The sequence below is a fragment of the Glycine soja genome, chromosome 16 (assembly GCF_004193775.1).
Source record: "Glycine soja cultivar W05 chromosome 16, ASM419377v2, whole genome shotgun sequence".
NCBI classification, from domain to species: domain Eukaryota; kingdom Viridiplantae; phylum Streptophyta; class Magnoliopsida; order Fabales; family Fabaceae; genus Glycine; species Glycine soja.
This window is the reverse complement of record NC_041017.1, coordinates 9407954-9472829: the sequence shown is the minus strand read 5'-3', so window position 1 is coordinate 9472829 and position 64876 is coordinate 9407954. Positions and strand designations below refer to the sequence as shown.

General features: G+C 36.2%; 4 protein-coding genes across 4 annotated transcripts; 2 read left to right on the top strand and 2 right to left on the bottom strand.

Annotated features, from left to right (window-relative positions):
- The first annotated feature begins 15115 nt into the window (after window positions 1-15115).
- LOC114389754 lies at window positions 15116-16179 on the top strand. Its single transcript, XM_028350496.1, has 2 exons — window positions 15116-15193; window positions 15406-16179. Exons 1-2 carry the CDS (start codon window positions 15116-15118, stop codon window positions 16177-16179), a joined length of 852 nt encoding a protein of 283 aa, XP_028206297.1.
- Window positions 16180-37786: 21607 nt separating this feature from the next.
- On the top strand, window positions 37787-41813 carry LOC114389647. Its single transcript, XM_028350365.1, has 5 exons — window positions 37787-38212; window positions 39190-39350; window positions 39750-39786; window positions 40390-40492; window positions 41405-41813. Exons 1-5 carry the CDS (start codon window positions 37844-37846, stop codon window positions 41443-41445), a joined length of 711 nt encoding a protein of 236 aa, XP_028206166.1. The 5' UTR covers window positions 37787-37843; the 3' UTR covers window positions 41446-41813.
- Window positions 41814-43198: 1385 nt separating this feature from the next.
- Window positions 43199-44363, bottom strand: LOC114389753. Its single transcript, XM_028350495.1, has 3 exons — window positions 44316-44363; window positions 43508-43702; window positions 43199-43420 (listed from the first exon to the last, which is right to left on the bottom strand). Exons 1-3 carry the CDS (start codon window positions 44361-44363, stop codon window positions 43199-43201), a joined length of 465 nt encoding a protein of 154 aa, XP_028206296.1.
- Window positions 44364-48370: 4007 nt separating this feature from the next.
- Window positions 48371-53435, bottom strand: LOC114389050 (protein PEP-RELATED DEVELOPMENT ARRESTED 1, chloroplastic-like). The gene is made up of 10 exons (XM_028349642.1): window positions 53148-53435; window positions 52157-52312; window positions 51573-51641; window positions 51298-51468; window positions 50601-50744; window positions 50266-50424; window positions 50075-50140; window positions 49767-49826; window positions 48844-48913; window positions 48371-48695 (listed from the first exon to the last, which is right to left on the bottom strand). Exons 1-9 carry the CDS (start codon window positions 53433-53435, stop codon window positions 48866-48868), a joined length of 1161 nt encoding a protein of 386 aa, XP_028205443.1. The 3' UTR covers window positions 48371-48695; window positions 48844-48865.
- Between the last annotated feature and the right edge of the window lie 11441 nt (window positions 53436-64876).

Below are 64876 nucleotides of genomic sequence, written 5' to 3'. Positions count from 1 at the left end.
CTTTGGGAAGTCAAATTTACAAGGCAACAAGCATCCATCGATGGACCAATAACTAGAATCAGGAGTAAAAGATTTCAAGAAGAGCTTGGCGAGAGACTAAATTCTCTCATGCAGAAAGGTAAAGAAGAAGCAAAACTCATAAATTTTAGCCAACTTTTAAAATAGAATTTATCTTCATTTTAATTGTATTTTGAGCCTATTTTCATACTTGTAATAGGCTATCACGCTCTTTTATTATTATTATTTTAAAGTCTTTTAGTCATTAGATTAGTTATTGGACCTTTGGTCTAAATCAGGATTATTAGTAGGAATATAAATAGACTCCTTAAACACTTTGTTAACAGAATTTAAAGATTATTGAAATTTTAGAGTTTTTTTTTAGTGTGAGAGCTTTCCTTTTGTTCTTAGGCTAAGAAACGATGGTGTTGGTTCTATTGGCTAGTCGCGCTCATGGTCACGCTCATTTTGATAACCTTGGTTCCACCGGTAGGTCGCGGTTAGGGTCAATTTCCTTTATGTTTATACTTGTTTTTAAGACGATCCTAAGTGTTCTCTTATCAGTTGGTATCACAGTTCTCGAAAGTATTATTTAACTTTTGTGTTTTTCGTTTATCTTGTGTGTTTCTTCTTTTGTTTTTTCCCTTTGTTTAACTCTATATTATTATTTCATCTTCCTTGTTTGTTGTTTTATGTGTTTGAGTCTATCTTTCTTCTCCAAATGCTATCTACTATTAATATCTTCCTATCCTCATTTTTATATATGTATATTATAAAAAAAAAGCATGAAAAAAAATTCAATATTCAAATTTGGGTCAAAATTCTATTACAATCCATATTTGGATAATTAAAGTTGTTAGGATCTGAATTTATTTTTCAAAGTTAGAGTCAAAATTCTTTTATAATCCAAATTTGGATAATTGAAGTTGTTAGAATTTGAATTTTATTTTCAAATTTGGAACCAAAATTTTGTTATAGTCTACCTTTGGATCTGCCAAATCACATATTTGCATTCGAATTTGAATTTCGTGTAAAAAAAGTGCAAAAAAAAAATGTGAAAAAGTGTGACTATTGGTCTTATTTTATTTTCTTCTTGTTTTATCAATTTTCCTTTAGTTTTATTCTCCTAATGAAAAAACAAACAAATACTTTTCTTAAATCTCTTATTCCTTGTCCTTTGTTTGTTCACCAAGTTCTCATTGATCCCTTATTGTGCCTTGTCGTGTCATGTAATCAACCCCAAAGGTTCTACAAAAGCTCATGAGGAGAAGTTGAGTGGTAAAAGGCAAGAGTAGTGAGACTATTAAAGGGAAAAAGCCAAAAGGAGTTAAACACGAGTGAAAAAAATTATTGAGTATAAACACATGAGAGAGTTGTGTAAGGATATTTATTTTGTGTAAGGATATTTATCTGTTCATTTACAATCACTTCTAACATAATTCTTGCAACAATTTTAATCATGAGTGGAGAAGAAGGAGTGGATCTCATGTTGTTTGTTAAAGTTGTTAATGAACAATTTCAAGCTTTAAACTTGAGATTGGATAGTCTGCAATCTCCATTTCGATCTAGAAGTCGTAGACAATCAACTTTAGAAGAAGAGGAGGAGGAGGAGTATCCAGATGCAAGAAGACCTGGTAGAAGACGAACAGACAAATCAAGAAGAGATAATCATTTGCGGAGCACTAAAATGGAAATCCCTACATTTCAAGGTAAAAATGATCCTGGACTGTATTTGGAGTGGGAGAAAAAGGTTGAACATGTGTTTAATTGCCATAATTATTTTAAGGAGAAAAAGGTTAAACTAGTTGTTGTTAAATTCACCGATTATGCTAGTATTTTGATGTAGCTCCATGTTGAGCTTGTAGGCCTTGGATATTCTTCATCAATGGAGTCATTTGCTTCTTGAAGATCAATGGCAATGAAATGGAGAAGGAAGAAAGATGATTGGAGATGCCACTTCAAGGAGAAGATGAGTCAAGAACAAGCCCACCATCATAGGAAGCCATAGATAAGAGCTTGAAGGTAGGAAAAGATGCATGGAGGGAGAAGGAGAGAATGAGCATGAAATTTTGTGCCTCAATTGAGGTTTGAACTTTGAAGTGTAATTCTCAAATGATCAAAGTTGAAAAAATGCACACACATGGCCTTTATCTATAGCCTAAATGTCACACAAAATTGGAGGTAAATTTGAATTCCACTTGAATTTGAAATTTAATTTGTGAAGCCAAAATTTTACTAATTATGATTAGTGAATTTTAGTTATGGTTTAGCCCACTAATCCAAGATCAAGTCCAAGATTCTCCACTAAGTGTGCTTAAGTGTCATGAGGCATGTAAAGCATGAAGGACATGCACAAAGTGTGACTATATGATGTGGCAATGGGGTGTAGCAAGCAAATGCTCACCTCCCCCTCTAAAATTTAATTGGATTGGACTTCTCCCAATTCAATTAAATTTATCTCCCAACACACACATCAAATAGTGCACTTAATGCATGTGAAATTACAAAACTACCCCTAATACAAAAACTAGTCTAGGTGCTCTAAAATACAATGACTGAAAAATCCTACAATGACTGAGAACCCTAGGACTTTCTCTTGAATCTTTGGCCCAATATTCTTGGAGTCTTCTATCCAATTCCCTTAGTGGGTAGGATTACATCATATTTGTTGGGATCAACTTGTGACTAGTAGGCGCATGAATGGCAAAAGGCCTATTAGTAGATGGGAGGAGATGAAGACTGTCATGAGAAGGAGATTTGTACCTAGTCATTGTCATAGAAAATTGCAAACTCTAACTCAAGGTTCCATGAGTGTGGAGAACTACTACAAGGAGATGGAAATAGCCATGATTAGAGCTAATGTTGAAGAAGACCATGAGGAAACTATGGTCAGATTCATTGGAGGTCTAAAGAAGGAGATAACCAATGTGGTAGAATTACAATATTATATGGAGATGGAGGACTTGTTGCACAAATCTATTCAAGTGGAGAGACAATTGAAAAAAATTTCTTCCACTTCTTCATGGAAGTCAAATTGGCAAAACAAAAAATCTGTGACAAAGTCAAAAGATAAAGCTAAGTCCAAAAATTCATTGGTTGCACCTAAAGGTAAAATGGAAATTAATTCATCTTCTAGATCTCGTGATATCAAATGTTTCAGGTGTCAAGGAGTTGTACATATTGCTTTCCAATATCCAAATAAAAGAGCCATGATATTGCTGGATAATGGAGACATAGAAAGTGAGAGCTTAAGTGATGATGAAATGTCACCATTGGAGGATTGCAGTGATGTTAATGTTGCTGAACCTGTAAATGGAGATGCGCTTGTTACTACGCGTGCTCTTAACATGAAACCTAAGGTAGAAGGTGATGAGGAGCAGCGTGAGCATATTTTTCATACAAGATGCCACATAAAAGATAAGGTATGCAATTTGATCATTGATAGTGGAAGTTGTACTAATGTTGCTAGCACCTTGTTTGTTGAGAAATTGGGTTTGCCCACATTAAAGCACCCTAATCCATATAAAATTCAGTGGCTAGATGATTGTGAAGACATAAGGGTGACCAAGCAAGTGTTGGTTTCTTTTTTCATTGGTGAATACAAGGACGAAGTTCCTTGTGATGTGGTACCCATGCATGTTGGGCATATACTTCTAGGGCGTCCACGACAATTTGATAGAAAGGTTTAACATGATGGTTACAAAAATAGATATGCTCTTGTTTTGAACAATTGCACCATTGTGTTAACACCTCTCCGGCCCGCTATAGCCTATGCCGATCAAATCAGAATGGTAAGAGAGTGTAAGTTGAGAGAAGAAAAATTGAGCATTCAAGAAAAAGAGAAAAGAAAAGAAAAATGAGAGTGAACAAAAGAAAGAAAAGAATTAAAAAGAAGACAAAGAAAAGAAAGATAAGAAAGTGAGTACATTTGCAAACAAAAGAGAGGTTGAGAATGCTTTGATGGGAATAGCTACTTATACTCATGTACAAGGATGTTTATTTTACTAACAATCTTAACTCTTCATTGCCTTGTGAGTTTGTTTCCTTGTTACAGGAATTTTTTAGGTATTGAGCATCAAATTGACTACCTCCTTTAAGAGGTATTGAGCCTCAAATTGACTTCATTCTTGGTGCTTCACTTCCAAATAGGCCAACCTATAGGGTCAAGTACAAAAGAAGCAAAGGATATTCAAAGGCAAGTTGATGAGTTCTTGCAAAAGGGATTTGTAAGGGAAAGTCTTAGCCCGTGTTCTATTTCAGTAATCTTGGTTCCAAAGAAAGATGAGACATGGCGCATGTGTACAGACTGTCGAGCCATAAATAAAATCACTGTAAAGTATAGATATCCTATCCCTAGATTGGATGATATGTTTGATGAATTGCATGGTTCGTGTGTGTTTTCTAAAATATATTTGAAGAGTGGATACTATCAAATCCGCATGAAAGAAGGTGATGAATGGGAAATAGATTTTAAAACAATATATGATTTATATGAGTGGTTGGTGATTCCATTTGGTTTAACTAATGCACCCAGTACCTTCATGAGGTTAACGAACCATGTTTTGTGTGCTATCATTCAATAGAATTTGAAAAACTGGGAGAAATGCTTGCCACATGTTGAGTTTGCTTATGATGGACAAGTTCATTCTACTACTTCTTATTCTCCTTTTGAATTTGTGTATGGCTTTAATCCTTAGACTGCTTTGGATATCTTACATTTGCCTTCTAAGGAGTATGTTAATTTTGATGGCAAGAAAAAGGCAGATTCTATCAAAAAGTTGCATGCAAAAGTTGGAGCCAACACTGAGAAGGAGAATGAACAATATGCAAAGCAAGCAAATAAGGGTCGCGTCAAAGTTATTTTTAAATCAGGATATTGGGTCTGGATTCATATGAGGAAGGAAAGGTTCCTTGCTCAAAGAAAATCAAAGTTGTAACCAAGAGGAGATGGGCCTTTTTAAGTTCTAAAAAAGATAAATGACAATGCTTACAAGCTGGACTTGCCAAAAGAATATGATAACATAAGTGTTACCTTTAATGTGGTTGATCTGTCTTTCTTTGATGTAGGTAATGAATTAGATTTGAGGACGAATTTTTCGATGAGGGAAGGAATGATGGAGGTGCAAGAAGTTTGCATAATAATCCATTACAAGGGATTGAAGGTCCTATGACAAGGTCCAAGACTAAGAGGATGAAGCAAGCATTGAAAGGCCCGATTCTAAAGATCAAAGAGAAAGAAGACCAATGTAAATTAAGGGCTTTATCTAATTGGGTCACTCTCCTACAAATTGATGAAGATGCTTTGAGGCCAACTTAAAGAATCACTTTGGGAAGCTTAATTTACAAGGCAAGAAGCATCCATGGGCCGAGTTGATCAATTTTGATGGACTATTAATGTTGGACAAATTAGATAATAATTAAGCCCAACGTGGATGGACCAATCACTATAGTAAAGAGTGAGAGATTTCAAGAAGAGTTTGGCGAGAGAAACTAAATTCTCTCATGGATGAAAGAGGAGAAGAATCAAAACTCATAAATTTTAGCCAACTTTTATAATATGATTTATTTTCATTTTAATTGTATTTTATGCCTATTTTCATACTTGTAATGGACTGTCACGACCTTTTATTATTATTTTAAAGTCATTTAATCATTAAGTTAGTTATTGGGCTTTGGGCCTAAATTAGGGTTATTAGTATGAGGATAAATAAACTCCTTAAACACATTGTTGGCAGAATTTGAAAACTAATGAAATTTGAGAGTTTCTTTATTGTAAGAGTTTTTCCTTTGTTCTCGGGTTAATAACTGGTAGTGTTGGTTCTATCAGTAGATCGCGGTTAGGGTCATGCTCCTTTTGATAACTTTGGCTCTACCAGCAGGTCGTGGTTAGGGTCAAGTTCCTTTTTGTCTAGACCTGTTTTCAAGACGATCCTAAGTGTTCTCTTATCATGTGGGATGGATGATTTGTTCCTCCTGTCAGACCTTAATTTTGTCCGTGGACCATTTTTTGTTGATCTTTTGATTCTTGTTAGTCGATTTACGACATTGGATGCCAGTTATAGTGCAAAGCGATGAACCACTCAGTGTTTTGATCCAAAAAACAAAAGATACCAAGAAAAAAGGGCAAAAGGGTCTTTTCCTTGCATTTTCTAGGTCCCAACATGACTAGGCTAGCATCTAGCTCGCTTGGGCCATAAAAAAACTTTAGGGTTAAGGAACCAGCTCTCCTGGGCGAGCTCATGACTTCAGGAGTAAGCCTTAGCTCGCCTGGCCGAGCTGTAAGTCCCCAAAGTGACCTTTTTCCTATAAATAGGCGTGATAGGGGGACTGAGTAGGGGTTCCAACATTGAGTAGTGAAGGAAATTCAAAGAAATAAGAGAGAAGAATTGAATGTGATCAATCCCTACATTGTTCCTTGTTCGGTGTTCTTCGTGTGACCGTCGGTTAGTTTTGTTTTTAAGATTTAAATGTGATCTATGCACCCTTAAGGGTCCCCCTGGTTGTTTTCTGCATATTCATTTACTCCATCTATCCTCGGTAAATCTCATTTTTTTTTGTAAAGTTTAATCTTAACCGATCATTAGCACCGTAAAGTTTTCTTTTAAAGACATTGAAAGTTAATAAAACCAAAAATAAAACCAACACATAACTAAATTTCTCTCCATCAAAGTCACTTGAGATCATTCAAGGTCCAATGCCTCAATGACCCCTTTTGTTCTTATTAATTAAAAATGAACCTTTCAAAAGCATAAAAAACAATTTGACCCATAAACATTCTCACTTTTAAAGAACTACGTAGGTCTAAATTCCTTATTTCACTCGAGGATACGTAGGAGCAAGGGCATCCCCTTATCGATCCCAAAAATAAAAAGATATAAAAAAAAGGAAAAGTAAAGGTTGTTGTCCCTTGTGACGGGCATGTAGGGTGCTAATACCTTCCCTACACGTAAACAACTCCTAAACCCTTATTTTCAAAATTCGCAGACTTCCTTTTGGTTTTTCTAACGTTTTCCTTGAATAAACATTGGTGGCGACTCTCAAGCGTTCTCCTTTTTTGGAAGACGCCTTTTGCTTTTCGCCTCACCCTCCCGTCGAAGGGTAGGTTGCGATAGATGGTGACTCCACTGGGAATTGTTAGAGAGTTAAGCCGTTCGATCAGTGTGCAACATTTTGTCGTGACTTCTTCTTTATTTATGTTCCCTTTTCTCTTCTATCTTTGTTTTGTCCATATTCGTATGTAACCTTTGCCATGTTGTTGGGTTTGGTATATGTCTATCTATCTGTTACATTCATAGTTAGAAATATTTGTTTATTCTATGCACACATGGCACCTACACCTTTGCACACACAGGGAGGTATTAGGCCCTATACATGGGTCTGTGTGAGACATAGAGAATGGAGGTTGATATGTGGTCATGCTGGGTCTCTGACTCACTTGATAACAGTGAAACCTCATCTAGATTTTTCCTATTTTGATGATGCATTGTCCCTAGTAGTCCCTACCGCCACAATGTTGTTACCAAAGAGGATGATATCTCTAGAAGCCTTTGAAAGTTACATAAACCTCCCTTGGGAGTTATCACCGGATAGCAAACTTTTGATCCCCTCCATTAGGTTCCTGAATTAGGGACACGAAACAAACTCATTATTTTTTGTTTCCTTGATCTAGTCATGCATACCTTTATATAACGTCATAATAGTATACATCATTCCAATGTTTGCCATTTTATTATGCTCGCATGCAGCATTTTGCATAAATCATTACATGGTCATACTCTTTCATTTAGCATGTTTCTTTGCGCCACCAACCACACACCTTCTGTTGTTGTTAGTCACTATGTTCACTCATGCATACCCCCACCATGTAGTTACTCATGCCTTGCATTCTTTTTCGTCGTCAAAGTCACAATGAAGGGTGAAAGTCTGCACCACTTTCTTAGTTGCATGCATTGGGTACCATGGTAATAACTGAAAACAAACCATGATGCCCAATGCATTATGGATAAGAAAAGATGGTCTTTCAGGCATCTTGTGTCAGTTGATAGATACCTTAGTCATGCATAGCATAACCATGCCCTGATGCATTAATCATATCTCCTCTATGATAGGGTGTTGAAGTATTGGTCATCATAATTTTCATTCTCGCAAACATGGGGTCGGACCAAACACCATCTTTTAAAAAAAGGTTTTATCATCTAGAGCTAGTAAGCTTGCGAAAAATGGGGCAGTGGATGGATCAAGTTCAACGTCAAGCCTTCATCAAGGTATATGAGAAGATCTAGGATCTGGTGATGATAGAAGAGGCCGTTGAAGTCATCACATCTCTCGCTCAATACTATGACCAATCACTCAGATGTTTCACTTTTGGGGACTTTCAGTTAGCGCCAACCATAGAGGAGTTTGAAGGGGTCTTAGGATGCCCACTGGGGGTAAGGAAGCCATACCTTTTTTCTGGATTCTATCATTCTATGGCAAGAATATAAAAAGTGGTCAACATCTCGGAACAAGAGCTAGACCGAGTGAAGCAGAATAGGAATGAGGTGGCAAGGATACCAAGGAAGCACTTGGAGGAGAAGAAGGGAGCTCTGGCTAGCCAAGGAGAGTGAGCAACATTCATCGACGTATTAGCTCTGCTAGTGTTTGGGATGGTACTATTCCTGAATATAGACGGGTTGGTGGATCTAGTGGCAATCGACGCCTTTCTTGCTTATCACCACAACAAGGAAAGCTCATTCATCGCTATTTTGGTGGATACATATGATACATTTGACTTAAGATGCGAGAAGAGCAGTGGATGAATTGTCTGTTGTATGCCTGCTCTTTATGTATGGTTGGTATCCCACATTTTTTTTTATCATGAAGGTAGATCTGTCTATCCCTTACAAGGTCATCGCATGTGCTTTGAAAAGGGTAAAGAAAACTGGGAAGAACTCTTGGCAGGCATGACGGGAGCGTCCATTAGTTAGTTCCCACGGTGGAAAGAAGGAGGGGCAAAAGTGTTATGCTCATGTGAAGGATTCCCAAATGTCCCCTTGATAGGGACGAGGGGTTGTATTAATTATAATCTTGTGTTGGTCATAAGACAGTTAGGCTACCCTATGAGAGGTCTGCCGTTGGAGGAAATCATCGCGCGAGGTTTTAGTGAAGCTAATGTGAAGATACTTCATAGAATCTGTAAAGCATGGAATAGAGTGGAAATAAAAGATAAAGAGCTTAGGGGAAGTAGCAATGGCGTCATAAGCGACTATCACAAATGGTTGAAGTCTAGAACGCAAGGGATAACTTGGCTCCCAAAGCTAAAAGGTCTGAGTGGGAAAGAGGCTGAAATTCTTGAGGAGAGTGAAGAAGTGCAAGTTTTGAAAGCAGAGCTCGAAAAGACAAGAGTTGTGAAGGAGAAGCTGAAGGTGGCAGTCACTAGGATTAGGAAAGAATGTGATGAGCTAAAAGATATCAACATGACCACGGTTGAAGCGTTAGAGCAGAAAACAAAAAAAAAGCCCGAAAGGAAGAATGGAGCAGGAACAAGTTCCAAGGGGCTTTGTGGGGGCAACAGTAACGAGCTCAAACTTAGAAAGGCCGAGAGGGAAAAATCAAGGATGTAAAGCATGGTGTTAGAGGATAAGTTAAAGAGTTGCCAGAGGTCAAAGAGAAGTTTGATAGAGCAGTTGAGCAAAATAAAAGAGAATATGTTGATAATCATTTATCAATATAAAGAGAAGGTGAACCTGGCTGTTAGTCATGGGTAGATGCTAGAAGATGAACAGGCAAAGGTATCGGCTCTGCAGATTGAAAGGGAAGCGAGAGAAGGGGTGATAGAGTTATTGCATAAGGAAGCCATGAAATGGATGAATAGATTTGCTCTCACTCTGAATGAGAGTCAAGAACTTCCAAGGTTGTTAGCCAGAGCCAAGGCAGTGGCTGACACATACTCTGTTCCCGATGAAGTTCATAGTCTTCTCGATTACTGCTAGCACATGGTTGAGCTAATGACCCACATAATTAGGAATCAAAGTCCTATGTGTTTAATGCTTTGGCTTTGACAAGATAAAAAATGTTGTTTTTAATGAAAATGAGATTTGATTCGACCCTATGTTCTAGTGAATGTCCTGTGTGAATTCAATACTTCAGCAACTTATCATTGTCATGCATTCACGTTTATTTAGTTGTTGCATTACTCATTGCATTCTATTTTTAACAGTCATAAAAAAGTAATCATAGTAATAAAAAAGAACGAACACGCTTTACGACACCCTTACCGAACACGTGCCAAGGCTAGAATCATGAGCGAGATAGAGGAAGTTCAAGAATAGATGAAGGCCGACATGGAGGCCATGAAAGACCAAATGACCACTATGATGGAGTCCATGATGAGCATGAGGAAAATGATGGAGGTCAAAGCGGCTACAATCGCCACTGGAAGTGTTGCCACTGCAGTAGACCTGACTCACCCATTTGGTATGAATCAAGTAAGTCGTCCAGTCCCGGATATGGTAGGTCAGGGAGTCGAAGCATTGGGAAGTATAGGTGACCCCTATTTTGTGCAAGTCCAAAGCAAGCATCCTTTCCCATCGTATGGCCTACCTTCCAACTATGCACCACCCAATGTTGTATATGTGCCCAATGAGAACTTTGACCATTCCGCTCCTATACCCCTTGAGAGCCAACATCCCCAGTCTGGGCATGCACATGTCACTCAACCCATGGGGGAGACACATGAAGTACCCCGAGACCACACTCTGGCTGACTTCGAGCCTTACCTCGGATATGCCACTAAGGGGCAAGCATTTGGTGGCATACCCTATCCAAACACCCCCGGGAGGCCTTAAGTATCATCCACAACTGCAACTACAACCCTTACATTTTTCAGTGAAAAGACTACCTCCTGCCATGGTGGAAAGGGAAAAATTTGATCACATAGAAGAAAGGCTGAGGGCCTTTGAAGGAGGTGGAGACTACCCTTCTGTTGACATGGCAAAACTTTGCCTAGTACCAGGCGTCATCATTCCTCCAAAGTTCAAGGTGCCAGACTTTGACAAATACAAGGGGACTACTTGCCCCAAGAAGGGGCGAAAGGATCGAAGTAGGCCTAAGAAAGGGCAAATTCGATTATGTTGCTTCAACAAGTGTTGGCAATAGGAAGACTGGAACAGGTAGAGCAAAGAAAAAAGAGGGAGACACCCATGTCGTAACCACAATACCCACATGGCCAGGTTCCCAACAAACCCCTCACCACCCCATATACCTATATCCCCCACACCAATACAATTACTTGACCAATTTCAGATCTCTTCCCTGCCCGATGCCCATCCGATCAAGAATGCCCAGTCAACCACAAAAACCTCCCCAACATCACCCACAAAATCCGTTCCTTGCACAGCCAAGACCAAGTTTAAATCCCAACCCCAATACAAACACCAACCTAAGGAGGAACTTCCCAGAAAGAAAACCCTCGGAGTTCACCCCAATACCAATGTCGTATGCTGACCTGCTACCATCCTTGCTCAACAATCAAATGGTTGTGGTGAGCCTGGGAAATGTCTAACAACCTCTATTTCCTCGATGGTATAATCCTAACGTCACATGCGCCTATCATAGTGGTGTCCCGGGGCACTCTATCGAGCAATATGTGGCATTTAAGCACAAGGTACAAAGTTTGATTGATGTTGTATGGCTTACATTTCAAGAGGATAGTCCAAATGTAAGGAATAACCCATTTTCCAATCATGAAAGCTCGGCAGTGAATGCGGTGGAAGAATGGAAGTCTCAAGAGCTAAAGCAGATAGGGGATGTGTCGACTTTTAGGCGATTCATATTGGAGGCATTGCGCGAGGCCGATGTAATTGAACTTGACGATAACAAAGGAGATCTGTGCTTGATGCATCCAGAGGTGTCACACGATGTGGAAACATGCCTTATAGTTGAGGATTTGCTGCAGGAACTGATAAGCAGGGGCCAAATTGAAATTTGCAGTGCAAAGAAGGAGGAATGAGAGGTATGCATGCAATCGGGTGACAGAAACCCAAGTAAGCCTAAACCTTTGGTGATCCATTTCACCAGGGGCATTACCACTCAGATACCCCAAGGTTTCCAGCCCCCTATAGCAAAGACGCAAGTACCATTCCCTTACCTTACAGGAATGATATGACAGTACCATGGAAATATGGCGTACATGGGCCCAACGAAAGGTAGGATGCATCTGGCATATGTGTCGGGAATGGCATGCTGGCTGCTAAGATCATAAATACTTCCAGTACAAGTGGCATGACTCGTAGTAGACGCATTTTTGCTCCTCCTGAACTACCGACAAGGTCAAAAGACAAGGGAAAGGCAAAGGCGGATATAGGTGAGAGGGAGAAGACGACCCCGACCGCGAATAATGAGACCCCTATTGGAAAAATTGTGGAGGAAGGGGACAACTTTAGCAAAAGAGAGATATCAGCTGAGGAGGTAACTAAATTTATGAGAATCATTCAACAGAGTGAGTTCAAAGTAATTGAGCAATTAAACAAAACTCTAGCCAGGATCTCTTTATTAGGGTTGCTCATGAACTTCGAGCCTCATCGGGCACTGTTGGTCAAAATTTTGAATGGGGCCCATATAGCGCAAGACATATCAGTGGAGGGGCTTTGGGGGAATAGTCAACAACATCACTACAAACAATTACCTGACTTTTGCCAACGAGGAGATGCCAGTTGAGGGCAGGGGACACAACAAGGCTTTGCACGTGTCCGTCAAATGCATGGACCACAATGGCCAAAGTACTCATTGGCAATGGGTCTTCCCTCAATGTCATGTCCAAAACTACATTGGATAAGCTACCATTTGACGCGTCACAAATGAGGCCAAGCTCTATGGTGTTAAGGGCTTTTGATGGTAGTCGGCGTGACGTGAGAGGAGAAATTGATCTCCTGATTCAAATTGGGCCACACATGTGCCAGATAACTTTCCAAGTGATGGACATAAACTCTGCCTATAGTTGCTTGTTAGGTCGGCCTTGGATCCATTTTGTTAGGGTGGTCCTGCCAACGTTGCACCAGAAATTGAAGTTTGTGGTGGAAGGTCAGCTGATTATCGTATCGGGGGAAGACGATATACTAGTGAGTTGTGCATCTTCTACACCCTATGTGGAAGCTGCGGAAGAGTCATTGGAAACATCTTTTCAAGCACTAGAAATTGTGAACAATGCTTATGTGGAGGCTCCTCCAGTGCAACCATGTTTATCCGGTGCCTTCTTGATGGTGGCCCGAGTTATGTTAAGGGATGGGTATGAGCCCATAATGGGTTTAGGTTGGAATGGTGATGGCACGACAAGCTTGGTGAAGTTCGTTGAAAATCATGGAAGGTTCAGTCTGGGTTACTAGCCTACACATGCCGATAAGAGAAGGGTCGCTTTAGAAAGGAAATAAAGAAGCCTAGCCCATTTACAAGGGTAGAGACCACAAATGGAGAGGGTCCCTATCTGTCACATTAGCAAGAGCTTTGTCAGTGCGGGGTGGATGCATGAGGATCAAGTTGTTGTACTGGGCAAAGAAACCAATCAAGGCCAGTCAAACTGGGTGCAATCGTGCTCTCCGGGCTTTAAATTGAAGAATTGGCGGATCATGGAGCGACCCGAGATTTTCGTGTCAAATCCAATGTAATCCAGTAGTTTGAACCCTATTGCTGGGCCTAGGCTTTAGGGTCTGCTTCTTTTGTTAGGCATACCTCTTTCTTTAATGTTCCAACAATTATAAATATACAAGCCTTTTATTGATATGTTCCCTCTCGCACTTTCGTCCATTTCATTTTTTCTGTGTATTTATTTTCATTGTGATTAAATGATTTGACGCAGATCCAACAATGAGTCCTGTGAAAGTAGTGATACTGAGGACCCGGACGTTGACTTTGAGCGGCTAGTAAACTAAGCCGAGGAGGAAGAAAATGAGGATCAGGGACTTCCCCCCAGATTTGAGGAGAATGGTGGAGCAAGAAGAAAGAGAGGTGAAGCTGCACTGAGAGGAGACAGAGGTTGTGAATTTAGGCATTGGTGTAAAGAAAAAGGAATTCAAGGTTGGCACTTGTATCTCCTCGAACATCCGAGATGGGTTAGTGACTCTGTTGCGAGACTACCAAGACATCTTCGCTTGGTCTTACTAGGATATGTTTGGTTTGAGCTAAGATATTATGCAACACATGCTATCTTTGAATCCCAAGTGCTCCCTGGTAAAGCAAAAATTGAGGACAATGAAACCCGAGATGTCCCTAAAGATAAAGGAGGAGATGAAGAAGCAGTTCAACGTTGGTTTCTTGGCCGTTGCTCGGTACCCAGAATGGGTCGCCAATACCGTGCCAGTCCCGGAAAAGAATGGGAAGGTGCAAATGTTCGTGGACTATTAGGATCTAAACTGAGCCAATCCAAAGGATAACTTTCCTTTGTCGCACATCGATGTTCTTGTAGATAATACAACCAGTTTTTCCCTATTCTCTTTCATGGATGGGTTTTTGGGTTACAATAAGATAAAGATGGCATCGGAGGATATGGAAAAGATAACCTTCATCACTCTATGGGGAACCTTATGCTACAAGGTGATGTCATTTGGGATGAAGAATGTTGGGGCAACATACCAGCAGGCCATGGTGGCATTATTCCACGACATGATGCATAAAGAGATCAAGGTCTACGTGGATGACATGATCGCCAAATCAAGGACAGAGGAGGAACACCTAGTCAATTTGTGGAAGTTGTTCGGGCGACTGCGTAAATATAGGTTAAGGCTGAATCTTGCAAAGTGTACGTTTAGGGTAAAATTTGAAAAATTGTTCGGCTTTGTTGTTAGCCAGAAAGAAATAGAGGTGCATCCATACAAGGTAAAAGCAATCCTCAAGATGTCTGAAATTCATATTAGAGGTCCAGGGTTTCTTAGGAAGGTTGAACTACATAGCGAGATTCATATCATAGTTAACTACCACTTGCAAGCTTCTTTTCAGGTTATTGTGTAAAAATCAGTTTGTCCAATGGGATGATGATTGTCAAGTGGCATTTGAAAAGATTAAATGATGTTTGATGAATCCTCCTATGCTCATGCCATTGGTGCCCGGAAGACCTCTTATCCTATACATGACAGTATTAGATGAGTCAATGGGGTGTGTGCTCGGACAACACGATGAATCTGGAAAAAGGGAATGGGCCATCTACTACTTGAGCAAGAAGTTCACGGCATGTAGATGAACTAATTGTTCCTAGAGAGGACATGTTGTGCCTTGGCGTGGGCAGCTCACCGTTTGAGGTAGTATATGCTGAGTTACACTACTTGGTTGGTGTCCATAATGTATCCCGTCGAGTACATCTTCGAAAAGCCCGCTCTCACTGGGAGGATAGCTCGGTGGTAGGTTCTGTTGTCAAAATTTGATATCGTCTACGTCACTCAGAAGGCAATAAAAGGGAGTGCCTTGGCAGATTATCTAGCTCAACAACCCATAAATGATTATCAGCCTATGCATATAGAATTCCCTGATAAGGATATTATGGCCTTGTTTGAGGAGGAGGTTGAAGATGAGGACATGGATAAGTGGGTTGTGTGGTTTGATGGTGCATCTAATGTGCTAGGTCATGGGATTGAGGCAGTGTTGGCTTCGCCAGACAAGCAATATATACCTTTCATAGCTAGGTTGTGTTTTGACTGCACAAACAATATAGCGGAGTACGAGGCATGCGCCCTAGGGATCCGAGCGGTGATCAACTTTAGGGTCAAGTTGCTCAAAGTATACGGGGACTCGATATTGGTGATTCATCAGTTGAAAGGTGAATGGGAGACCAGAGACCACAAGTTGGTACCTTACCAAGCTTACATCAGGAAATTGAAGGAACTCTTTGATGACATATCATTTCATCACATTCCTAGAGAGGAAAACCAGATGGTCGAAGCCCTTGTTACTCTATCGTCCATGTTCAAAGTGAGCCCTCACGGAGATTTACCATACATCGAATTCAAATGTCGTGTTGAGCCTGCACACTGTTGTTTGATAGAAGAAGAGGAGGATGGTAAACCTTGGTACTTCGATATCAAACGATACATTAAGAATAAGGAATACCCACCTGAGGCCTCTGACAACGACAAGAGGACATTACGGAGGTTGGCAGCCAATTTTCTCCTTAGTGGGAATGTCTTGTACAAAAGCAACCATGACATGGTGTTGCTTTGATGTGTGGATGCAAAAGAGGCCGAACAAATGCTAGTGAAGGTGCATGAGGGATCATTTGGTACATATGTCAATGGACATGCCATGGCATGAAAGATTTTGAGCGAGGTATTACTGGCTCACTATGGAGAATGATTATTGCGTTCATGTGAGAAAATTTCGTAAATGCTAGACCTCCACTGATAATGTTAATGCTCCACCTATACCATTGAACATGTTAGCAGCACCATGGCCATTCTCAATGTGGGGCATAGACGTGATCGTGGCCATTGAACCCAAGGCTTCAAACGGGCATCGCTTCATTTTAGTCGTCATTGATTACTTCACCAAATGGGTGGAAGCAGCTTCATATGCTAGCGTGACTAGGAATGTGGTGATTAGATTCATTAAGAAGGAGATAATTTGTAGATATGGGTTACCCAAAAAGATCATCACCGATAATGCCACCAATTTAAACAACAAGATGATGAAGGAAATGTGTGAGGACTTTAAAATCTAACACCATAATTCCACGCCTTATAGACCCAGGATGAATGGGGCAATTGAGGCTGCCAATAAGAACATTAGGAAGATTGTTCAAAAGATGACCGTGTCATACAAGGTTTGGCACGAGATGCTTCCCTTTGCATTGCATGGGTATCAGACTTATGTACGCACATCTACTGGGGCAACCCCGTTCTCTTTGGTGTATAGGATGAAAGTTGTGCTCCCGTTTGAGGTGGAGATTCCTTCTTTAAGAACCCTGGCAGAGTTGAGATTGGAAGAAGCAAAGTGGGCCCAGTCACGCTTGACCAATTAAATCTTATCGAGGGTGAAAGATTGGCTGCCATGAACCATGGGCAACTATATCAGAGCAGAGTGAAAATGCTTTTGACAAAAGAGTGCATCCACGTAAGTTCAGCGAGGGGGACCTTGTTCTGAAGAAAGTATCGCAGGTTCAAAAGGATCACCGAGGTAAATGGGCCCCAAACTATGAAGGACTGTTTATGGTAAAGAAGGCTTTCTCAAGAGGAATGTTGTTGCTCATGAACATGGATGATGAAGAGCTACCTTCGCCTGTGAATTCTGATATCGTCAAGCGATATTACGCTTAATACTTAGGGCAATTCAAAGGCTCAATATTTGGACCTCCTCAAGGACTCATTAGGATCTCCACGTCTTAAGTTTTTTGTAAAATAATAATCGCATCATTAATAAATATGGGTTAATGATTTGCATCTCTCCCTAGTGTTGTGTCCTTTGCACTCTTTTATTGTCATCGGGCATGAACGTACACTCTCATTTTTTGCTCACTCACACGACCGGCATTCCAAATCCATTCAGCATATTTAGCAGGGGTTCCTGTCGCAACCTACCCTACGACGGGGCTATGGGCGAAAAGCCAAAGAAGCATCTTCCAAAAAGGAAAATCCATGGGAGTCGCCACCAATGTTTATTCGAGGAAAACGTTAGAAAAAACCAAAAAGAGGTCTACGAATTTTGAAAATGAGATCGTCGATGATCGATGTAGAAGATGAATGTGCAAAAAACAACAAGGGGGACCTCTAATGGTACATAGATCACATTCAATCCTCAAAATAAAAACTAATCGGCGGTTGCACGAAGAACGCTGAACAAGAAATGAAGTAAGGAATGATCATGGTCATGATTCGGTAGCGCTTCAGTCTCATCTCCTTTTCTTTCTTCTTCTTTTTTCTTTCTTCTCTCCATTCCTGACCTTTTGGACCTTCCAACCCCTTGACCAGCCTCCCTTGATTCCTATTTATAGGAAAAATAAGTATTTGGACCATGGCAATTTGCCAAGTGTTGAGACTTAGCCATGAAGCAACTGGCTCTCCCAAGCGAGCTGGTTACTTAACATGGAAGTCTTTTGGTGGCCCAGGCGACTCGCCTGGGCAAGCTAGGGGCTAGGAAACTCAAAGGAAAAACCATTTTGCCCCTCTTTTTGGTATCTTTCACATTCTTGATCAAAACATTGAATGATCCTTCATTTTGTGTGGTAACTGGTGTCGAATCATGTAGTTTGGCTAGCGAGAATCAAAAACATCAATGAATGACAGTCCCCAGACGAAATTAGGGTATGACAGTTTCCCCTCTTTACTTATCTTTTATTGGAAATAAAAGGGAACTAAAGATAAGGACACTAATTTTGTTCAAGCGACCTAGCTATTTGACTGGGCAACTGGCAAAAACCAAGGAAGACAAAACCATTAAACAAAAGGACATTGAAGTCCTGTAAAGCAGAAGACTTTTGAAGTATTTTTTTTCAAAGCATAGAAACAAAGGTCGTCGAGTCATATGAAGCACAAAGACAAGGACATTGAGTCCTATAAAAGACCAAAGACTTTGAAGTCTTATAAAGTGTAAAAGATGGAAGACGTGGAAGTCTTTAAAACTTAAATAAAGACATTGTAGTCTTTTAAAAGCGTAAATGACTGAAGACATTGAAGTCTTTGAAATGTAAATGAGCACATTGTAGTCTTTTGAAAGCGTAAATGACTGAAGACAATGAAGTCTTTGAAATGTAAATGAAGACATTGTAGTATTTTGAAAGCATTCATGGCTGAAGATAATGAAGTCTTTGAAATGTAAATGAAGACATTGTAGTCTTTTGAAAGCATAAATGACTGAAGACATTGAAGTCTTTGAAATGTAAATGTAAATGAAGACATTATAGTCTTTTGAAAGCATAAATGGCAAAAGACATTGAAGTCTTCAAAATGTAAATGAAGACATTGTAGTCTTTTGAAAGCGTAAATGACTGAAGACATTGAAGTCTTTGAAATGTAAATAAAGACATTGTAGTCTTTTGAAAGCGTAAATGAATGAGGGCCTTGAGTCCTATGAAAGCATAAAGACAAAGGACTTTGAGTCCTATGAAAGATAAAAGCGAGGACTTTGAGTCCTATGAAAGATAAAGGTGAGGACTTTGAGTCCCGTGAAAGATAAAAGTGAGGACTTTGAGTCCTATGAAAGATAAAAGTGAGGACTTTGAGTCCTATGAAAGATAAAGGTGAGGATATTAAGTCCTATGAAAAATAAAAGTGAGGACATTGAGTCCTATGAATGATAAAAACAAGGACTTTGAGTCATGTGAAAGATAAAAGCAAGGACATTGAGTCCTATGAAAGATAAAAGTGAGGACTTTGAGTCCCATGAAAGATAAAAGCGAGGACATTGAGTCCTATGAAATATAAAGGAGAGGACTTTGAGTCCTGTGAAAGTCAAAAGCGAGGACTTTGAGTCCTATGAAACAAGCCAATAGGTACTAGTACCAAAGGGCTCAACCTCATGAGAAAGCAAGAGGTTGACTCTTTGAGAGGGTCTCTCATCCTAAACTCAAAAGATAGGACATTAGATTTTGGAAATTGGTATATAAAGAGAAATCTATGCACTTATGAACATGATTTTTGGGATGCAGATGCATGTAACCTTCACCTTGAAATGCAGTAAATGTAGGCTCCGTATCTAGTAATGGAAAAGGTTTTGAATCATGAAAATTGTGTAATGCCCATGACATTCTTTCCTATTTTTTGTGATCTTGGTTTGATTTTTTTTGCTTTTTTTCTTTTTGTGGAAAGCACAGATTGACTGTCTCTTTCTGAAAGACGTAATAACTCATGAGACATCATCCTATCTTTTTGCAAATCTCTTCGGGGACTCCCTCAGAGTGTATGTTTTGTTTAATTTAGTCACTTGACAATTTTGGAGTGACTGAAATGGAGTCGTTTGACATTTAACAAATCAACCAAAATATTTATCCTAGGTCTCATCCCTTTCTCTTTTTGAAAACATCAATTATTCTGCACATCAAGAAAACACAAGGCTTTGGGATCGATCGTGCACCCATTGAAGGATGTCAATGGATTGTCACACTTTGGTATATGACCAAGTGAAACTTTCCTGATTTAATATCATAGAGTGATGCCAAGGGTCAGTCGATCCCGCTAAAACTTGATGACATGGGTTGATCTCGAAAGAATTTATACAACAAAGGCCATTCTTGGATTCAAAAGGAATCCTAAGGAGTCTGCATGAGCGACTAACATCAAATGTACCCTACTATCACAATTGTCTTTGGACATTTTCCATGAGCTCCTGGTTGAATGAGTTTTCTTCTCAAATGTGCAAGTGCAAAACCTCAAGGATTCTCTTTATATATATATATATTCAACAATCATAAACATGTGCGGGTTCCATTCCAGAATCCAAATTTAAAAGCAAAATTAGTCATTCCTTGATCCACATAGGCTTTATTGGGCTTGTATCGTGGTCAGGGGTAATAGGGCTATGAAAGAAAGGATTAGAAAGGCTCAAAGAGTGTTTGAGGGTTATATTAAGTAAGAATCTTGAGAGTCTTGCTTTTACTTTTGTTCCTTTCAACTCTTGGGTCGAGCTCTACTCCTTTTGTCTTATACATTAATCCTTATTGCACTTTTGTGCCTTCCTTGTAAAATCGGGAAATCTTTTGTCTCTCTTTTTCTCCACACGCCTTCGGTGGATTTTATTTTCATTTTTCCTTTCATTGTTGCCCAACTTCATGCATGTGTTTTTTTGCATTGCTCTTCCCATCGATTTAGCGGTGGTTCCTACTTAGGGTTCCTATTTTGTTTTTGTTGTTTTTTTGTGTTGTTTTTAGAAAACAAATATGCTTTGGCCCGGAGGGGGTAGCAAGGGATAAATTAGTGTTTGGGATGTTGAAACACGACCATGTGTCATTTCAAATCTTGACTAGATACTTTCAATAGTCTAGATTTTGGGACCAAACCTCTGATAAACACGCTCCTCATTGTTTTTTATTTTTTATTTTTTTATGAACCCTAATTTTTGCCTAGGCCGGCCTTTCGAGTTTTCAACCTACCTAGTGAGAACTTCTGATATGCCCCTAGGTTTGCTTGAGGCTCATGCATAGTGCCTCTCAATTCCCCAGTGTAGGACTTTAAGGTATATATTGTTGTCTTTTGTCATAACCTTGTAGCAAGGAAAAATGAAAGAAACTGTGCAGGCTTTTGAAAATGAATTTTCAAGGACGAGAAATATTTAAAGGATTTTCAATTAACAGATTAAGTCAAATGACTCCTATTCTTGATAACTCACTTTTCTCTCAAAAAGACAACTTTTAAGAACGATAAAATAAGGTCACATGAATGTTTGTACTTCTTATTTTTTATTTGAAACACAGTTAATCAAATATTTTTTTTTGAACTTTTTATTTTACTTATTGTTTACGGCACCCTCACCAAACATGGAGATCGAGCAATTTCTGATTGAACAGACTTGGAGATCAACTCAGGAGCGTAGGTCACTTGAGCAAACAAACCAACAACTTACATTCACATTCCAGTGAAAGTTAAATAAGCAAAGATGTAATTGTAAGAGAATGAGAGACCAGGACATCAAATTTATCCATACTATTAACATTGTGACTCTTGTTTACAGTAATGGCATAAACCTGAAAATCCTAACAAGTTATTGAAGACATCTAACAATAACCTTCAAATTTCCCCAAGCATCATACATAGTATTACTTGACGACATTAGAATTCATGAGTGATTCTCCTACTTGAATCTCAGCCAGCCTGCATCAATCAGGCTTTGCACCTTATGTTTTAGAGTCATACAATGCTCAATGGAATGCCCCAGAACTCCTCCATGATAAGCACGTGTTGCATTTGAGTTGTATCCTTGGGAAAATGGAGGTTGAGGAATCTTTGTTGGGATTATGGCTACCATTGCATTATTGAGTAGATATGGGAGTAAGTTAGCATACGACACCGGAATTAAGGTGAATTTTGCAGGCTTCTTTTCTAGAAAATTCCTTCCCCTGTTGGTGTTTTGGTTCGTGTTAAGGGTGGTGTTTGGTATCGGATGTGCATCAGGCGGGTTTTGTGGCTGATTTAGGGGTTGCCTTTGTGGATGATTGGTTTTTCTTGACTGATAGGGTGGTGCGTAATGAGAAGGGTTGATATTGGCTGAGTATTGATATTGTTGAACTGGTGGGAAATTTGGCCATGCAGGAATGACAGTCATAACATGGGTTCCTGTCTCCTTCTGTTAGATGGACCACCCTGGTCTTTATTGAACTGATTTCCAGGGTGATTTCTCCACTGTCCCTATTGTGAATTATATTGCTGGCCATATTGAAATCTAGAATGCCCACCTGCATTGAAATTTGGTCTTGGTTGGTTCCCTATATAGTTCTCTTCATGTGTTGTTTCTTCTTTGGGAATACAGCAACCAGAATCATGTGCTCCACCACATATGACACAACCTACAACCTGCAAAACAAAAGAGGGTGAAGGTTGTACAGAATGTAATTGGGTTGGCAACTTACTCAAAGTTTCACTTAATGCTTCCAGTTGCTTGGACAACAGCTTGTTTTGTGTCAACAATGCATCTTGTGATGAAAGCTCTAGCAGGCTTCTTTTGGTAGGAATGTGTGCTCTATCATGCAAAATTGCATGGTCACTAGCAGCCATATTCTCAATCAATTCCATAGCTTCTTCTGGGGTCTTCAATTTGATTTTCCCCCTTGCAGAAGCATCTAAAAGCTACTTGGACTGTGGCCTCAACCCATCAATAAAAATGTTGAGCTAAATTGGTTATGAAAATCCATGAGTAGGCGTCTTTCTCCGTAAGCCCCGAAATCTTTCCAAAGCCTCACTCAAAGATTTTTCTGGAAATTGATGAAAGGATGAAATGGCAGCTTTTCCTTCAGCTGTCTTAGACTCTGGGAAGTATTTCTTCAAAAATTTCTCAACTACTTCATCCCAGGTCTTAAGATTGTTACCATTAAATGAATGAGGCCACCTTTTAGCAACTATAGACAAAGAAAATGAAAACAAGCTCAATCTAACAGCATTCTCAGGCACACCAGCCAATCTAACAGTGTTGCAAATCTCATTGTAAGTGGCCAAATGTGCGTACAGGTCTTCATTGGGTAAACCTTGAAATAAATTATTCTGAATCAACTAAATTAATGAGTGCGGGTAGGTTATATTTTGAGCTTGCACCTCTGGCCATGCAATGCTTGTAAAGAATTGCGGCATAGAAGTACTTGATTAATCTTCCAGGGTCACTCGTCTTGGCTCCTCAGCCATGATATTTGCTTCAGCTAAAACTTTGTAAGATTTCCCTTGTGTTGGAAAACTGGAAGACGCCTCAGAAGATAGAGGTTCTTCTAGAGTTGTTGCTGCCTCAATGTCTTGCAAAAAAATTTTGTTTCTTTTTGCGTTCCTTTTCCTACAAGTTGTAGAAGCAAAGCTTCCAAAGATTATTTTAATGATGTCAAAGATTATTAAAGATCCATTCAAAAAAGATTAAAGAATCAAGAAGATTCAAGTGAAAATTCAAGAGAAGACTCAAGATATGCAAGAACCTCAAGAAAAGCATCAAGATAAGTATAAAAAGAATTTTTCAAAGAATAGCACAATTTTCCCAAAAGAATTTTTCAAAGAAAAATGTTTTACCAGAGTTTTTACTCTCTGGTAATCGATTACCCTAAGACAGTAGTCGATTACCAGAAGCCCAAAACAGTTTTATAACTGTTTTACAAAGTAGTAATCGATTACCATGGGCATGTAATCGATTACCAATGTTTTTGAACGTTGAATTTTAAATCTCAAGAGTCACAACTTGTGACAAAATATTTTCAAAATAGTGTAATCGATTACACAATATTTGTAATCGATTACCAGTGGTTCTGAATGTTGGATTTCAAACTTCAACATGAAGAGTCACAACCTTTGATAAAATAAACTGTGTAATCGATTACACCATAATGGTAATTGATTACCAGTGATTGATTTTGAAAAATTACCAAGAGTCACAACTTTTAAAGTGATTGGTTTTGAAGAAATTGCCAAGAGTCACAACTTTTTAAAGTGTCTGGTTTTGAAGAAATTGCCAAAAGTCATAGCTTTTAACATGGCTTCTTCAAGAGCCACCAAATGACTATAAATATATGACCATGGCACGAATTTTGAAACACTGATTAACACTAATTCTCAAACATCTTTCTAAGAGTTTTTGTTCAACCCTTGCTTTGTCAAGAAAAGTTCATTGGGCAAAAACTTGTGCTATTCTATTTTCTTCCTCTCCTTCATTCTTACAGAAAGCTTTTCAAGAGACCTACTCTTGGTGACTGTTATCAAGAGAAGGTTTTCTTGGTTACAAACACTGAACACAAGGGACCAATGTTCCTTGGGTTCATTGCAAGAAGCAGGATTTTCTTCTTGGTTGATCACTGGACACAAAAGACCAACGTCTTTTGAGTTCATTGCAAGAAGTGGGTATAACTTCTTGGTTGTTATCACTGAACACAAGGGACCAACGTTCCTTGGGGTTCATTACAAGAAGTGGGAATAACTTCTTGGTTGTAATCACTGAACACAAAGGAGGGAAGTCCTTTGTGGTTCATTGCTTGTAAAGGATTTTACAAGGATAGTGGAAATCTCAAGCGGGTTGCTTGGAGACTGGATGTAGGCACGGGTTGTGGTCGAACCAGTATAAATCTGGTTTTGCATTCTCTCTTTCCTTAATCTCTTTTACTTTCTATTATGTTTATATTTCTTTAAGTTTACTTCTCCTTATTTGTTATTTGAGTAACTTACAATTAAAGGAATAATTGAATCTAGGGAATATCTAAGAAAGGGAAATTTTCAATTAGGAATAGTCAACGAAATCTTAATTCAACCCCTTCTTCTTAAAATTTCTGAGGCCACTTGTCCAACACAAGTTGCGTTAATTTCCAAGTCTATAGGAATCAAAGCACCTGCAAAAGACCTTATTTGCATGCAAAACAAGCAAAACAGGAGTGAACCAATTCCAAAGAACAATGAATTGTGCAGTAAATAAATATTCACAAAATAAACAATGAATCAAAGAATAATGAATTAATGCCTTTAAACTGAACTAAGATTTTCTAAATAAAAGAAGTTCTCCGGCAATGGCGCCAAAATACTTGTTGATCCACTTCCATAGTTTCTTTTTCCAAATTAGTAATTACTTGTATTATAGAGAAGTGGTTTATCGGCAAGTGCACCGGATCGTCAAGTATTTAATTAAAACGGAATGATCCGAGTATCGAACTCAGGGGACTTGTTTATTTGGTAAAGTTTTGTTCAATAATCAGGCATTTTGTAAATAGGAATTAATGGTTGTGAATTAAAGTAAAAGTGTGTTCTATCCTAATGAAAACAATAAATGTGAGCAAGTAAGTGTGAAAAATAGATTATCTAAAGGCGTTGGGTCTTCCTACTGAACACCGATGTCTCTCTAATTAAAGATGTTCCTGTGTTCTATGCTGAGGGGCTCAAGTACTAAACACCGATGTCTCGTGAGTTTAGCATAATTCTAATTAAACTTCGTTCGCAGATGTCTCTTGTTGAACTTAGAAAAATCAAAACAGCATTATAATCACAACATAATAGAAAACTAAATTACCGCACTCCGTGTCCAGACATACGGTAACCTAATCCTGTCGTATCCAGTTCTAAGGAAGCAATACATCTTTCAATGCTAAATTTCCTAACAGCACACACCAATGGGTGATCAGACCAAAAGCAAGTAACAATCAAGCACCAATAGAAGCAATGAACACATAAAACACACTTAATTAGATATGAAAAAGAGTTTACATCAACTGTTCAATAGAAATCCCCAACTGAGGGTTTTAGCCTTCCATGGCAAGGAAGCTCCTTTTACAAAAAAGAAAAGGAATCAAGAGAAATTGCTTGCTTACACAGGAGGGGGGATGTCTCCTCCACCTCTTGGCACCTCACAATCACTCAAAAACTCCCTAATCTCCCTAAAAACTGGAAACTTGGCTCCTTACTTTGCCTCTTCATTCTCTGAAGTTCACACCCAAAAGCTCTTTGTGGTGATTATTCTCTCTAAAAGTTCACACCTTTAATTCTAATATTTCAGGCTTAAATAGGGCTCACAAAATTCACCGTCGCGCTTAGCGCGAGTAAGTGGATTTGAGGTTAGCGCCAATCTCATGCTGAGCCTAGAAAGTGATAGACGACTCGCTTAGCGAGCTAACCTCGCGCTAAGCGCGTGCTTGCAAATCAGATGCTCTTCCAGATGCCTTCTACACACTAAGCGTGTTGAAGCTGCGCTTAGCGGTGGATGTGCGCTAAGCTCAATGAGTCCGCTTAGCGCAACAACTAATTTGGCACTTCATGAAAATAACTCCTTTTTACATGAAATTGCAGAGAATTTAACATTAATTCCATTTAAAGAGGCTTCTAATGAATAGAGATCAAAGCAAAGCAAAATTTATGTACAATCCTAGAAAAGAACTATAAATTGGGTAAAAATATACATATTTTGTAAAAACTTTCTGTACAAAAGTTAGTTTTATAAGACGACTAACAATCTCCCGCTGCCTATATGCCAGTTGGTCTATGTTATCCTCATCCAGATTAGTGTTCATGTAGCATAGCTTATCTCGGATGCCATCTACCAGTTTGTAGGTATTGCACCACTGAGACATCCAATGGACCCAGAGAAGTCCAGCAGGGCATTATGATTTCCAGCATTGATCACATGCCTCTGCCAGTTCTACGGGGTACTGGTCATGCCCAAAAAGCTCATCCGACCCCCAATTAACAAGTCCTTCATTGAGAAGTATTGCATGCCAAGGCAGGCATAATAGTCGGGGCAAGACCTGCAGTAGTAGCCAGTAGTAGACGCACCACCACCGCCTCCACATTAGCCACTGTCCCTAAAGTCCATCTCAGCTCACATGCAGAGGATGGAGCTCCAGATGCATACATATAGGCAACATTTTGATGATCAACAGGCAGCAAACCATAGGGGCCAGATGCATTTGAACGATAGCTTCTATCAGTATACACTGCACCAGCAATGCTAGGACCCCAACCCTTACCCGTGGCCTACTCATGAGTAGTTTAGAACCACTATCGCATGGTCGGGGGACAGGCCTAATTTTCAAGGGGGTAGGTGCCACAGAGGCCTAAGGAGATGAAGATGGAGCTAAGGAGGATGAGATATGGAAATGTGATGGATTTTTTCCTTTGAGGAGACTGAGCCTCCCGACTAGGACCTTCTGAATTTGTGAACTTGTCTTTATCTTATTTATAGCTTTTAGTACGCGTGGTTTCATTTCTATTTTCGTGTGCTCTTTGATTTTTGATAGTGTAGTCTCGGATTACTACTTTGTCTAGGTTTCAACCTTTTTCTAAAACTAACATGCTTTTTTTAAAAGAAACAATCACTAGTATTCTTTGAAAATTTTGCGGATCAAGACACAACAAGATGCAATCCTACCCCCCAAGGGTATTGGATAGAAGACTCCAAGAGACTTGGGCTAGAGCTACTAAAGAAGGCCCTAGGGTTCTCATAAACCTTAGGGTAGATTTTTGAGCCCATAGGTCAAGGTTGGATCCATTCTTCTTTGTAAATGTTAGAATTGGTTTTTCCTTCTTTTGGGCCTTGTATTTTGGCCATTCTAGTAGTATAGGGTTTTAGCCTTGTATTTCAGGGCATTTTGAGTAGTCTTTGTAATAAGGACTTTTTTTTTATATTTTCATGTATTTTGGCATGGGGGTGAGCTTAGCTATTATAAGGGGTGTGTGTAGCTAAGCTCTAGCTTCTTTAGGAATCTTCTCAAGGAAGCTTCTCAAGGAGGTGAGCTTAGTTATTAGAGGGGTGTGTGTAGCTAAGCTCTAGCATCTCAAGGAAGTTTTCTCAAAGAAGCTTCTCAAGGAAGTTTTCTCAAGAAAGCTTCTCAAGGAAGCTACCTAGTCTATAAATAGAAGCATGTGTAACACTTGTTGTAACTTTGATGAATGAGAGTCTTGTGAGACACAACTCAAATCTCAACTTCTCTCCCTTTTTCTTCCTTCAATTTCGTGCTCCCCCCTCTCTTTTTCTCTCCCTCTTTCTTTTCCTCCATTGAAGCATCCTCTCCAAGCTTCTTATCCAAGGCTCATCTTGGATGTGAAGCTCCTTCTTCCATGGCTTATTCCTTAATGGATGGCGCCTCCTCTCACCTCTTTTCCTTTCTCCTACGCTGCATCTCCATGGTGGAAAATCACCATTAAAGGACCCCATTGAAGCTCAAAGATTCAGCCTCCATAGAAGCCCCACAAGCAAGCTTCCATCAAGTGGTAATCAGAGCACTAAGAGCTTCAAGTAGGTGCTCCTTAAACCTCCATTAATTTTTTGCTTTACCTTCTCTTCCATTGTTTTTTCTTCATTTTTCTCCATGTATCTCCTCACATGTCTTGTGATAAATGTTGTTAACATGATTCTTTAGAGTTTCCACCGATTAAACTTGCTATAGAAGCTAGATTTGATTTTCTATGGTTCAAATTTCTTGTTCTTGTTCTTGAACCATGAATTGTGTTGAGTTTAGGTTCCTTTGAGTTTTGTCTTGTTATTTTTTGTGGCTAAAACCTAAACCATAAAATTCTTACAAAAAAATTAAAGTAGAATAAAACCTCAAAAATCTAGAGTGACTTGTTCACCTATTGTAGTTTTGTCATAGAAGTCATGTCTAGTCATGAAACTTGTCACATAAGATTTCTTATGTTGTGCTGAATTTTATTTTCTTGTTTCTTTGTCTAACTCATTTGTTCATGAGTGTATGAAATTATTTTAGCCTATTATTTGATTTGAGTCAAATCTTTCATGTTAATTAGTCCTTAACATGTTCATGCAAAATTCTTAGAGATTCTTTGATTATGAACCTTTTCTTGAATTTTTAGGTTTCCTTATGATTGTGTCTATTGTGAATTTGAGTTTCGGTGATTGAATTGTTGGCTGAAATGTTGATCCTAAGTGAATATTGAACTCCTAAAACTGTGGTAAACAATACTAGTGAGTTCAGCATACATAGGAAGGTTGAAAGTAAGCCCAAGGCAATCAATATACCATGCTTAAAAAAAAATCGCTGGTGCTGGCAGCTTGGACATACAAACTTGTAAAAATTACTGAGAATTGGTTACTTCGAATTTTGAGCTGAAATTTTTATTGAATTTTCTAGACATCTGGAAAAAAGTTAGAAAAAAAGAAACAGGTGATTTGGATAAAAGGAAAAAAATACGAAAAATCACACAAGTTGGCAGGAAAATCAGTATACAGATAAAAAAAAGGTGAAAGGGAATGTGCTTGTTGTTTTGGCTCAAAATTTATTCTATAATTGGAAATTTCAATTGAAAATTAGTGTGAAGACAAGTGCCAAAGCTACAGGTTTGTTGAGTCTTTTTTTTAGTTTTTTTACTCTACTCTAGAGTCATTCTAAGTTTCTCTTTGAGTCCTAGCTTGCTTCTAGGTCCTTTTCATTGCTTTAATTGTTGAATAATCCTTGAAAAATTGTCTTGTTAAAACTCCATTGGTTTAGCTTTCATTTCATTTTTTTTTTTGGTCTTTGGTTATTGCTTGTCTCTTTGTTTCCTTGTTTGTGAGTTGCCATATAGGGAATTGGAAAGGAGGATTAGTGTCATCCCTTGAAGAATTTGAGTCAAGAAGCAAGGGGCCAACCACTTTAAGAGCTATTGGACTAAGAAGTACTCCAAATTGAGTGAATAACCAAAGAGAGAACAACCACCAAAATTGAGGACATTTTTTAATTTTTTAATTTGCAATTTACTTACCTTCATTGCTTTCAAGTTTTGTAACAAAAAGGTCTTTCATTGGAAATATGTTGGGAGCCTCCAATAGGTTACCAAACTTCCCTTTGTGTGTAATAATTTTAGGCAATTTTTCCTTAGGATAGTGAGTGTTTTGTTGGGAACCTTGAATGTGGTCATCCAAACACTCTTAGGATTCACCTAGTTTACTTTTCTTGCTTACTTTCATAGCTTATTTCCTTTACCTTCCATTGTCAAACCGCCCAGATAGCTTGCATTTTACCAATTAGTTTTTTCCCTTATCTTTCACACCTCTTTTAGTGTTTATTTTGGCTAGTTTCAACCATAGTTTCTTTTACCTTTTGTTTTCAAACCTCCAACAAGAAATAACCACAACTTAGGAACCAGCGTGAGTCATCATTCATCTAGTGTTAATGGCAAGGGTACTAGTCATAAAGACCCTTTATCTAGAATCTTAGATGAGTTGAGTTCCCTCAAGTTATGGAAAGAAAAACAAGAGATAAAAGAAAAAGGAAAAAAAAGAGTTGAAGAAATAAGTCAAGGTGAAAGAAAGAAAATAAGAGAGGAAGAAAGAAGAAAAATAATGAAAGAAATGAAAAGAAAAAAACATGCCTCCTATAGTAGTCATAACTCTTGCAAGAGCCTAAGTGAAGAACTTCGTGACTATTACGAAGGAAGGCATAGGTCACATCTTAGACCTCACTCCCATAGAAGAGAAAAGGAAAGAAAGCCTCAAGAGGCTAACATTAACCTCTCATACTTCCATGGGAAGGACAATGTAGAGGCTAACTTAGATTGGGAAATAAGGGTAGAGCAACAACTTAAAAATAAGTCTACTTCAAAATCTTATGGCTCTCACTCTTATCCAAAGAAAGACCAAGGTCAAGGCCTCTTAGGGGTGACACCTTCTAAGCCCAAAGATGATAAGGGGAAGACAATAGAAAAGCAAGCCCCTAAGGCTAGTATGCAAGAGAAAACTAGCTCTATAAAGTGCTTTAAATGTCTTGGAAGAGGACACATTACTTCTCAATGCCCCACCACAAAAACCATGATTATGAGGGGCCAAGACATTTATAGTAGCCAAGATGAGGCTACTACTTCACCTTCCTCTAGTGAAAGTGAAGAAGCAAAAGGGGAAGAATCTAGTGAATAAATCTACCCCCAAGAAGATGGACCACCATTAGTGGTTAAAGAGAAGTGTAAGGAGGTAAGTGTCTCCTCCTAGAGGTTAGCTAAGAAGGAAACTCATTTTACAATAAAGACAAACATTAAAGAAACTTTCCCTCTTAGACAACCTCCACATTTTCTCTTTTGTAAAAAGACACTTGTTAGCACTGCCACACCTCTTGGACTTGAGGTTATTCCTCAAGTAAAGGAGTTGTTGGATGAGGGTTTGGTTCGTAAGAGCTTAAATCCTTGTGCTTTGTTGGTGCCCAAAATAGGTATTATTAGGCACCTAATCCCTACAATAAGTGATATGATGAATGTGTTGAGTGTTGCAACCCTCTTTTGTAAAATCATTCATGCACCCAACGTCTTCATGATTGATGTACATAGGGACTCATTAGGTAGGTTTGTTCTTATTTTTGGTTTTAATACAAACTTAGGTGCTCATATGGGACACCTTAGGTTTGTCGTATTTTTTTGTAGGAATAATCAACATAAAAATACAGAAAAAGGTACGCCTTATTGCATTACTTTCCTTAATTTTTTAAATAGTGATCAAGGGGTTCCCACGGACCCTAAGAGAATAAAGGTCATTCCTGATTGGCCCCCTCCACCAAGTATAAGGGAAATTTGGGGCATCCATGACTTAACAAACTTTTACAAAAGGTTTGTCCCATATTTTTCTATACTTGTAGCACCACTCATTGAGTTGGTGAGGAACCATGTTCCCTCATGGGAAGATGTCCATGAAAGGGGTTTTCAGACCTTACCCTACTCTAACATACCCAACACCACTAATACATATGTTTTTTTACAGGTGTCGAGGGAAGGAGCCTAGAGTATGAAGAACCTTGGGATTTGAGGTCAAATCCTTTCCAAGGTGGAGGGGATGATGCAATCCTACCCCCCAAGGGTATTGGATAGAAGACTCCAAGAGGCTTGGGCTAGAGCTACTAAAGAAGGCCCTAGGGTTCTCATGAACCTTAGGGTAGATTTTTTAGCCCATGGGTCAAGGTTGGATCCATTCTTCTTTGTAAATGTTAGAATTGGTTTTTCCTTCTTTTGGGCCTTGTATTTTGGCCATTCTAGTAGTATAGGGTTTTAGCCTTGTATTTCAGGGCATTTTTTAGTAGTCTTTGTAATAGGGACTTTTTTTATATTGTCATGTATTTTGGCATGGGGGTGAGCTTAGCTATTATAGGGGGTGTGTGTAGCTAAGCTCTAGCTTCTTTAGGAATCTTCTCAAGGAAGCTTCTCAAGGAGGTGAGCTTAGTTATTAGAGGGGTGTGTGTAGCTAAGCTTTAACTTCTCAAGGAAGTTTTCTCAAAGAAGTTTCTCAAGGAAGTTTTCTCAAGAAATCTTCTCAAGGAAGCTACCTAGTCTATAAATAGAAGCATGTGTAACACTTGTTGTAACTTTGATGAATGAGGGTCTTGTGAGACACAACTCAAAGTTCAACTTCTCTCCCTTTTTCTTCCTTCAATTTCGTGCTCCCCCCTCTCTCTTTCTCTCCCTCTTTCTTTTCCTCCATTGAAGCATCCTCTCCAAGCTTCTTATCCAAGGCTCATCTTGGTGGTGAAGCTCCTTCTTCCATGGCTTATTCCTTAATGGATGGCGCCTCCTCTCACCTCTTTTCCTTTGTCTTCCGCTGCATCTCCATGATGGAAAATCACCATTAAAGGACCCCATTGAAGCTCAAAGATCCAACCTCCATAGAAGCCCCACAAGCAAGTTTCCATCACAACAAAAGGGGTTTTTGAATAAAAAAATGTGTGTATCTTGAGGATAAAAATAATGAAGTACTTTCCTGAATACCAAAGCTGACTCAGATGTTTTGCATGGACTTGATAAAAGAGCAATTGTTGAAACACTGATTTGATCTGAATGTGGAAACAGACCCTAAGCTTTAGTGATTGCGTAACCACAAAATTTTATATTGAGTGTCCGCATAGATATGTTCTACTATTGGTTTTGCTTGAATTTCTAATTGTCATAACATACGATTCATGGAAGTGATCTAGGCATTCTTTCTTTCTAAGCCATTGGCCAAATAGTTTTCCCAATGTACATTATTTTTTGCCATTTGAAAGCCTTTTAAGCCAGACATTTGATTTTTACAAGAACCTTGACCTAGGATGAAAGTTTCCTACCTTACCCTAGGATAGGAGAGCAGGGGTGTTTTTCAAGGGAGATTTCTATCATCTTTTGGCTAGTCATGGATTTTTAAAGGGAGTTAAATATTCATCAAACAAAAAAAGAAGAAGAAGAAAACAAGATAGGAAAAGAAAATCAATCAAAGATGGAAAAGAGCAAAATGCAAAATAGAAAGGAAGAACAAGTTCTTTGGAATAAACAAATATCTGAACCATGTGTGGAGTTGTTGTAAAAAGTGAAATGGAAGAAAAATAACGACAACTTGGTCAAAAGCATGAAAGGATAGGAAGTAATCACCCATTTAAAGCTACTAGCCAAATCTTTATGTTTGCTCTTCTATGCACAACAAACACACAAACAAAAAGAAAACCAAAATTTCCTATGAGTCCAACCTTAAAAAGACCTATTGATCCATGATGATTATGCACATTATCCTTGATTTGATGGGAAATGACTTGCAAAATCAATTTATAACATATCTGTGATTAGGAATTGAGATGAAACACTTGCCTATGTGAAGCTTTATACACCTTTGAGTGGTTTTCCTCTTCTCATTTGAATTCAATGTTTCTTCTAATGCTCCTTTAGAAACGAAATGCAAAATGTCTTAATCTCATTATTAGTTGTGAGAAATTTTATCTTTGTGCTTTCATTCCTCATTCGTCGCATTATTTTTGAAAAAATGTCTATTGTTCTGATTGGTTTGGGGGTTTGTTTCTTTACCAAGCGTGTTCATATTTTAGTGAAAGTTTTCAAAGACTTTAATGTCTTCAAACTTTTGCATTTACAAGACTTCAATGTCTTCTGTCTTTTACATTTACAAGACTTCAATGTCTTCAATCTTTACATTCCAAAGACTTAATGTATTTTGTCCTTTACATTTCAAAGACTTCAATGTCTTTTGTCTTTTACATTTACAAGACTTCAATGTCTTATGTCCTTTACATTTCAAAGACTTCAATATCTTCTGTCTTTTACATTTACAAGACTTCAGTGTCTTCAGTTTTTACATTGCAAAGACTTCAATGTCTTCTATTTTTTATATTTACAAAACTTCAATGTCTTTAGTCTTTACATTTCAAAGATTTCAATGTCTTCAGTCTTTTGCATTTACAAGATTTCAATGTCTTCAGTCTTTTACATTTACAAGACTTCAATGTCTTCAGTCTTTTACATTTCAAAGACTCCAATATTCTGTCTTTTATATTTCAAAGACTTCAATGTTTTTAGTCTTTACATTCCAAAGACTTAAATGTCTTCTATCTTTTACATTTCAAAGACTTCAATGTCTTCTGTCTTTTACATTTTACAAGACTTCAATGTCTTCAGTCTTTTACATTTACAAGACTTCAATGTCTTCAATCTTTACATTTCAAAGACTTCAATGTGTTATGTCATTTACATTTCAAAGACTTCAATGTCTTCTGTCTTTTACATTCCCAAAGACTTCAGTGTTTTATTGTACAAGACTACGATGGCTTTTGCTTAATACTTTCATTACTTCAATGCCAATATCCGTTTGTTTTTTTTAGGTCTCATTTCCTTCGTTTCCTTGGGCAACTAGATGCGAATAGCAAGATCACTCAAATGAAATTAGTATCCTTATCTTTACTTACCTTTTCATTTTCAATAAAAGATAAGTAAAGAGGGGCATCTATCAGATCCTAATTTCGTCCGGGGACCATTGTTCGTTGATCTTCTTATTCTTGCTAGTCGTTTTACGACATTGGACACCAGTTACAGTGCAAAGCGATGAACCACTCAGTGTTTTGATCTAGAAAACAAAAGATACCAAGAAAGGAGGGCAAAAGGGTCTTTTCCTTGCATTTTCTAGGCCCCAGCTCGCCCAAGCCAGCATTTGGCTCGCCTGGGCCATAAAAAAACTTCAGGGTTAAGGAACTAGCTCACCTGGGTGAGCTCCAGCTCGCCTAGGCGAGCTCATGACTTCAGGAGTAAGCCTTAGCTCGCTTGGGCGAGCTGCAAGTCCCCAAAGTGACCCTTTTCCAATAAATAGGCATGCTAGGGGGCTGAGAAGGGGTTCCAACATCAAGTAGTGAAGGAAATTGAGAGAAATAAGAGAGAAAAAGAATAAGAAAGAAGAGGAAACGAAGCCAAGGTGCTGCCTAATCATGATTGTGATCAATCCCTACATCGTTCCTTGTTCGGTGTTCTTCGAGCGACAATCGGTTACTTTTGTTTTTAAGATTTAAATGTGATCTATGCACCCTTAGAGGTCCCCCTTGTTGTTTGTGCATATCCGTTTCCTCCATCTATCATCGGTAAATCTCATTTTTTTTGTAAAGTTTAATCTCAATTGATCATTAACGTCGTAAAGTTGTCTTTTAAAGACATTGAAAGTTAATAAAACCAAAAATAAAACCAATGCATAACTGCATTTCTCTCCATCGAAGTCACTTGAGATCGTTCAAGGTACAACACCTTAACGACCCTTATTGTTCTTATTAATTAAAAATGAATCTTTCAAAAGCATAAAAAAAAAATTTGACCCACAAACATTCTCACTTTTAAAGAACCACGTAAGTTTGAATTTCTCATCGCACTTGAGGATACATAGGAGTAAGGGCATCCCGTTGTCGACCTCAAAAATAAAAAGATATAAAAAAGGGAAAAGTAAATAATTTTTTGAAGTCACGTTAAACACTTGATTAAAGGCTGTCGTCCCTTGTGATGAACATGTGGGATGCTAATACCCTTCCTATGCGTAAACAACTCTCGAACTCTTATTTTCAAAATTCGCAGACTTTCTTTTGGTTTTTCTAACATTTTCCTCGAATAAACATTGGTGGCGACTTCCACGCATTCTCCTTTTTGAAAGACGCGCCTTTTGCTTTTTGCCTCGTCCTCCCGTCGAAAGGTAGGTTGCGACACCTCCCATGTGAGAGTTTTGTGAAAAATGAAATCAACATTGTATGAACCACCGTGAGAGAGTTGTCACCACCCCTCAGAGAGTGAGAGTCCTCAAAATCGCAAAGGAGCGAAAGTGTGTGGGGCAAGAAGTGTGGCTCCAAAGGAGTGATAAAAGAGAATTTCAAATTATTCCTTTTCTATTGATTAAAATTTTCCGGTGAGATGATAAATATTCAAGTTTCCTTTAAATTGCTATCTAAACAATAAATTAAAAATGACATATATTCAATGTTCCATTTAAAATAAACTACCCTTGTGCATCCAAACATAGAGTTAAGGTTCGTGTGTTAGTGAGAAACTTCTAGGAACGGTCGAGACCTGATGAAGGGCGAAACAGACGGAGTGAGGAAGAGGATAGAACGATGGTAGACGTCTTTGACCTCGCCATTGCTGTAGTGGTGTTCTGTCGCCATCTCGAGCGCCACCGCACAGGTCTCACGTGCCCGATCTCCTCAATCATGAGTTCAGCTCTTCTTTGTTTACGTCAACGCACGGCCTCAATCGCCCATACATGTCATTTGGGTTCATCCCAAGAACAAGTGCTCCTCGTGGATTAACGAAGACGACGACATCGAAGCCAGTTGGGACCAAACCTCGAGTGACAACTACGCATTCCCTACCCCTAGAGCCCCTCAAGAACCTCACGCTCTCCATGGACGCAGTGTTTGGTTTTCTACGAACGAAGAAATCAACAGTGGAATAGACTCGAACAAATGGTGCGCACACAGTTTTGGATCTATTATGAATATATTTTATTTGGAGATGGCCCTTTTTTATCAATCACAGGCAGAGAAGACAATAAAAAGAAGACTTAATAGTTGATTTGTATTTGTTCTAATTTCGGTGTTGCTTCATTAGGTGTGTATCTGATTATGTGTTCTTCGACTTTGGATGATGTGTCCTTCGTTAGACTTATTAAAAGTTTTGATGGCTCTAGATTTGATGTAGTTGGTTTAAATTTTTACCATTAATTGTTTTGTTATGTTCCAATTTTATTCATAATCATCTTCAAAATATTGGAATGTTTAGTAACAAAAGAACGCTATGTAGAATGAATGAGACGATCAGAAAGAATAAAGTAAGGATTAACACCAATGGGAGTTCTTTGGTGGTGTCATTAGTGATAATTTTGATCAGTGACAAATTGAGTTCTCTGGAAATCTTCATGCAGAACTTTTTGCAATTTACCATGGTTTGAACATTGCTTGGAACAATGATATTCAATTTCTGATTTGCGAGTCTGACTCCATGATCGCTTGTCCTCATCCTTTGTTGTAGATATGTTTAGGGGATGCTATGGGGTCTGGCAACCCTGCGTCCTTAGTTTTCTTTTGCTGTGTTGTTTTCTATTTCCCTCATCATAAAAGAAAAGTTAGGGAAATGTGGGCGTTGGTTAAATTTTAGGATTGATTTGGGATTGTTCTTCAGATTTAGGGTTGGAGGCTTTATCTTTTAATAATAAAAAATTAAGGTGGCACTTTTAACCGTCATTGTGTTTTAAATTATATTTATTTTATTATATTTTTAACTTTAATTTAATAATAAAAATAGAATGATGACTAAAAATCCCACTAGTCGAAATTGATAATTACCCTAAAAATAGAACCTAACTACGTCAATTTTATTGGATGGAAAGAATCCAAATTGAAGCAATTTTCAAAATAAAAGAATAAAATTGAAAAACTAAAGATCTAATTCAACATTTTAATTTTAAATAAATTAAGACATCAAATTAGGTATTAAGTCAAATATTAAAAATAATAAGCAAGCAGCAGAACCCAGTTGCATACTTCTGCATGGAACTGAACCTGAACCTGAATGAAGTAACACTTGAAGAAGAAAGTCCACTGATACACATTTACTTCTTTTTTTTTTTCTTGATGCTCTTTCTCGTGAAACGGCTTCATGTTCAGCCCCTGACAACGCCGTTTCTTCTCGGGCAGCTCCGGTGCGCCCGGACGCGGCCGAAGTCGCCGCCGGTGGCGCTGAAGAGGGCGGAGGAGCGGTCGGAGTGGTGGGCGGTGGACGGCGAACTGCACGAGATCGGCGATCACGTGCCTCCACGTGAGCGCTTCGTGATTCCCCGAGAGAACATTCCCAACAAGCGCCGCAAGCAACTCAGAGATCAGTTCATGCGCCGAACGCGCCTCGTTCTTAAGGAATCCGTCAGTGCTTTCATTTTTTTTCCTTTTTTTATTTTCTGTTAGTTATTTATTATTTTATTTTGTTTGAAATAATAGTACTTTTGAAAAGAACTGTGCTGCATAGGGCATAGGCAGAGTGTTTTTGTTATGGATTGATTCTCCAAATAGAAGAAATACAACAATTTTTTGTTTAATGTTTAAAATTTCTGTTGATTTTTAGTCGTTACATTCAAGGTTATAAATTATAGTCACGGCGGAAGTCGCAATTTGGCCACAATTGTGGACAAATGCGGCAAATGTGGCCACAATTGTGGTCGAGGAGACTCCAAAAACCTTGACACTTATGAGAATGATGTGATTTTAGGGTGTAATATTTTAATTTCAATTGTCAAAAACTATTTTTAGTTTTCGAAGTGCAGCTAAATGCTAGATGAAAACCGAAAGAAGATAAGAAAATAACTAGCTGTTTTTGTTTTTTTTGTTTTTAAATGATTTTCAAAACTTGATAGATTTTGGATGACAAATTGATTGTCGAGTAATGCGGAATTATCTTAGACAATAATTCTTAAAATCAGAAAGTGAGAAAGGAATCAAACGGGCCTTTAGAGTCTCGTTAAGGATTAAAAACTTGTGTCATGAATAACTAATATCACATAATGTTTCAAATGTAGTGACTAAAAATTAATAAAAAAATTTCTAAGCATTAAAAAAAAGTCGTGCTATTTTCAGAGACCATCAACATATTTAAACCTAAGACAAATCATTCTGTGCCATTGTATTATGTGTTCTTCATTTCAGATTTTCAAAATACATAACTACATGGTTATTATGTTGTTCAATGTGAATGATAAATGTCATGGATATTATAATGCTGATACATTCTTGACTTGATAGTTGCAGAAGTGATGTTGCTATTTTGTGATTTTATGTATCAAAAATGTGAAATTCAAAATCATAATTTTTGTCTAAATTCTAAAATGCTTGTGTTGTACTAAAAGGAGCATGATCCTTGGTGCAAAAAGTATATGGAGCTGTATAATGAACTTAGAGAAAACTGGGAGAGGCTTTATTGGGATGAGGGTTACTCTAAAAAGCTTGCTCAGGATCATGCAAACTATGAGTCTGCTGAAGATGATGATGGAGATTTCTCCCCTTACAGGTTTTCCTTCATTTTTTTTTTCCTTTCCTGCTAAGGCTTGTAGCTTTTGTCTTGAAAAAATGTTATTACTTAATTTTGCATTCATCTGCATGAGTTTGATGACTGAAGTGGTTGTCTTACTGAAGAATTATTCAAACAAATATCTTTTGACGATTTTGTTTAAGTCTTTTTTTCGTTAGCTATATATTACTATGGTGTTGAATTTTCTGTTCAAAAAATTTGTGCTGCTTGTTATTTGTTAGTTGGGTAACAAACCACCTTTACATTGAAACTTCAATTTAACAATATTACAGTGTTCCTTGGTCAATCAGATTAATGGTTCAAAGTTCGTATGTCATTAAATGATGGGGTTCAAAGGGGTGGTGTCTAATCTTGGTGTTTTCTACTATGGCATTTCAGGAGTAGAAGGCCTCAGTCTCAGATGGAGCATAGTAAGGTACCATTGACTGATTTAAATATAGTATAGAATGACTAGTATATCAGTTTTCTTTTGGTCTTGTTTTTATATGTCATGAAATTTATATATTTGGTTCTAAGGATATTGTTTCATTAGTGGGCTATGCAGAATAAAGTGCCATCAGAAATAAATTGCTTCTTGCCATTTTGTATTGCATAATTTTTTTTTCTTTTGCACACATCAAAGTTTTGTCAATAATTATGCTTTAAATGTTGGAAATTGGAATTTCAACTTAAGAAGCCCCACATGGGAGTTGATGGGTCTTATTTCATTGCATCTAGAATGGGAAGGGATGATATATTCAGGATAAAATTTTCCTATTTTGGCAAGTATATCCAGTTTGTAAGGAATGATACTCAGGCCTACTTGTGTCAACTGAGACTAAATCCCTCCCCCAAGATTTTATAGCACAGTCGTTTATCTTTTGCATCATTTGATTTTCATATTGTTACTGGTTGACCCCAACTCTTGGTCCCATTTAGATCTATTTGAATGAGATAGTTGTAATCATTAAGATTGGAATATTGGTTACCATAATTTTCTATGTGATACTATCGCTCTGATGATTGGATTGTAATGCAGGACCAAAATTTTGGGAGAAACAGGCAATCTGATAACTGGGAGAAAGTTAGCCTTCTTCGGGATAAATTTGAGTATGACAGAGAGAGAAGAATGAGAGAGAAAGGTTAGTTACTCATACACCATCATGAATCCTAGTAATCCCAGTCTACAACTTTTCTGGATGAACAACTGTGAAATTCTTGAAAACAGCCCATACATTTTATAATAGCACTGGTACTTTTTGGTCTCATTAAGGTGCAGAGCCATTTTTTCCTGATTATTTAATGTGGAGCTTGCAGAGAGACTAGCAAGCCTGTGATCTGAGTATACTCTGCATGTGTGTAATCAAGTTAGTGGGTTGAGTTTAATGAGATGTTTCGCTAATGAACCACAAATCAAGTTAGAGCCAATTCTAAGTTGAATCTAGCAGAAGACAGAAGTAACTCAAACAGCTTGGCTCCTTTTCACCAGCCAGTAAATTGAGCTTTTAGGCCTTTGGCTAATGGTTCTTATGTATTTTTTTTCTCTTTAGCCTATCATTCTTAGAGAAGCTGGTCAATTTGAGAGAAATCAGTGAATTTGCTTAAATCTGTCTTTTGTGGTATTCTAATTTCAAAATTTCAATAACATTTTTAGGCCAAAAATAGTTTGCTATGAATTTCATTTTCTGGAAACAATCATATCATTTTCTTCAAATTTTGTACTGGAAGAGCAATTTAAGTCAATAGCACAATATCTAATAGAGATTTTTGTTATGTTTGTGCATAGCAGTAATGCCAGTATGTTTGCAACCTATATCGACCCTTTAAATGTTGCAGATCCTTAGTCTTCAAAATTTTAAATCCAGCAATTGGTATCAAGCAAAATATTCTTCCGAACCACTTATTTTAAATATTTCGAGAAATGACCACGTGATGCATGAAAATCTCAAGCAAACTCTCTTCTGTGGTAGTTAGCAATTTTGTTCAATTTTATTAGTATTTTTCTCTTTAATAGATAAAAGGTTCAGTTATCTTCTATTACTATTTACTTGCAGCATTTGCACCCATGCGTGGAGGATCTGTGCCTGACTCATGATTCAGACCATTGGAACCAACCGCTAAATACTGGTCAATATTTCAGCCAAACAGGACGGCATTGAGAGGAGAATAAACTAAATTTTCCTGCCATTGAGGAAAGAGATAGGATAGTTTTCATTCCCACTAGCCCAATGCTATATATGCTTTGCCAATATGACTAGTTGCAGTTAATTCTGGCATATTGTTAAGGAAGGGTTTACAGCTAGGAAAATTGATGTTTTAGGTTGGGTTCTGAACTGAAATATGGTAATGTATTAATACACTGACCTTTCCCTGTCGCTCTCTGTCCCCAAAGTTTTGACTGTGACTTATGAGAAGGGTATAGAAAATTTGAAGTAACATGAACTGATGGGATGTTGTATCTAATGAACGCATTTAATCTGTAGATATTTTCTTCTTTTGCATACCTCTTTGTTGGCTTAATTGATGAAATGTGCATAGTCACAGTCCTCTTGTGGTAGTGGTGGTGCGGCGGTGATTATTTACTTTTTATGGTTTAGGCTATCACAACACCTTAAACTACTAAAAATTAGTTATGCATAATTTTTTTCTACTAATTTCATTCTTGCTGTTTCTAAGTGATAATATAAGAGTTTTGTTATTCATGCAATATGTGAACAATTTATACGGCACTACCTTTTCTCTTGATCATTCTTCGTCACATCATTATATCATTAATTGCATTTTATATTTTTGTCCTTTTCTCTTTCTCTTTTGTTGTACATATTGTACAAGTAACATTTTTCAAAATAAAATCGAGGGTTGGAGTTCTCACTCTATTGATGAGTGAGGCTTTTGCTTACTGCACCTCCCAGTTTTTCAAAATGACCATATGCAAAATTCAATCATCTCTCGTCAATATCCTGTTTGTACCGTTGTAAACACAGATAGGTGTTGAGGAATAGTTTGAGTATAGCCAAATTGGCGCAAGATTCTCTCAAACAAATGTAGATGCATGTCTAACCCCAGCCTAATATATTCAAAAAATAGTGATAACATCTCAAAAGGACGAACATTGTAGTGTTCCTTATATGACATCCAATGCACTCTATCTATGGTCAACTCGTCCAATGTTGACCGGTAATCACCTAACGATAATAATCTTCTACCAATTGTCCAACAACTGGCTTGTGGTAATCCCTCTGTGTATTTTCCATTCACCTCCCTCTACCCAATAGTAGGGAAATGCTCGTAGATTCATGCTTGTTTCAACAATAATAAGAAGTAACGACACAAATTATCAAGTATTAAATTTCCTATATTTAAGGTTGCCAAAGTAGTGATAATTACCTGCAATAGAGTTGTATAACTACCAAGTTGTTTTGTATTTGCAAAACCCACATCACCCAATTGTTCATACAAATATGCAAGTGCAATTGCACCCCATGCATATCCCCGGCACTGATTAAGGTGACGAAAACAATGTAAGAATGACACATGGGCTTATATCCAACTCTTGTCTGCAAAAATGGAACATGCCACTAAGTGCAACAAGTAAGCTCTAGCAACCTCTGTCCCACTACCCGTCCATACACCTATCTACATAAAAGCCTCGCAACCAAGATAGGCGAGCATGACCTCCTCTACATTGTTTAGTCTCCAAAAATGTGTCCTCCTTGTCCACTACCAAAAGCTCCATCAACAATGCAATAGCCACCCACGTCTTTAGACGTGTGCGGGTAACTATAAAAACCATCAACAATAGGAATATGCAGCAATGATGACACATCATCAAGTGTGATTTTCATCTCTCATATGGGCAAATGAAAGGTGTTGGTCTCACGATGCCACCTCTCAGCAAAATCAGATAAAAGTCTTTTGTCACCAATTTCATAACTACATTCTGTCAATGGAAGTAACCCTGAATCATGCATCACTCTCATGATCTCCTTATTTGGGGGAGGGGGGGTAGGGGGGTTAGGCAAACCACTCAACTTCCTTCCATATGCTACCAGCTTTAACTCTCCACGATTCTACAAAAATTTATATTTCAGTATGCCATTATGAAATACGAATCAATTAACAAAAAATTAAATATTAGATTGTTATTATTAGTATACCAAGTCATCCCACTGTTCACAACCCACATGATCAACATATTCTGTAAGACCTGATTTGTCCTTAGGTCCACCACCAAACACAACATCTTCAAGTGCAACATTTTTGGGACCTTCGTAAATCTCTTGCTCCTCATTTACAACTACACGTCTTTTCACGCCTACGTACACATGCAGTAGGTCTGCTGCAATCACCACCTGTTGTACGTGGCATATTTGTATAAACAATAAGATGAATGTACAATAATCAAAGTTAGAGTCAACATATTTTAAAGATAGTCTAAATATTGTGAAGATAGTCTGAGACATTCTAGCATTTGTAATCAGAGTGAAAGTCAACATAATTAACCTATCCTAACAATTACAATATCCTACATATCAATTAGCCTATCATAAGACATATAATTTTCTAAATATCAAGAAAAATTATAAATATAGGTTGCTAAATATTTTATAAAAATAACAATTTCCTCAATATCCATTTGCATTTCAATTTGCTATATAAAATTATGGAATAAATGATCCAGAGTAATGCAGGTCAATCCAGATCATTTGTTTCGTAATTGGACAAGGCAATCCATAAATGTAATTCGAATTGCATGATCTGTAACATTTGGTACATTATGGATCATGCAACCCATAATACATTTCTGGATCGCCTTGTCCAATTACAAATAGTTTGATCCAGATACAACCAAACACAATCTGGATCAAGCTATCCGAAAATGTTATGGAAGCTATCCAGAAATGTATTTTTGGATTGCATGATCCGTAACATTTGGTATATTATGGATCATGTAATCTGGAATACATTCTCGGATTGCCTTGTCCAATTACAGATAGCTTGATCCAGATACATGTTAGTCGTCTTTAACGACTAACTTTTGTATAGAAAAGTTTTAAAAATGTATATATTTCTCCCAATTTATGGTTCTTTTTGGTAGGATTGTAAATATTTCTTATTTAGTTTTTATTTGTGCTCAATAGAAGCCTTCCATATGAATTTAATGTAAAGTTTACTTCAATTTCAGGTAAAAAGGAGAAATTTTGAAGAAGTGCTGAAGTTGGTGTCTCGCTAAGCGAGTTCAATGTGCTTAGCGAGTATCATCCGCTAAGTGAGGCATCAACGCGCTTAGCGAGTAAGAGGAATTTGAAAGGCAATCTTCCATGCAAGCATGCGCTCAGCGCGTTATCAGCTCGCTCAGCGATTCATTTGTCACCTTCCAGGCTTAGCGCGAGATTGGCGCTGAGCCAAAGTTCACTTACTCGCACTAAGCATGACATCAAGATCAAAAAGCCCTTTTTAATGTCTGGAATAACATAATTGAAAGAGAGCTTGAAGAGTGCGAACACAGAAGCGCAGAATAGAGTAAAGGAGCCAAGTTTTGAGCTTTTAGGGAGATTTGTGAGTTTTTGAGCAATTGTGAGGTTCCTAGAGGCGGAGGAGACATCCCCACTCCTTTGTAAGCAAACAATTTCTCTTAATTCCTCTTCTTAGTTGTAAAAGGAACTTCATTACTATGGAAGGCTAAACCCTCAGTTGGGGATTCTTGCTGAGTAATTGATGTAAATTTTTTCCCTATCTAATTAAGGTTGTTTTACGCGTTCATTGTTTCTATCAATGCTTTATTATTGCATGCTTATGGTTTGATCACCCATTTGTGTGTACTGTTAGGAGCTCTAGCATTGAAAAATGTATTGTCTCCTTAGAACTTGATAGAGAAGGATTAGGTTACCGTATGTCTGGACACGGAGTGAGGTAATTTAGTTTTTATTATGTTGTGATCATAAAGTTGTTCAATTAAGCTAAGTTCAACAAGAGACATCTGAGAACGAAGTTTAATTAGAATTAGGCTAAACTCACGAGACATCGGTGTTTAGTATTTGAGCCTTCAACATAGAACACAAGAACATCTTTGATTAGAGAAACATCTTTAATTGCATCAATTTACTCAGTAAGAGGACCCAACGCCTTTAGATATCTATTTTCACACTTACTTGCTTATGTTTATTGCCTTGTAATTAGAATAGAGCATACTTTTACTTTAATTCACAACCACTATTTCTGTTTGCAAATGCCTGCTTCTTGAACAGAACTTTACCAGATGAAACAAGTTTCCTGAGTTTAATACTTGGTTCACACCGTTTTAATTATTTACTTGACGACCCGATGCACTTGCCTGTTAGATTTCACATCCACAAAAACAAGTAGTACCAGGATGCGAACAATACAACCAAACACAACATAGATCAAGCTATTTGGAAATGTTACAGAAAATATAAAAACAAGGGGAAAAGTAAAGGTTGCGAGTCCAATTACAAATAACTTGATCTGAAAACAACAAAACACAATCCGGATCAAGCTATCTAGAGATATTATAGAAAATAGAAAGAAAAGGGAAAAGGACAACGTGATAAAACTTACCTCTTGAAAAATGGTCGAAGTGGGTGATCTCAGACTCCTTCTACTCGCAAACAAACAAAACAAGAGATGCAGGAAGCCAATAGAGGTGTGGGTGTGTAGAACAGCGAGGAGGGGGGAAGAGGAGGTGTTGCGTGTCACAAAAGAAAAGAAAGAAGAAGCCCACGTTAAGTTAAAATGGTGAGGGGCATATTTGTCTGTTTGCCTATTTTTTGAAATAATGGGAGGTGCGGGAAACAATGACCTAGGAGGGATCATGGATTGGATCAATTGGGTCCACTTAAGTTTAGAAAATCAAAATTGGGTTGGGTTGATAATTTGAAAGTTCATGAACCCAAAGCAATCAAATAAGATGTTTTAGAAAATCAAAATTGGGTTGGGTTGATAATTTGAAAGTTCATGAACCCAAAGCAATCAAATAAGATGTTTCCGATTTGAATACGTTAAATAGTATTTGATGCTTAATGACCCTTAATCTTTAATTTAATTTAATTTATTTCTAGGTTTAACTTGAGATGAAATATCTTATTTGTTTCATTTTTATATGTTTTTTTTTTCATTTTATACTTTTAAATATCTAATGTCTTGATAGTTGACACAACTTGATCACATATTGAATAAATTTATTCCAATTCAACTTTTTATATCCGTTTAAGTTCAAAATTCCTTCAGACTGAATCCAATATGACACATTCACCTTTACCTATAGATGTAGTTAAATATATTTACAAAGATAATAGATTGAAAAATGTTATTTGTACAATATATTTTTGTTTATCTTTCTCCTACACATAAATTATTACATGTCATAATGATGAAGAGAGATAGACAAAAAAAATGTTATATAAATTGTTGTATGAATTATTGTGTCATGTTTCTAATAGATTTAGGTTAGTTTAGTACATTTTTATGAATCAGTATTGCATGCCACTTAATGTTGACATTCATCAGTATCATCACACACTAGCATTTAAATTCTTCCAATTGCACAAATTTTTTCTCCTTTAGTGCCTCTTTCTAATATTTTTTTTTACTGAAACTGTTTCTAATAAATTTTTATCCTTAGTAATTATTGTCTTTGCTATGCCTAAGGAGTAAGGAAAAAAAAAAAAGCTTTATCACATTTGGTGAGAATAAAATTATATATCGGGGTTTCCAACCTATTAATGAAATAATATATTTATTGAGTTAGATTTATTCTTTTCGATAAATTATAAATTTTCAGTTTTAGTAAAATTTTAATTTTAATTAATTTAAATGTTTAACTAATTATTTTCAATGGCTAAATTTTTAATAAATAAATATATGTATACATATACATGTAGATTAAATATATATTAATATATTCAAAGAAATATATTTATTAGGCATATAATACAATTATATAATTTAATAAATCAATTATATCCACGAACAATTATTTCAATAATTGATTAAATTTATAGCATAATTTTTATCAAATAAGTATTTTAAGTATATTTTATGATGATAATTGATATATTAAAAAAAATTATATGCATTATACCAAAATAAACTCATGATTTGCTTATAAATTTCAGAATTAAACTTCTAAAAATTAATTATATAAAATCTTTAGTGATAAAAATAATTCAAATAATCCTATTTAATTGTTATTGAAATATAATGGAAAATTATTAATGTTAAATCACTGTAATTACAATAACAAAAATTTAATAAAAGTATAGGCAGATAACTAATATTAACAAACAATTGTGAGACCACGTACCTAAAAAATCAATATATAATTCCAACGCACCAATTTAATTTGATTTGTCAAAATGGGGATGAGGTGACCAAAACAGGGAAACTATTGTATAGGGTTGTGTCATCCAAACATGATGGAAATTTAGGTTATTATCATTATAAGTGCAAAATATTCATTAGCTTCACGGATAATAATATTCGTCAAGAAATGATCCTTTCAGTAAAGTCTCTCTTTCAAATTATATTTTTTCATCTACAAAGCTCTAACCTTAAACCTTATTTAAAAGATCCAAGCTTAATTTCACTAGTACTAACAACATATTGGTCATACCTAGTCTTTGGCACAAAGCAAAGAAATGTCATTACCAATGAATAAACGTTGTCTATTTTTCTCAAGTTTCAAAGGAAAGACTTGTATTTGTAATCTGCTTGTGGACTAGATAGAGGAAATTTGATCGCCTTAATGGATCCGACGCAAGCTAACGGAAGGATAGGTATTGAGCATGAAATATGTATATCCATACATATTTCATGTAATTAACGATTATATTTAGTAAACATGATACACCGTTATATTTTTCTTAACATTTCCATGTACAATTAATATGTGCAAAGTCTATCAAATACAAAGGACAGATTCAATTTTATGTTTCTTTTTCTTTATTATTATTTTTAATTGAAATTCAAAACTTACACTAATGTAGGAACCACCCATCGTGTAGATCAACTGATGTCATTTAAGTATAACCAATAATCTTAAGTTCAAGTCTTGAATATACAACTATATTAAATTCTCCAATAAAGCTTTGCCACTAGTTTTCCTTTTTAAAATAAAAAATTACACTAAGTGTATCTTTAGCCGATAACTTACACTAAACCCTTTCAAAGGGGAGAGAACACCTAATATGCAAATTAACTTTGAAAATCAGCAGAACCATGACAAATACCTCAAATGATGGTTAAGTGCTGGCAGAAACCAAACAGCCCAAAGCATAGTCCAGAAATTCTGATGTCTGCCACTCTTGATCTTATATATATAATTCACTGCCACAAATTTATATTATTCACTTAGCAAACGTTCTAAAGTTTTATACTATCTGTTATGTTATCCCTATAAACACACTATCAAGTCTTTTCGCAGCACATAAGGCTAAAACAGTGGATACAAAATGGCCATTGTGCTTAACCTCACCATAAGAAAAAAGGAGAGAGAACTAGCCATATGCTATCTCCTGAAGCACTTGAAGTGTCTTCCGATGAACCTGAAAGCAAGAGTAAAGAACAAGAGAAACAATCATGAAGGTGTTCATATGGCTCATTACTTTAAAAGATAATTTAATCAGTAAAACTGCATTTTCCCTTAGGTATATGAGGTACTCATGCAAAACAGTTTAAAAATAAGGAAGAAACACCAGACACAATATTGAAACATATATACCCTCCACTACTATGACTTGAAAAACCGACAGAAAACTAGAGGTTGATAAAGCCTAACTAGTTTCTTTCTGTTACCGAATTTCAGAGGATTATTATTCTGCATTCTGTAGTTAAAAAAGTCCCCCATCTTCATAAATAACATTTTCTGCAAGGTGTTGTTTACCATAGACTTCAATTGTAATTGCAATTAACAGTCATATGGAAAACGAGTTACTTTTAAAATAGTTAAGTCAAATACAGAAACAAACAACTGGCAATAGCCCTAAGTGCTCTAAGAAGCTGATCTCAATCCAGCACCAAATTATCCTCCTTAGGTTAAACAAGTTTAACTAAAGGTTGGCTAATTAAATTCCAAAAGAAAATACAAAGATTAAATGAAAATTCTGAAGAAAAAGGGATGACACTTATCTTTCCAGAGAGCTATAGTACGAGAAATTATTATACGGTTTGGAAATACCACATCCATGATCCCGGTCAATCTCCACCTGACGTAGTTGAGTTTTTCAATGATAAAGAGTTAACAAAACTTAATTACGTGTCACATGGAAATTGGCCGGGACCATGAACATGTGGTGATCCTAAATCATACAATAATTTCTCCTTATAGTACAGGCACCACAGGACATTGATCTTGGAAATAGAAACATTTATGAATCTATAGAGAGAAAGAGAATATACCCACTCCAAATGTTGTGCAGTGATGCCAGAATCTGTTCCAGCATATAAACCAGACAAGACCTGGTAAGACAAGAATTGAAAAACATTAATTTGAAATGCATAGACAAAAAAAGAACATTGCAATCTAATGTGACAATCAGAGTGTTCAACAAAAACTGAATATGGGAGAAAATATCACAGTAAAAAAGTGCAGGTTTCCCAATGGTGAAATTTTCAAGTGGACTAAATATTTTATAGCTTAAAGGGATTTTTGGTCCACTTGGCTTCAAAGCAAACCATTCAACACAAAAAGCAAAATGTAGCACTACCTTGGAGACAGTCTCAAGAAACATGCCAGGGCGCACTGGAAGTGTCTTCTCTCCCGTTACTAGTGGCTGCATATCATCACAGACAAGTTAAATAAGCTTTCAATTCGATTAAGTCAGTGACTATAATTCGCATGCATGCATGCATAACACATTCCAAAGTTAAATAGCACACAAGCATGCAATCAACCCACCCTTCCAAGAAATTCAGCTGGCTCCCCATTTGTAGTGTCATCCTCATTGTCATTGCCAGATTTGTCTGCACCTTCATCTTTTCCTTGCATTACATTTCTTATCATATCAAGCACGTTTTTCCCAGGTTTTAGAGCTACCAATTTGGCTAAGAAGTCCACCTGCACTGCCAACGGTTATAAAGATGCCAAGACAGTATTTCTGACAATGAAAGACAATATCTATGTAGTTTTGATTTCCAAGCCCTTTTAGCAACAAAGGGTAAAATCAGATGAAAATGAAATACTGTTAGGTAACCATGTTAAGATCACAAGATGGAAACTACAGATCAACATACCTCAGGCTGAGGAAGAGTATAGAATCCACGATGGTTTCTTTCGTCCATAATTCCCCCTCCCATCATATCACGAGCTTCTTCTCTGATCAAAACAAGCCTTGCAAGTAGTTTTCGATCTGGGATAACAGGACGAGTTTCCATTGCCTGCAAAGATATGGCCCAGCACCAAACATTTAACCAGACAGTAGCAATAAGAATTAAAGAAGCTTATCTTGAAAGACATGGGCATAATTTAATAAAGAACAGAAATGGATGGAATAAGAAATAAATCCAAGTATATATATCATTATAGCCCAAAAATTGAACATCTAGAACTTGAACAATGTCAAGTGTCAACTACTCTCTATATATGTAAAGGAATCTGCATTGTTCGTCAAAGATCAAGTTGTAAGGTACATGACACAATGATATGATATCAGAAAACAACTAATAAATATGTAGTTTGACTCAAACAATTTGCAGGTGCAAAATGGAAATACACAACAATAAGATGGTAAAGAGCATTTTGAGAATCAAATCATGACAAGTAGGAAAAGAGGAAAATGCAATTTAGGACAATCTCAAGGATTTAACAGCACTTTGCTCTCATCATTAATATAAAAACAATCAAATAGTCACCGAGTATGAGTGTTTGAAGTTTAAAAGACTTCAAGAAAGACCTGGAAATTTATATAATGCTTGAAGTTTTTATAAATACCTCCAACAAATCATCCGCTTGGTTAGCTATGTCATTTAGATTTGCCGATGGGATATGAATCTTCAACTCATTTTCGCCTTTAAATACACCGCCACCAGCTGCAACTCGGCGCAACAATTCATGTCGGCTTTCCTTTTTTGGAGTTCTACATAGAAGACCAATTACTTGAACCTAAAAGATGAAGGGAAAAATTCCACATTGATGTAAAAGATAAAATCTGGAGCTGTCCTTCAGTCAGAAAAATGATTAAGAAGTAGCTCAAAGAAGTTCCTTACCTGGGGTGGACATTTTTTGGTTAGATGTGATAATACTGTCTCTTTGATAACTTCCAACAGTGACTTGCGCTGAATCCAATAATTGGAAATACATAAGCAGTTAACTCCCAATCACAACTTCATCAGTTTCATTGCTCACCAGCATAGAAAATTATGGAATAGCAATCATCAATTAAAGGATACTACTTACTAAACAACAATCAAGTAAAATTTTACGGGCAGGGAGTGGTTGAAGGACAAAAAGTAGCCCATTGATATGTTCTAACAGCAAGGACAAATATTTGTGCGCTTATATGAGTTCTAATATGTAGCATAATAACTGCAGTCAATAAGACTCACATTAAGAAAAGAATTTAATTAGAATGTACTAACAGTGTAAAGGTTTTTCACTAAAAGTCATACCTAAGGTGAAACCTAATTGGTTGACAGTTTCTTTAAAAAAACAAAGCATGAAAACATTAATATGTTTCCAATAAAGGATCCAAATGTAGATTTGTCACAAAAATATAATTGCAAACAAAAACTTTCTCGATGGAACAGAACATGTAGATTTCTAACTTAAACTAAACAAGTTATAATCATACCTTATCATCCTGGTCATTCTCGGCAAGCTGGATCATGTAGTCAAGGGCCATCATGAAATCAGACTCCATCTCATCAACTCTCTTTCCAATAACTCCTTGCGCAGCCAACTCCACTGCCACTTTCTCAGATTCCTCGTCCATATTCATGTCTTCCAACTGGATACAAATTTATACAAATAAACTTAATATGCAATCGTTACAACATCACACACTAGGATTCACTACGTGTCATGCAAAGATCCAAGAACAATAAATATTTTCAGAAAAAAGAAAAACTGCATGCTGCACATAATTGTGTAAAAACTAACACACACATATATATAATCAGTTATCTTCAGCAAGAAAATCTACATGGCTGGCATGCATAGCCTCCTTCTTTCCCTCCACTGGGAAATAAACATAACCACTAGAAACTTATATCATACATTAACATTAGAAGCCCCTGAAAGAAAAGATACTTATGAGCCACTTGAGAGAAAAAGCAAAAAGAAAATGTAACAAAAGAAAAGGAGAAATCTATTAAAAGTACCTTCAAATCAAAAAAGTGTATGGACACTATTGGGTCAATGAAAAAATAAACCATAACATAGAAGAGATTTGTGTTACTCTTAGAAAGTGGGTTATGGGTCTAACTCAATCCTACAAAACCGAATTATAAGATGATAGTTATCCACCGCTTATATAAACTTATTAGGCCATATTTCTAGACAATGCACGACCTCCAACACACACTCCTCACGCGGAGTACTGGACATCTAGAGCAAGTTTGACAGGACTAGACATCTACGGGTGGTGGATAGCAGCCCGATGGGCTCTAATATCATCTAAGAGAGTGGGTTACACGGGATTTAATAATGGGAGCTCATTTTTTCTACTCTTTTTGTTACAGACAATCTTTTGTTTCAATTTCTCAAAAAACAATAACGCCAGCTATACAAAATACACATCAGAATTCTCTCCTAGTAACAATAACAAGTAACAAGTAACTTACAAGGGTAATCATTTCCTCCAAAACAGAGATGACTTGGTCCCCTCCTTTAAGGAGGGCTTCGCGTTGAGAAGACATGTCTGAATGCAACTTTCCATTCTGATTCTGCTCCAATTCCGGATATCCTCCGCCCACATCGTAGGCACTGTTACCATTGATGGATGCCAAAATGCGATTCTTCTTTCTGTTGAGTTGCTTGAGCTGATAAGACCACGAAGTAAATGTGGGACACAAAGATCGCAACAAAAGGGAGGGATAAGTGCAAGAGCAAGCAAGGGATGCAACAAACATCTCTGAGGAGTTTCTCACTTCATAATAATAAAATTTTGTGCCTCTTGTTGCCCAAAGTTTTGGGTTCTTCTTCCTTCAGGGTTTTGGCAAGAACTAAGAATTTAGATATGATTGAGCATAAAGACAAATTAATCAGGAATAATTGAATTTTCATATTAAATCCGTCTTAGCTCAGCTGGTTGAGCACATGGCTTTTAATCACGTGATTGAATTTCCAAATACAGCTTATTTTATATTATATATTTTTCTATCAAATCTTATCTAATTAAATATTATTATTCTCAATAACAACATTAAAATTCTTATCAGAAAATATTAAGCATTTTATTCCCCCTCAAGCAGTCAATCCACCGTGGCTCTTGCGGTTGTGCCGCTGTCCACAGTGTTGAAGAAGGGATGAGCAACTTTTTTTTTTTTTTTTTAAATGAGAGGATTAGGTTTATGTAGGGATGGAGAGGAGACAACGGTTATTTTCTTAATTTAAAAATAATAATAAATTTTAGTGACAATTAAAAATCACCAATATTCATGAATAAAAACCTCTGAAATATACAATCTAACAACATTCTTCTTAATTGTAAGGAAAGGATGTAATTGAATAAAATTTAAAAAAATAAAGGATTCAATTACATATTCAAAAAATTAAGGACTTAATTGAATACTTTAAATAAACTAAAAAAACCAAACTCGATATTAAGTCATATTTAAATTGTTAAATAAGATGAATTATATCATTATTCTTTCAAATTGTTTTTATAATTTTTTTAAGTTTTTGAAACATGTGATTGAAAATAACTATTTCACATTCAAATTAGTAACTAGTGTCATGAATTAACTTATACATTTTTCACGTGATTAATATTTAAATGGCTAGATGAATTTAGCATATTTGTTTCACATTATTTTTACGAAAATACTTTCTTATAAGTTTTTGAAACATATTATTAAAAATAACTATTTCACTTTATTGTTGTTATTATTTTTCTTAGTTTTACATTCAAATTAGTAACAAATGTTCTGGTTTAACTTGTACAATTTTACATGATTAATATTTGAATTTGAATGACTAAAAGCATGAATTATAGCATACAATGCATACTTGTTTCAAATTATATTTATGCAAATATTTTCTTACCATTTTTTACACGTATTATTAAAAATAACTATATATTTCACTCATAACATTTTATTTTCTTAGAATTTTCAATACATTTTTTTAAAATATTGTCAATTATTATATTGCAATATAAATATAATTTCAAAATTTAGTTTAGAAATAAATTTGAAAAAGATAGATTAAAAAAGACGAACAATCAATATATAAAATTAGAAAATGAAACACGACTCAGTGCAATGTGATAATAACTCTTAAAAACACTTTCATCTAAAATAAGTTATTAAAAACACTTTTATGTAATATGATGATTCAAATTTATAATAGGAGTATAAATTTTTTAGTACTAAATTATCAAAATCATTAAATATCTTACAAATACTAACAACTAATTAATTATCTTGCTTCCTACAGGGTATTAAGTTTATGATTTATAAAATTTATATTATTATAACTTTTTAATGTATTTGACTATTATGTTTTGATTAGTAAAAATATATGTTAGTAGATATATATTTTAATATGTAGTGACATAATAGTTATCAATATACAATAAAATTAATTTTTTATCATTCAATTAATATAATAATAACATACTTTTTATATAATATTGAGTATATTATTATATTAAATATTTAAAGAAAAAATAAATATCATGTAGATTAAACTACAATAATTTTTTATTTTTATCATAGAATATATTTTTTATAAATAAAAGACATAATAATAAATATTTAATATAAAACATAAATAATATATAATATTACAATGATATAATAAATTATGAATATATTATTACGACGATGACAACAATGATGATTGTTGGAGTATAAGTATGAGGTGAATTCTCATATCGTGTAGAAATGGGAAGGTTAAACACTATAAAAGTGAAGGATGGACCCATAAACATGAACCTTAAGATTTTAGATTAAGGTGTGGTGTCAAGTTCATTTATGTGGTTGTTCATGATGTAAATCTTCCTAGTGTTTACCCCCTTGATTACACAATAACGATAATAATGATGATGATGATGATGATGATGATGGGGATGATTTGGCCAATCGACGATAACATGATGACAACAATGATTTGGCCAATAGATTTATAAATAAAAGTTTAATTTTTATTTTTTAATTTAAAATATGAAGGTAAATTTTAAATATACACTATATGTAAAGATGTTGTTGAATAAATGAAAATATATTTAATAAAACATTAGTTCATTTTATTTTGAATATAAAATTATAATATGAATATTAAATGAAAGAAAATATTAATAATAATAATAGTAAGTTTTGGCTAATAGAATGACAAATTTTTTTATCTTATTAATCGTCAAGAAATGTACCCCTATAAAGGTTAGTTCAAGTGGTTGGGGTTCGATTCCTTGATAATAATAAGGTTTTTTTAAACTTATTATATAAGTTTGAATCCTAACTTATGTGTATGGAAAAATTATTGTTGGGAGGGAAAAACAGAACTATGAGTGACAACAAATTTTTTAAAGTATCATCTAGTCTAGTCCTTTATGTTGAAATTTTCTTCTACCCATTGGAGCTTCCAATCACATCTAAGGATGTATCATCTAGTTTGTTTAGTTAGTTAGTTACTAAATGGTTTAGATAACAAGTTCTGTTTGTAACCATTTTCTGTTATTTCTATCTAAGTCTGCTACAATCTTATGTAAGGGAGTTAGTTATAAGGGTTAAGTGCCATCCGAGTTATGAACCCACACTTTGTATTTTGTTGTTTTGATCTTCAATAATAGTGATACTTCTTTTTTTGCATGTTATGATTATCTATTTTCTTTTCTTCCCTTATCTGAATTCATCTTTTTGAGTTTTAAATCCAACACATATGTGCAAAAAAAAGAATGAAGAAAGAGAAATTTGAGAGGAAAAAAAGTTGCTCAACAAATGACATAGAAGGAGTTACTTATCCTAAGATACATGGATATATAAATATAGATACAGTCCTTCTATATTCAATGAAACTAGGTATTTAATTTATATTGTGAATAAAATTAAATAAAATTACCAAGCAAAATCTTTATTGAACATTAAAAGTGAACATCAAAAGATTTTTCCTTTTGGTCATTTGGGTCCTTCTTCATCATTTGGGTCCTTTTGTGTTCATTATTGGTGCAACAAGCCGATGATTCAACTAACATCTTGAACCAAGAAACATCTAGACAAGATATTTCTGGAGATATGCTAAGTGGAATGTAAGAAATTTTTACTTTTGACATAGTTGATTTTTGTTGTGTCTTAATTTCTATTATGTTTTGTTTTAAGGTTCTTAGTGGTTGTTGTATAATATGCAAGAAGATAGAAGATGTAAATTGTGGGTTTGGGATAATGATTTCAAAATATATTTAAACCAAGGTTCTGGAAGTATTGTAAAGATCCTTATCTTTCACAATTGGAGGAGCAAAAGCATAAGGTTATAGAAACTGAACAGAAACTTGCATCACACAAGGAAATAATTTGTTTGTATGATGAATAAGTACAAGACTTGAAGAAGATGCTTGTGAGAGAAGAGGCTCAATCCCAGGGATATGCTGAAGGTGTTGAAGAAATATGAAAAAAAAGAAACAGCAAAGCATCATGCAAGCATTGAAAGAAAGAGGGTGAAGGTGAAGGTCCTAGGATGCATTGTGGTCTTCCTTTAGGATTTGGTGTGTGCTATCACCACCATTGTATTTGCAATTAAGTAGATGATGTAAAGTGTTGTTGTATTGTTGTTCTTTGAGATGCACTGATTCAAATTGTGTTGTGATCAAATTTAAGGTTGTGGTTTGGTGTTCAGTTATTGTGAGAACAAGTTTGTAAGAACAAGTTTAGTAATGACATTTTATGGAAGTAGTAATCTATGTATGAGGTCTACTATTTTGCAATTATAATGATGAAGTGTGTTTTAGGTCCCTATCAAATTTTAGAACACTCTATGAGATCTCTATTAGATTACATAATTTTATATTAGGTCCTTATCAAATTACACAACAGATGTTGATCTTTCAAATCCCTTGACTTTTTTGTTAGGTGTTTCATTTCCTTGCAAATATAAACTAAGTGAGAAAAGGTAAGAACAAAAATATGTAAGAAATAGAGTAAAAATAAAGGTTGTTTAGTATAAGAGAAATAAAGTATAATAGAAAAGAAATGTTTGAATTGAAGTTGTTTAGTAGATAAAAAATGAAATAAAAAATTGAATAAAAAATTAATATTATCACGAGAACCAACAACAAGTGCAAGAGGGTGTAAACTCTTGATTGGGGTGCGTGATAAATGGATAGCAAGTCTTTGCGTTGCTCTCACAATTGCTGGTTCACTTTGTCCCTTCTCTTCACAATTTGGCACAAAATTTTTGCTTGGTGGTGGGACCCATGTTTTTTCAAAAACTTCCTTGGATATTTCTAGTATGCCAAACTTCAAAAGAGTGAAGATTTATGTACACTTCCGCGTACCTTCCTTCCTGCTCTTTGCTATTTCGATTCCACCAAACACACGCTATTGGACACCAAATGCAAAATGCAAGATGTTTTGTGTTACAATATGATAGTTTTGTCCTCTCTTTTGCACTTCTTGTAACATTTGTAATCGAATAATGATTTCCTACATTCCAAGGTTAATTTGTAATTTTAAATTAAAAGTCTCAATTTTGTCTTAAAAAAGGCTCAATTTTGTTTAATAAACATCTCATTTTTGTAAAAGTTAGAAAATGAAAGTTTCAATTTATTTTTATAAATTGTTTTTGATAGGAGTTACAAAATATATATAGGTTTCACTACTAAAAAAGACAATTTTACGACGCACATTCTAAGGCGGTTCTAATGAACCGTCTTAGAATGTGTCACGGTGGCATAACTGTAATTAAATAAAGAGAACGATGATGTTTTTTACTCACCGTCTTTGTAGGGATAGAGACGCAATGGCAATTTTGTAAATTCACGTGTACGAAGGCAGTTCTTGTGACACCCTCTACCCTGACATATAAATAAATAAAATATATAAAAAAAATATCGGTAACCAAATTCACACGGGTAAAAGGTTTACATTCACTTCACTATTATCAATTAAAACTTATTAAAAATATATTCGGCTCGAAACAAGGCCGTCAAAATTTTCAAAAATATTTTGTTAAATCAGTGAGATAAAATAAAATAGACTAACATTATGCAATTAATATAAAACTTATGCCCCATTGTCACATCTTATCAGAGCATTGTGTCTCGATATCCTTCAGTACAAGGTTCCTTTAAGAACTTCACCTAGCCATCTGCTCCCCCGAACACAAGGTTCAAGATCATCACAGGACTCAAACACAAACAGCAAACCGGGAGTGAGTTATCACATTCCTAACTACTAGAGAGAAACAAAACAACATATAGTAGCCAAATACAATTTACTTAGCATATCTCACATTATTTCATCACTTTGTTATTCAAAATTCACTTTTCATCCATCAATCACACTTTTCAATCATCAATCGCATTACACAAGAATCACACGTTCTGATCAAGACATAATAACACCTCAATTTCATAATAAACAATTAGCAAGCGCATGAGACAATTATGCTAAGACTCAAGCCTACATGCAATGTGGTACCATGTCAGTGAAAAACCACCCTAGGGCGCTTTGGAGTACATAACAAGACACACCACACAATGGGTTTGCCAGGTCACTCTCACTAAGTAAGATTATAGGGAGATCAGTCAGGGTCACGATATTTTGCGAGAATGCTCCAACCATATGGGATCAGCATAGGCTTAAAGGAGCAGTCAAACCCGGTGACCCCCAAGGCCTACACTCCGAAGAATCCGTCAGGGCCTCTCCCTCCTGATTTAGGTCCAACCCCTAAAATCATTTTAGCACACAGACACTGCTAGTGAATTATACAATATCCACGACCTCACACTCGTGTCTTAAGCACGTACAACATATTGCGCTACAATTTAACGTTGGTTCCTAAATAAGAACATACACTTTCTCTTTAACACTGGTTCCTAAATAGGAAACCTACACTTTCTCTTTAACACTGCGCATTTGCACTTTTCTCAAGATAACACTGGTCGGGTTATTGTACAATTCAAAGCTTACAACACAAATAATGTCGCATCAAGAGTTAATCACACACTTATTCACAACCAAAACTCATTCACAATTTCACATCTCATAATGTCACAATCCACCATCACATGTTTTCACGTATTTCACAATTCAACACCTGTTCTACTTTACACTTTTACTCAATCTCAATAACAATATTATAATCTCAAGGCAACATATCATTCCATAATTCATCACATATTTTATTTATAAGCACTGCTCATGAATTATACAATACCACGACCTCACACTCATGTTTCAAACATGTTTAACACAATTGCGCTACAATTTAACACTGGTTCCTAACTAGGAACATACACTTTCTCTTTAACACTACGCATAAACACTGGTCGGGCTATTGTATAATTCATAACTCACGATATAATTAATGTAACATCAAGTGTTAACACATCCACTTATTCACAATCGAATATCATGTCCACACTTTAACATCTCATAACATCACATCAATCATCTCATAACATTCCCAATGATATTCATAAGGTACAACATACACATGTTCATCAAATTTAACCATAATATTCTCAAACTCCAACACTTAATAATTTTTGGAATCATACTATAACACTCTACAATATTATTTACATAAATTATTAATATAAATAACTACCTCTCTCTATATATAAACTAGCATACATCATATTGAATCACAAGTTACAAAGTAAGCTTTCAATGCACAAATTCTAAATAATTATATGAACACTTTGGTCAATTTCAATTATGATATTAATTTTTTAAATTATATATAAAAACCTAAACAGCAAGAAAAAGAGAAAATACAAAATCAATATCTCTCTAAATTTCTCCTTACTTTATTTCATCAATTCATATTAATTAGAAAAAGTACTCGATTTATAGGGTTCACGCTCAACACAATAGCATATCAATTTCACAACAATTGGTATGTTAAACATATATAATTCACTGTAATAATTATAAAGATAAAATGAAAATTGCAAAAACACCCCAAAACCCATTCCAATTAATATTTCTAAGGATCCCTACACATGTTCTCACTAATTCCCAATTGTGAATAACTCATCCCTTACCTCTAAGCGGGCTCACGTGTCTTCAGCCAACAATAGCAGCATCTCTAGCGGTTCCCTGAGATTCCTCCAATTTTTTTTCCTCTAACTGTTCCGATAGAATTTCCAAACGTCAAAGAGATAGAGAAGGGATTGAAGCCTCCACTTGTACTGTCATCATGCGATTTATTTTTCTCCTTCCAAAAATATTATCTCAAAAATCCCAACGGTGAAAGCGTGTTAAACTGAATTTCAAACAACATATCCATATTTCATGAAAATCCAACGGTTAACAAAATCGGTATTGTAGTTTTTCCTAGACAGCTCTGAGTTTCTGCGGGAAAGGAAAATGCTACAATGTGAGGGGTATTTCTCTTAGCTCAGACATAATATCAAAATTCCCAACGGTGAGAATGCTTGGAATTGGGTTGCAAACATTGTGCTCAAATTTCACGACGATTCAATGGTGAATGAGTCCGAAATCATCATTTTTCTAAGACAGGTTAGATGGCATGCAGGAAAAAGAGAGGGTTTTGGGAGAAGAGAGAAAAAACGAAATTGTGAGGCAGAGGAGGCTCAGGAGTCAGTCTGAAAACTGACCTATCATGTTGCTATTTATAGCTAGGGGCATTTTCGACCTATTATTTACTCTATTTATTTATTTATTTATTTATTATTTTATAAAAACAAACTTTATTTTATTCTCTATCAAACAAATAAATAAAATACCTTTTTTATTTTCTCTCAAATCATTATTTTAATTAATAATTATATCTCCTTATTTATTTATTTATAAAATCTCATCATTATTTTTAAAATTCTATTTATTTATAAATAACAATTCTTTTTAATCTAGTTTACGAAAATTGGGATGTTACAGTTCTACACAAAGGACCATCATGGTTTGCATTGATATCCTTCATCACTTGCGTCATAGCTAGGTGAAGCTAGCAGCAGCCATGACTAACATACGACTTACCCTTAGGTCAAACTCGTGAGTGACATCGTCGTGCCTTTTTCCATTGCACTCCGTCAATAGTGTGTCCCGTGCCGGGCCGGTGTCATGGTCATACCGTATTGTGGAACACTCAGTGACTTTGTGCCCTAAGCTTTGTCGCCTTCAGCTTTGTCGTGTTCGAAGCTCTTTGGTGTCCGAAGGTAAGGTGTGCCCTGGCAATTAGCAACCTTGAATAGGCATTGTGAATTCCATCCTGCGTATATAAGTGTGGTGTTTGTTCCCCAACATAAGCATGCTACATTTCGATCCTGCATTTTTGTAGTTCTTCTCATCGAATGTTTCTTTTCCCTCAATATATTGTTATGTTTTCTTTTAATTGTGTTCATATCCTTCTTTCTCTTCTTTTTGCTGTAGAAAACAAGAGTATGCTTTGAAGGGTCATCGGCATTTGTAATTGTAGATCCTGAATGGCAGTGAGGTATGAGTTTAACTTATATCTACGTACTTAAGTGGAAACAACTTGATTTGCTGATTGTTTTGCTTAAAACCGGGTTGTGAAGTGTATCTTGTTAGCAATATAATTGTCTTGGTAATTTGTTGTTAGTTTCAACTTAAATATTGTCAATATGTTCTCAATTTCCTTGTTCTTGGCATCCAGCATGGTAATCCACACAAATTAGTATACTGGAACTAGACAGGTGATTTTAGCATATATGTATGTAGCATTCAAAATGCCTACCTCAAAAACCTAGATAGTAAAAATATATTTCTTCTTCTATATGGTATCTACAGTGTAGGGTTTTTTTCCCTAGATCTCTCTACCATAGCAAGCTTCTTTTTCTTAGTTGAACAATACCTATGCCACTATGAGCCATTTTCCCTTTGCCATTGAGATGCTATTATATGTACTCTTGGATACATAAAATATGCACTAGGATGAGGAGAACAATATGAAGATGAAGGCAATTCCAAAATCACTTGTTACCCGAATGTTGACTGGGCAGGGATCATTAGATAGATGATCCACTTCTGGATATTGTCTTCTTATAGGAGGAAATTTGATTTCATGGAGGAGCAAGAAGCAAAAATAGTTGCCAGATGTAGTGTGTAAGTTGAATATCATGCTATGGTAGCAACTGTGTGTGAGCTTATATGGCTTAGGGAACTGCTCCAATAGCTAAATTTAAGAGACACTTAGGATATGGAAATATGTGAGACTGTGACAATCAAGCTGCACTTCACATGGCATCAAATCTATTCTTCCATGAATGAATGAAATACATAGAGATAGATTGTTACTTTGTCAGAGAGAAGGTCCTTTTTGGGAAAATCACAAATGATTTTATCAACTGTAGTGATCTATTGACTGACATGTTCACTATGTCCTTTAGAGGCTTGTGTTGGCTACATTTATAATAAGCTAGGCTTATATGACATATATCCTCATCTTAGATATGTTCGCTATCTTGAAAACTGTGAGGCTACTAAGACTTCTTGATCCTTTTGCCAGAAATGCATGGAATTTTCCAGGTTCCTTATTCACTGATTAATTTTGATAACTGGTGTGTTAAACTCATCACCACTGGTCCACCATTGATTCTTCCACAAAACCCCTTTGAAAACTAGAGTAGAAAATTGAGCACCCAAAGCACAAGCATCCTCTTGTTTAAGAGTTGAACCCTAGAATTTTCCAAAAATGCAAGCTTATGCAGGAACTATAACTTATTATGAATTTACATTGCATTCACTTAAGAGCTGATCTTCTTTGTTCAGAAACTTCTTCCAATAGCTTTTATACTGAGGAATTCCTAGATCAAGCCAAGGTTTCATTTTCCCATTATAGTGTAGCACCGAAGCAGTGTTAATGGGTTGAGTATCAATTGTATAATCATGGCCCAGTCCAGACACAACCCATGACTCATTGAGTGGATATATTTCATTCTCAAAGGTTAGCAAGCTTGCTCGCCATGCAATACCCTCAATAGATCCTTCCTGCATGGTAAACTACACAAGGAAATAGAAAAATCAGAAAATGTAAAAGGGACCAAAACATACAAATTTCCAAATGATTTATTTAAATAACTTGTAAAAAAAATTCAATAGAATTGTAACTTAAAATAGATATATATTTGTTTTAAATGATATTTCATTGAAATTCAAAAGAATAAACATATTAATTCTAGGGTTAGTTTGGATAAACTTCATGATAAGCAATTGTAGAAAATAATTGAAAAATAAAGTATACTAAGGAAACAAATTCCATCAAACTTCTTGCAAAAGTTAAAATCGACCGACCTTTGCATGTCAACTTTTTTAAAACTAACTTCATCTAACTTGTTGTCTTCAATCATAAACCACTAAAAAGCTATCCTAAGTTAGAGGCCAATCTAAATTCTAAACCAGGTAGGCCCAAATGATTAATAGTTGATTTTGGCATTTGAGTCTGTGAGTCAGGCACGTTGGAAGTTGAGCTAGGCAAAATCAGGGCAACGACAATCAGTCAGGGCAAAATAAGTTTATAAGTAAATTTTGTTAGCCCAAATAACTCATTTTATTGGTTTATTTGGTTGAACCACTGAATCCATTGAGCTTGGCCAAAATTTGACCCCCTATTGATACTAACTATATTCATCAAGATTATCTCAATACCTTTATTTCCAATTCCAAAAAAACATTGTATTGCGATTATAGTGAACTTAGTTACTTACCTCTTTTATCAACTTTCTGTAAGTTTGAGTAAGACCAAGCTCTCTCCACCTCACCAGGTCAATTATGTTTAACCCTGACAACCAAGCATAGGAATTCTGACTGAAACCTTTCTCACCCAGATAACTTTTCAGTTTACCCAACTTTACCGAGCAGAACTGCACTGCACTGTTAACTTTGTGTCCCAAATTATATTCCACAAGGCAAATAAGTCTTGTTGGATAACAACATCATCCTCGAGAACCACAACTTTATTAAAATTGTTGAATAAATGAGGAAGTAAATAGTGTGACTCAGAAAAAATTGAAAGGTATTTCGTTCTAATCCGGTTCGTGGATGGATTATCACAAAATGAAATGTGGAACTCCTCAGGCAAGGATAAAAGCAATGGATTTTCCTTTTGGCTGTCCAACTCAACATTCAACACTTGAACAACACCTTCCTTATAATGATTTCTCAAGAACCAGACCTTGATTGCATAAAATTTTCTCCATCAGTCAAAACAT

Coding starts and splice junctions, on each gene's coding strand:
- LOC114389050 (XM_028349642.1), bottom strand. CDS start 53,435: ATGTTTGTTGCATCCCTTGCTTGCTCTTGCACTTATCCCTCCCTTTTG. Junction 52,313..53,147: donor TGGAGGAAATGATTACCCTT/GTAAGTTACTTG, acceptor ATTTGTATCCAG/TTGGAAGACATGAATATGGA. Junction 50,425..50,600: donor ATACTCTTCCTCAGCCTGAG/GTATGTTGATCT, acceptor TTGGCAGTGCAG/GTGGACTTCTTAGCCAAATT.
- LOC114389647 (XM_028350365.1), top strand. CDS start 37,844: ATGGAACTGAACCTGAACCTGAATGAAGTAACACTTGAAGAAGAAAGT. Junction 38,213..39,189: donor GCCTCGTTCTTAAGGAATCC/GTCAGTGCTTTC, acceptor TTGTACTAAAAG/GAGCATGATCCTTGGTGCAA. Junction 40,493..41,404: donor GAGAAGAATGAGAGAGAAAG/GTTAGTTACTCA, acceptor ATTTACTTGCAG/CATTTGCACCCATGCGTGGA.
- LOC114389753 (XM_028350495.1), bottom strand. CDS start 44,363: ATGTATCTGGATCAAGCTATCTGTAATTGGACAAGGCAATCCGAGAAT. Junction 43,703..44,315: donor GGACAAGGCAATCCGAGAAT/GTATTCCAGATT, acceptor CACGTACAACAG/GTGGTGATTGCAGCAGACCT. Junction 43,421..43,507: donor GTGAACAGTGGGATGACTTG/GTATACTAATAA, acceptor AAATTTTTGTAG/AATCGTGGAGAGTTAAAGCT.
- LOC114389754 (XM_028350496.1), top strand. CDS start 15,116: ATGGGGTGTGTGCTCGGACAACACGATGAATCTGGAAAAAGGGAATGG. Junction 15,194..15,405: donor ACTTGAGCAAGAAGTTCACG/GCATGTAGATGA, acceptor TACGTCACTCAG/AAGGCAATAAAAGGGAGTGC.